General features: G+C 37.8%; 1 protein-coding gene across 1 annotated transcript; it reads left to right on the top strand.

Annotated features, from left to right (window-relative positions):
• The first annotated feature begins 18,165 nt into the window (after nt 1–18,165).
• Nucleotides 18,166–62,854, top strand: DPY19L1 (dpy-19 like C-mannosyltransferase 1). Its single transcript, XM_050971506.1, has 23 exons — nt 18,166–18,648; nt 19,553–19,621; nt 24,624–24,648; nt 24,934–25,021; nt 25,641–25,778; nt 30,757–30,877; nt 32,455–32,548; nt 34,852–34,909; nt 38,438–38,529; nt 39,960–40,059; nt 41,414–41,491; nt 43,058–43,144; nt 44,643–44,702; nt 47,086–47,166; nt 47,938–48,039; nt 48,743–48,814; nt 50,267–50,316; nt 50,937–50,961; nt 52,649–52,768; nt 57,605–57,779; nt 58,573–58,672; nt 60,089–60,214; nt 61,267–62,854. The coding sequence occupies exons 1-23, from the start codon at nt 18,357–18,359 to the stop codon at nt 61,421–61,423; spliced, it is 2,310 nt and encodes a 769-aa protein (XP_050827463.1). The 5' UTR covers nt 18,166–18,356; the 3' UTR covers nt 61,424–62,854.
• The last annotated feature ends 351 nt before the right edge of the window (nt 62,855–63,205 follow it).

The following is a 63,205-nucleotide window of genomic DNA, read 5'->3' as shown; positions in this document are numbered from 1 at the left end:
CTGACAGTGGTCTAATGTTCAAGATCTTTATTAAAGTTAGTCATTGATGTCAGGGTTGGTCAGGGAGGTTCTCAGCACCTTTGCAGGCAGTATAGAAGCTGGTCCTTGCTCTCCAGAGTAATAACCAGAGGAAACAAGAAAAATCTATGGAGTGTCTATCAGAAAGGTTGGACAGAGGTTTTTTGAAGAGCAGGATAATGATTTCTCCCAATGCAGAGAGTATTAGATATATCACCACTGTAGCATTTTTAGCTCTGTTAATATAAAATATAATTTGACAGTCAGACACATCAAAATCCAGTATTTTTAAGGCTTTTTAGGATGGAAAATAGGTCTCTTGCAGGAACTGCATTGACTAACTAATTTGATACATTAAAATCCAGCAACCATTCTCAAGCAACAATTTTTGCCTCTTGCTTGACTTTGATATGTTTTTATTTCCATTGTGAAGCCTACCAGAAATATATGCAGTAATTCTGAGTGGTTTTTGGGTGTTGTGTCCTAGAGAATCTCCTGGGTTTGAGTCATGTTTTCACAAATTCCATGAGCACCTCTTTCAAAGGTTTGTGTTCTATTGTGTCTGGGGAAGGACAGCTGCAGAAATGGTTGTGAACTGAATGCTTGTCCTTCAGATATGCAGGGGGCACTCAGCTAGCTTTTGCCTGTTTAAATTACCAGCAACTGTAGAATAGCTCAAAGAGTAAAATGAATTAAAAAAGGGAAAATGCTTGCAACTGAATCTGTAATTGATGATATTTGGAACAAATAATCCCCCAAAAGGTGTAGGTGATAACAGTTCCTTGAACAGCTGTGGCTCTTCTCTATTTAGACGCTTAATTTTGGTTAGCTGTTCTGAGAGAGTCAGAGAAGAAACAAATTATATATCAAAAAACCTGTGTCAGAAGTCACCAATTAAATTCCATTTAATTCCTTTCACATCATTTAAGATGCCTTAAGACAGAGACACAGGTAAAAAGCACAAAAATTATTCTAGACTTTGTCACTTCAAACTAGAATGATTTCTGTGCTTTTTACCTGTGTCTCTGTCTTAAGGCATCCTAAATGATGTGAAAGGAATCATTTGGAATTGGTGAAGCTCATGCCGTCGTTACTTCTAGTCTGCACTATCTTCCAGTCAGCTTCTGGGGACAATGCATACATAGTTTTAAGTATAAATACTAAATCATTTAGGTATTTGGTGTCATCAGAAACAGCCCTTTCTTTGAGTTCTCAGAGAGGTGGAGTAAATTGTGATGCTTAAACTGGCAGTCTGTGCTTCATAGCGATTGCTGAAGTTGGACTGCTTTCAATCAGGGTTTTTTCTATTGAAAATTCCACTTGATTTTCTGAAACAAGAGCTCTGTGGTCTTCACTGGTCTTCACTCTGGTGTAAAAGTAGAGTGTGGGAGAGCAGTTTCTGTTTCTCTTAAAGACATGGTTGATACATTACCACAAATCAATTATTATTTCTTCCTGTACTCTCTCATGGATTGATCCCAAGGCAGCCAAAGGAGGAATTACTTTTTATCTTGATGCAAATTGTTGGTTGTAAGATTTGCATTGATAATATCTGAGCATGTACCGAGGGCTTTGGAGTGGCAGGCTTCAATTACCTTCCCTCTAAATGTCATAGCTTTCTGACTTGAGACACCAGTCATACAACTCATCTCCAATGGTATTACAAATAAGTTAGTAGTACTCAGGGGATTTATCAGCCTGACTTTATTTAATCTCTCCATTTTCAGTTAACATGGTCACCTCAAACAGTGCATTTCCAAAGGATGATTAGATTGTTTCTGATGGTTAAATACTTTGGCCTTCCTTGCTCCTTCATTTTACAATGTACTAGGAATTTTGTACATTTTTGACTGAACATATAAAAGTCTAACACTTGTGCCCCCATCATTTCCTTTACAAGCCTTTAAATACCTCCGAGTTGCTCTTAAATGAATTAATATGTGTTGTAGAGCCTATCTAGCACTTAAGACAACTTGGCACGGTTTCCAGTAGTTCTGGACAGACAACTACTTGTGTTTTCAGTCACAGAAAATGTTTTCTTTCCTATACAGCTGATGAGGGCAAAGACTATCAAGGAATAATATAGGCTGAGATTTCAAAGCCATTACAAAGGTAGATGCACAGCTCTCACTAATTTTAGCAAGACTGGTGTTTCTGAGTCATGTACAGAAAGTCTTGCTGTACAGTTTGTTATTTTAAAAGGTTTATGTTTTTTTTCAGAGACCAGCCTAAACATTTTAACATTTGTTCCTGAATTATTTTAAAGCCTCTTTTGCTCCATGCCATAATATCATGCCTTTGTTCTTCTGTTCTTTCAACCTTGGCCAAACTGTTAGAGAACACATGGATACTTCCTTTCCATTTGCTAATTCAATAACAGGAGAACTCATGTGAGTTGAAGAGGTTAATTTACTTTTTTCTTTGTGGAGTTTTGGATGTGGGGTTTTTTTTTTGTTTGTTTGTTTGTTTTTTGGGGTTTTTTTGTGGGTCCTGTTCTTCAGAGCTTAGTTTTATTTTGCTTTGCTTATAGAAGAATAACCTATATATTTATCTCAAAGGCAGAGTTGCCATCATGACAATATACCCAAAATTGAATTTTGCTGTCCAAAACTTGACGGATGGGCTTGAGCTGTCTTGACATAAAAGAAATCAGAATGTAAAATGACACGGAGAAGCATCAGATCAGCACACTTTTACAGCTGCCAGGAATTCCCACCCGGCTCCTGAGCAGCTGCTGCCATTCTGCATGCAAAATTTCCCCAAGAGCAAAAGCAAATTCTTTTCCTCCTCGGGGCTTTGGTACAGGCAGCAAAGCAGGCACCAGGTTTGGGACTGGTTTGTCCCCACCTTGCCCACAAACACAGAAACATGCAGAGTATTTGATGCTGAGGAAGTGCATTGTCAGCTTGTGCCTAGAGCAGCTCAAGGCTGTGGATTCCCCAAGTGATCTAAGAGCCCAGAATCCAAGATCTGCAATGTACAAGTCTCTCTTATACACAAAAACGAATGGCTTAGAATATTTTTAACACTTGTATTATTCTGGAAATGTGAATCCGCAGTGCAGCTGCAATGAGATGGACATTTTCACCAGAATGGACACACTGGAAAATCCAGAAAGACGTAAATAGCAACTGTCCGGATGCAACAGCAGAAATAAATTGGAAGCCAATCATAAGATCCAAGTGGGTATTTAGAGTTAGTGTAAATAGAAATCCCAAATTAAGCAAATAACATGTAATTTTGAGATGAATTGCCCTATGTGCCAAGCACAAAACTTTGCACTGACGATGCAGAGCATGATAACACGAGAATAGGGCAGACATTTTAAAACCTAAAATCACATGAGAAATTGCAAACCACAAAAAAGAATACTAAAAGTCACACGTGCAATGTGACCATAAACAAAACTGCAGTATGGTTACAGACAACTCTAGCTTAGAAAGAAGGTTTCCATAAGATGGAACTTGAAGGAAAACCAGATCATACATCCAAATTTCAGTTATACCAGATTCTAACTGAAAAAAAATTTAAAAAGCACCAGTGCAAGCATGCCTAAACACAGGAAATATGAATGCTTATTCTAATTTTTGTGTTAGAATACACTGGTAATTCCCTGTTTGCTGCTTTGGTTCTGGAGTATGTCCACATAAAATAAGTTGCTCAACTGTGGCTTAAACCAGTTATCCAAACACACAAAGACAACAAATGGGACGGCAATAATGGATTTCTGCTTTATCTGGGATTCACGGCAAGTGCTGAACATGCATCCAGATGGAGAAATTATTTAGAGAAGACGAAAAAGATCCCAGAAAAGGAAACAGAGAACTGTGTATCATCTTCATTTAACTAATGAAAGCCATAAGAATTAATAAGTGCACCAATCGGTTGGAATAAAATTGAGAAAAGAAAGAGAGGTCTGCAAAATTTCCCCCACCATTGAATATGACATATATAATTTCACAATGAGCAATGACTTCATTTTTGTTTCTCTCCACACTTCACTGATGTTGAATTAACCAATGCCTTAAAATAGATTTCTCCATGTGAAGTCACTTTGAAAATTAGCTTTTGAATGGAACGTTACAAGCTAGTGAGGAAATCACAAGTTAAAAAAAAAAAAAAAAAAAAAGGCAAGCCTTTGCAAAAATGGTGATGGTCTGCACTTTTGGTAATAAAGTGATTCCTAAACATGAAAAAGTTCAGGCATAAACCTGATTCTGTAGGTACTGTGGATCTCTGTGATGGAAAGCACCACAGCAGGGAGCTTGTTTATTTAACACAAGTGTGGTTTCAGCTGTTTCAACTGGATTTCCTTATTTGTGTATACAAGACATTACAAACTAGTTGTACTTCTTGCTCCACCCAAACCCACGGTATTGGATATCCACACGTAGAGCTATCAGGTAGAAGAGTACTTTTAAATTTTAATATGGGATGGCTATTCCCCGTAATCTAATTTTAGGACTAAACATTTCAATTCAGCATTAAGGAAACCAACCTTTTTTTCCACTTCAAGGCATCCTCTGATTTTTCTTTGGTAATTTTACTATGAATTTTGGGTTGTTTCACCTTGTGTTGCTATTAAAAGTATGGACATGAGAAACAGAATGAGAACCCCACCTTCCACTAAAAAGAAAAAAGGTGGGAAGAAACTAAGGTGAAATAAATGTTTCAAAATTCAGGATACTAATATATAAACCACCTTATAATTCTTGTTTGGAAACTTTTTATTTTCTTTTTTTTTAATATTTGGGACTAGAAACAGAATAATTTTTGACTTTTCACTGTCACTCCTTACACACCCTTTAGGACTCTAAAAAGAAAGGCTTGTGGATGGTTTTTGGTTGGCTGACGAACTGGAAAAATAGGGGAAAATGAATTCAGAATCAAATGAAAATACAAGAATCAAATTTGGAGGAGTATGAAGGGCTAATTTAAATGAAGAACAAGAAGACCCACACTTTTTGGGTAAACACACAATGTTGTATTCACTGAAAATATTTGACCATGTCCTCAAGTTGTTCACGACTCCTTGTAAACTTACTAATTTACATCAGTTTCAACTGAAATACTGAAACACTTTATCAGCTATCAAATAACTTTTTTTTTTTCAACTTCTGATATAGTTTCCTCTTTTTATTTCCAGCTGAAAATCATTTGGTCTGAATTAGAAACTCATTTCCGCTTCCAGGAACCAGATCTTTCTTTTGACAAACGCACTTATCACTGAACTTCTTGGCCATGTGGGGTCCTAAGACACTCCTTCATGTGGCTATTTGTTATTCACTGCCACTCTATCATAGCTTTTATTGTTAGATTAAAAAAAAAAAAATAAAGAAAAAGGAGGGCAGTCACCTTCATGATTTCTTGTCAGGCATCATTGAATTTCAGTGAGTTTCCCACCCGTGCCCTGACACTTAGCCTGCTCTGAAGGCACATAGGCACAGGAACTTTTCTGTTTGTCTGTTCCTAATTGGAAGCTAAGGGTTTTTGGGATACACACCTGTGCGGCCCCGGCCGAGCAGCGCGCAGGGAGCGCGGCCGCGCGTCCCGCGGGCGCCCTGTGCCCTCTGCCGGCGGCACCTCCGCGGGAAGGCAGGCGGGAGAGTAAACGCCAGAGGGAAAAGCCAGAAGTAAGGAAAAGAGGAATTTGTGTACGCGGCATCTTCCACGCGGCCCACGTACCACCTCTGGTATTGCCTAGATTCCCGCTGCCCCCCCACCCCTGACCTCGGTACCTCAGTTCTCTGCCCAGGAACCTCTCCTGCCACTGCTGCACGATGCCACTGGAATGCCTCGGACGTTCTTCAGGTAGCGATATCCCCCTTTTTCCCTCCCATACACAACATGTAACACAGTCTGCCTCTGGTATGTTTTCCCAGGTTTTCCACCAGATCCTCAGGTTTGAAATCGACATGGTGAGTGAAAGCGTGCTGGCCTGCAGCACCTATCTATTTATGTTTCTTAAGTTGATTAGGTTTGTTTTTATCTCAGTAGTTTTGTTTGTTTGTTTTCTACTTACTGGTTGGATGACATCCAGGCAAGACATAAATGTCTTTCTGGATTATGAATGGCAAGATATAATTTTTTTTACTCTTCCATTTTAAGCAAATATTAACTGTTGTCTGCAATAAATGAGCCTGAACAAGAGGAAAGAATTAGCTTGTATCCACATGTACTACTTCTAATTTCTTCCAAGTAGACGAAACAATTATTTTGCTCCGTATCTTAACAAAGAAGTAATCTTTAAATACTTTTGGAACATGCACTCAACACCATACCAGGCAGAAAATACACAGCCTGATTTTCATTTACACAAAAGCCAATTTACAAAGCTCAGGAAGCCTTGCAAGGATTAAGGCAGATGTCTGCACCCACTTAGAGCTTTCTTTCCGCACCAGAGTTGTGTAAGTGAATAGCTGCTCAGGACTTGCTGCTGCTGAACCGGGCAATCGTGCCACACCTAACACCTTACTCAGGGCAAAACTATGCAGATTGCATGTTTGCATAAAGGAGCATATATTTTCTTTTGTGGCAATCGTTCTCATAGATTTGCAGCCCTTCACTTCAGGTTTCAAAAAGCATGCTGACAGTCTCTGCATTTTGTCCCCTTTTGCTTCCACTGATTGTGTTGATCTGAATGGTCATTAATACAGAAGTCACCAAATTACAAAGCCACACCCCACCATTTTAAAGTGTAGCACTGAATTAAGTTGAAACTGCCTACATAGTAAAAAATCATTTATATAATTAGACAAATTCATATATCCAAACATCTTTTTCTGTAGGAAACTGAGTAAAAATCATGGGCATAAGGACTTATTTTCTTCCCTAATCTTCATGATTTTGGATTTTGAATTCAAGTGGACACAATTAAATAGATGCAGTCACACACTGGAAAGGATGAATACAGTCTCTGCAAAAAGATCAGGTTTTCTCAGCTGAACTCCCTAGTGAAATGGGAATAATTCTCTTTTAATGGAAATGCTGCAGTCCAAAGCATGTGTCTGCCAAAGCCCTGGCATCTCTAAGGAGTAAAGATATGAATGGTCTTGAGTTTGAACTCCTTCTTCTTCCAAGTTATATTTGGAGAGCTTTTTTAGAAACAGGAGAGCTAAACACCAGAAAAAAAAAAATCCAATTCCATTAGTGCAAAAATTACAGGGACTTTAAGACACAGATAGGGCAACTCCAAAGAGTAGAACAGGGATAGAACAGAAACCTGACAGTGTTAATTAAGGACCTTAAAACAAGAGAAGTGTAAGAAAAACTAGAAGGTTCAGTTGCAATCTTTCTTTTTGCAAGGTGGGTGTGAACTTCTTTGCCTTCTTTGGCTTTCCTTTTCTTTGTGCACGAGGGGTGCAGTTGTTCTTCTCTGAACTTCAACAAGGGCAAGTGCCAAATTCTGTACCCAGGACAGGGCAACTCCAGTTGTGTGCACAGGGAATGAGAGGCCAGAGAGCAGTGCTGTGGAAAGGGATCTCTGAGTCCTGGCTGACAGCAAGCTGAACATGAGTCAGCAGTGCCCTGGCAGCCAGGAGAGCCAATCCTGGCCTGGGGGGCATCAGGGACAGCATCTCCAGCCAAGCAAGGGACTCACCTTGAGTTCTGTGTGCAGTTTCGGGCACCGTGATATAAAAAAGACATGAAGCTGTTGGAGAGCATCCAAAGGAGGGCAATGAGGATGGTGAAAGGCTTGAGGGGAAGCCATATGGGAATCAACTGAGGTCACTTGGTCTGTTCAGCCTGGAGAAGACTGAGGGGAGACCTCATGGCAGCCTGAACTTCCTTGTGAGGGAAAGAGGAGCAGCAAACATGGATCTCCTCACTCTCATAACCAGGGACAGGACTTGAGGAAACATCATGAAGCTGAGTCAGGTGAGATTTAGTTGGATATCAGGAAAAGGCTGTTCCTCCAGAGGGGGATTGGGCACTGGAACAGGCTCCCCAGGGAAGTGGTCACAGCACCAAGCCTTGTCTGATTTCAAGAAGTGTTTGGACGATGTTCTCAGGCACATGGGGTGATCCTCAGGTGATCATCCCTGTGCAGGGCCAGGAGTTGGACTCGATGATCCTGATAGGGCCCTTTTAACACAGCATTTTCTATCATTCTTTGATTCTAATCCAGGTAGTAGTGACAATGAGGATCAAGGACCAGAAACAGGCTCTTCACAAAGCACAGAATTGTCGCAACTGGACACGAAAGAAACAGACGCACACCCTTGCTCTGAGGTGAAGAGCAAAAAGAGAAAGTTTATTTTCTGACCCCAATATTTATAGTTTTCCAAAAGTGACAGTGGATTGGAGGGTGACAGTGCCACCTCTCCAATGACACTGGACAAACTAACAGTCTATCAAGTTTCTCCTCCTCCATAAAGGAACGCAAAACAACGTGTTATCTACAGAAAGTGTGTGAGAAAGTTCTCCACAAGGAGGTAAACATCAGAAGGCTTAGAAAATATTAGAAAATCAGGGCGACACAGAATCTTTGTTGGAGTTAGGCATCTGTTGCACTTGCACATTTAAGGTTATCTTCTAATATGACTTTTCTTTCTTCTTTGTTCTCTGACTTTTCATTTTCTTCCTCATTTATTACCTACTTCTCTTCATTCTCATTCCACACACATATCACCTATTCTCAATGCTACTAATCAACTATTGTCACAACTCTCTCCCTTCCTTGTTATCACCTCATTTTACACCACCCACTGTGCTTACAAAGTAGATCTGTGGCAGACCTAGCAGTGAAACTTGTGTGCCTCTTTAAGACCCGGGCTAGTTTTCAACTGCAAACTCAGTGTTACTTCTTCCTTCTTTTCTTCTTCTGCTCTCCCACCTCGAAAGAAAGGCCCAAGCAAATATTACAGGTTTGCCCCTGCTCTTGTGCTTCCAGAGTTCTTTCTCTTTTCTTGTTAGATTTTTTTTTTCCTTCTTTTCATGTATTGGCAAAATTTGAAGGTGTTGGTGATGTAGTTGTTGAAGACTAATAATCTCCAAGTTATATAGAGGCTTTGTGATAAACAGCATGGCATCTCAGGGTAAAAGTAGCATTTTCTTCACTGTATTAGGAGCTGGGTGGTCTCCAGCTCAAAGCTGGGTCAGGGGATACTTGGGATGAATGTTTTTCATAAATACTCACTGAGGGATTAGCCAGTATATAATAATAATAGGTAGGGCAGGAAGGCGTCTTCAGAGATCATCTCCTTGACTCAAGCCAAGATCAGTTTATAATTAAACTACCTCTGGAAGATGTTTATCTTTTTTGTTTTTGAGACCCCAACAATGGTGACTCCACAGGTCCTTTAAATATTCTGCTGCTTAACTATTCTTTCTTTAGAAACTGGCCCTAATAGCTCACCTGACCCAGACTGAAATTTTAGCCCTTCACTCCTTATCCAGTGTTTCTGTCACTTCTTGTAGCAACCTTTTGCCTATTTGAAAACTGATATTACATTCCCTCTGATTACTCTTCTCCAGGCTACTTTTTACATCTTTCTTGTGTAGACTTCAAGGGTGTTTTCTGCTGTGTGTATGTGCTTGGTGGAGGGGGAAATCTGTTTTGCAACTCCCATGGCTGATGTAAAATAAGGATGACAGCAAGGGATAAAGGAGATTAGGAAAAGTCTCTGTCTTTCAGTGGGTCTGCACTACTGAAGTGCAGTGATCACTATCTGACACATTCCTTTAGCTGAGATCTCCCCAGTACTAACTAAAGTTAATAGATGACTGCAACGTAAGACTGTCATAACCCATTTTGTATTCTTTCTTCTGCAGTTTTTCTAACAATGCCGGCAATAAGGCTTATAATGACAGCTGAAATGTGGAGGTTCCATGCTTCCTGTAAAATGGAGCTCCACGTAAGGTGTGCTAACATGAAACTACTTTAAACCTGGTACAGGCAGTTAGTGAGTTGTTAGTTGACACTGAGGCTCTTTCTGTTTGAAAGGCAGATAGAATTTTTCCAAGTACCACCTCAACAGATCAGAAAGTCTTCTCTAAAGAGAAGACACCTTTTAAATACCTTTATCATCTTTTTCTGACAGTTATTCTGCATTCTGCTCTTTGACAAACTTTTCACCTTCCATTAAGTGGCAATTTTAAAAGCATCCTTCCCATGAAGTATTTCTTCAGCAAAACCCAGGATTACTAGTGAGCCATAGTTTCCTTGCAGCACAAGACTGGGACTCGTTCTGAAACCACAGCTCTACTCACTGAAATTCTCAGTGACTTTTTGACATGGCACCTGCATGGGAGAAATGGCTAAAGACAGGTCTGTCTTGTGAAATATGCCTTCCATACCCAGCAGTGCAGAATTTTTAGTATTCTATAGATGCTTTTTATATATACATGCATGCAAACACATACACTTGTATGTGCACACTTGAAAGTGCATTGTTTAGTGAATTTTCCTCATTTTGCTGTGGGGCTACCAGTAGAAAATGAATGCCATCCTATATTCAGGCTTCAGTCCATCATCAACATATACCTTGATATATATCATCAATGGAATCTCTCTGGAAGACAAATCCTCTGAACTCCCACGGGTCATGCTACGGGGAGCCATGCTCTGAGATCCCTTACTGGGAAACAAGTTATAGCACGTTGAGGAACTGGAGTGGTTGCACCTGCCTTGGGAAACAGTAAGTCAGCTGCTGCTGTCTGAGCATAATCAGTTATTCTGTCAAACTAAAAAGAAATTGAGAATATGAAATAAACAGTGTATTTTAGGAGTTTTTCCCCTCCACTCACATAATCTCTTCAGTGCTGACAGCTGCATGCTTCTTGAGAAATGGGTGAAGCTAGAGATTTTTTCTTCTTTTGAATTGTTTTTGGTAACATCAAAAGTTCTAATGGCAGAGATGGAATGGGCAGAGCAGTCCATGCCTTGTGCAATGTAAATGGGGCTTATGGGGTGAGAGAGGGAGTGCCACCAAGGGTCTGTGATTACTTGTGAGCAATGGTCCCAGGCATTCCCACAGGACAGTCTGTGGTGCTCCAGGCAGCACTCACAGTGAAGTGAAACTACCTACGTTGTCACACAGCACTCATGGAGAGAGTGAAGGCAAACACAAATTGAAGAGGAGCTTGTAAAGAACACCTCTGTATGAAACAGGTAATTTGTATCTACAGAGCTGGAATGGTCACCTGGAGCAATACAAATCTGTGGCAGAGGTATTTACAATTTGTACTTGAAACACAGGCCTGATTCTTCTTACTTTGCATGCATCTCCAAGTGCTTCCTCATGTAGACTTATTCAACATTTACAAGTCAGGTGTGATTCAAGATCTGCATAGATCAGTTGTTTAATTTAAATTATCAGCAACTCTGACAAAGCAGCATTAGTCAGCAAGAAATGAAAATGGCCCGGCCAATCTGTTTTCTTTTCAATCAATGAAAGAGCCCCAGACTTGGCCTACTAGCCCAGATGAAAGAGTATATTGAAACATGAATGAACGTGCTATTTCACCTGCTGTTGTTTTTAACTATGGTGATGCAGTAGCAGAGAGGATGCATTGGACAGTAGAGGGCACTGTGACCTCAAAAATAAGCTTCAAACTGGGCTGTTACTGAGCCTTTTTGTGAACACAGCTGATCAGAGACAAATGCCCTATTCCAACACTAAAAAAATGCTCTGTTTGTGTCTTAGTAGTTCTAGAGACTAGAGAAATAATGTCAAAAAGCAAGCAGGGGTTGGACTTAGATATAGTGTAAGGGCATGATCACTACAAATTTCCACAGGAACATAATGAAAAAAAGGGATGAATTCCATCAAGATGCTTGACACTGTGGCACATCTTAATGTTTTGTGAACACAGGCTTTAAAGGCTGAGTTGGGTGCTATTCTTAACGAAATTTAAGAATGTATAATGAAGTATTTAGGATCATGCTCTGAGCAGATTGTCAAAAAGTTGAAAAGGTGAGGAAAGAGATGAGAAGATGCAACTACCATTTTTAGTCACCAACAGGGACTCCAAGTACCATTTTCAAAATTTTTCTGTGTAAAATTTGTGTCACATTTTTAGTCTTGTATGGGTGCAGAATAAAGGGCTTGTAGCCTCAGTAACTTTTTTCCTCCTCCTCTTTATAAGGTATCTAGCAAAACGACCACATTTACCAAGAAAGGATGCCCTGCAGTGCTCAAAGTGACTGTGTTAGTTATCTCAGTTTCTCATCAAGAATTCACCCTTTCTCAGTCATATACAGAAAGCAAACAGCATTCCCAAGCCACGACTTTGTAATTTAAGGGGTGTCTGATGTGTAGGATTATCTTGCCTTCAGTCTTGTCTGCCATGTCGCTCAGTTTGCCAGAGGTACTTTCTTAAGTACCTTACTTTCACTGTCTTAATGTGCCTCTTCTCGACCTTCAGTAACCAGGGCAGCAAAGCACATTCTGGAATCCCCACCGAAATTAAAATCAGGTCAAGCAAAGAGTGAAACAGAAACGAACTTGCTGACATCCGAACAGGCAAGCTTAGACCCTGCTGCTTTTTCTGATACAGCTGTTTATATTTCACAGTGGTCCACAAGCTTCTCTTGCCAAAACAGATTTGCCAGTAAATCTCCAGCGTTGCAGATATACTGACTTCAACATGGCAACATATTTCAAGAGCCCCACTGTCTCTCACATCTGGCTGCTCTGCCAGTTGTTCACTGTGAGCACTTCCAGATCATTGCTTTCCTCCTGTTGCTAACTCCACTGCTGACCTTCCTGTATTTCCACCATAAGTGGTGTCTATATTCTCAATCTCACACAGCGAGCATCTGCCATGAAATATAGTAGTAGCTCAGCCCATGTTCATATGGTCCTGTTCTGTTGTTACCACTTAGCTTCTGCTTGTAGCTGCAAGCTGTTTCCTCCATGTTCTCTGATGCATCTTTTGGCAGCTGCTACTTAGAGACACAGCAGATAAACACCGACTCCATAAAAAATTAAGTAAAACCACCATGGCTAGTAAATCAGGTTAGGGGAAGCCGGATCCATCACTTCTGCTTGTAAATATTGAGTTCTGTGGTCCTCGGATAACTTACTCTATAATTTGCTCCTTCAAATAGAAGCATAATGAGATGCAGTTGCTGTGGCTGTGAATCATGGCATCTATGCCAAATTAGCATGACTACTCACAGTGGCAAAATGCCACGCAATGAGAATGTGGCATGTACAGCAAGAGATCTTAATTTTGAAATCTCTAAGGAGATTATGTCATGCAGAGGAGTTAAAAGTCCTCAGAACTGTGAAGAATTACAGAAACATTCCAGGCCTCAGTTGGGAGGAGATGATCACATTCCATGACTTAGGAAGTGGCATTGCCAAATCTTCCCAGTCAGCTGCTCAGTAGGGCAAATGAACGCCTGTGCTGCTTTCATCACTCTGTCTCCAGAAAGGAAAGAAGGGTAACTGCAAATATGTTAGAATTACCTGAAAGGTTCTCAGAATTTATTTCCTGAGGTCATAGTATTTAGCAGCCCTTTTTTTTTTTTTTTTTTTTTTTTTTAACTTTTTTTTTTCTTCAGAGCTGCAGGGAAGCACTTAAGATAGCATGAATATACAGTACTGGAAACTGAGAGCAAAGAAATAAGGAAAACTCTGGTGGAGACTAATTAGGTTTTCTGAGTCACTAATGTTCTTCAGTGTTATTCTGGCAGCAGGAAGTTTGAGGCTTATAATCAACGTTATAAAAACAAAGGAAGTAATTTCCATGTCAAAGATAGAAGGGCTTTCAGGACCTCTCATTCCAAATACCTGATTTTTTGTTTCTTTTGTTGTTGTTGCCACGGTAAGCAAGCTAGGTAAATTGTTCTTATTTGTTTCTAGTAGACACAAGGCTTTGGTTGTATGAGCAGTTAGCCATAAAGACACAGATTATCTGCTTCTACATGGTGTTTTAGATATATAAAAGTTAAAGTTAATGCAACTGCAACTTGAAAAGTGAGAGAAGATACCTATGAGCAAGCATGAGCAAGCATGTGCAAGCTCCTACCAGGAGCATACTTTCCCCTCCTCAGAATATAGGTAATGTGTGTTTAAAGGGGTTAGCTCAAGGGGGAATATTTGTATCCTGCAGAAAGTGAACTGGTCCCACAAAGCTGTTAAAAAGGACAAGGTACACACTATAATAGTTTGCCACTGCATTCTCCTATTTTTGTTTTTCCTAGCAAATTCTTCCATGTACAAACTCCAATGGCAATCCCGCATCTTTACTTCTGCCTTAGGAGACTCCTTTGTCTTCTGCACTTATATTCAGCCTGGTCTTCACAAGAAGAGGTCCCAAATATTAACGCTTCCATAAAGATCTTCCTGTAAGTAAGAATTTTTCTTCTCTGTGACTGAAGCTCAAGTAGTATAAATAATGAGTTAAGTCAGATATGGCCATATGGCGTGGAGCTCAAAACACTCTAACATCCTGGTTGGTTACCTGAGGCTCTGAGCTCCACATTGCTGCAGCTCTCTTGCTGTCAGCACTCAAAATGGCTCATTTAATGCTAGGTTGAGTACATCTAACCATGCAGAAGTCACACAGTGGTCTTCTGAAGAGATGTGCTTTCTAGAACATGCCTTCATTGCAAGTTAACCTTGGATTAAATGAACCAAGGAAAGGGAGCCTGAAGTTCCCTAACTTGCTACAATGCAGTTCTGCTATTATTAAGTCTGCTGCTGAAGGTGTGAAAGTGTGGGAGATCAACAGAAACTTCACAGAAGCAAAGCCCTGTGGTAGGTGGGAATGGCAGCCTTGTCACAAAATCTACAGAATAGGCTCTGAGGCAGCTCCACTGGAACAAAGCAGAGCAGTAGAAGAAACATCATTACAGACTGAAAAAAGGAATCTCTACAGGCACCCTTATTCAGATCACCTTGAAGGTGACTGGAGAGAGAAAGGATTGGTATTGGTAACAAACTAGAAAGGGAAGGTCTCACTTGAGGCAAGAGAAAAAGAGAGAAATGGTGTAATGAAACAATACAGAAGATGAGAATGAGTCGGGAGGGGGCGGGGGGGAGGGGATGCCAGCTCTGGACTGTTTGGTAATGAGGTGTGCCTGTCCAGCGTCCCGAGGAAGCAATGCTGTTAGAGAATGTATAGGAACTGCCAAGGCCAATGTGCTTCACTAGCAGGGGCTTATTCCTGAGGACTCTGAATTATTTCTGCTGACAGTGTGTCACATCCACTGTCCAGCTGAGATTGCTGATATCTGTCAGAGAGATTTGGAAATATGAAGGGACAGTCTAGTGATCACAGAAAATGAGTGAGCAAAGAGATAGAGAAGACCTAGCAGAAACAGAAATACCATGTTCCAGAACGTGCCTTGTCCTGGGACAGCAGAAAACCGTGGAACAAACTCTTACAGATTTTGCTTTCCCTGGACAAAAGAAGTCAGGACAATCTGATTAAGATGATGTTTCTCCTATGTACTTGTACAGGTCTGTCAGCACCCTTGAGAGTTGAGAAAAATGTAATTTATTTTCAGAGATATATTTCTTTCCTTCCCTTCCTTTTTTGTTAAAACAGAAAGATTTATTGGAATCACTCCTTTCCCTGTAGTGTGCAGGATTAGTAATGAGCTACACTGTCTGAAACATGATGCTGGATATTAAAGATGGCACGTCTCAAAAAAATATGCAATTCCTGTGATGATATAAACCCAAGCTTTACTTCTTACTACTTGCATCTTTTAGATTGAAACAAATGTAATTTTATTTTTAGAGGTGTACTGCTCTACTGCAGCTCTTCTAAAGTAGTCTTGGAGGTTTTCTATAGCAATTCATGCTTGCTGAATATGGGCAGCTTAACATTTAAGAATGTGGAGTTCTGTTTTTGCACACTTATAGTAACTTTTATTACCTTTAGAATTGTTTAGTAGTATGTGCCTCTCTAGCTAGGTTCTGTGGGTGGCACCTGTTGAAATAAATTGCCTGAAGAGTTTTATTAAGAAAAAACAGCCTAAAGGTAATTGATCTGCTGCAGGTTGCAGCAGGCCCAGTTAATCTCAAGAGCTGAGCCATCCCACAGCAATTTTATGAACCTTAATAATATCAACCCTTCAAGCTTTTAAGTGTTCCATGACTCTATTGATTTTGGCAAAAATTGAAATATAGGTTACAGGAGTTAAAAATCAGCAGAACGTATCATATTGCTCTTTTTCTATGCTGGTTATGTACAAAACTCTATCTGGAGTCTGTAGCCTTCAATCACTCAGACAGCAACAACAGACTCCTTTGGTTACTGAATTTATAACAAGGCTACTCAATTAAAATCAAACACAAAGAAGAGCAGATTGTGGGACTTTTTCTCCTGAAAAGCAGGTGGGGAAAATAGTATGTAGTCCTCAAACACTTGAAAGGTGTTCCTTTTATGCCTTCATTTATATTTAGTATGTAATAAGCACAGATAAATGTTTCTTGCAATATGAAACTGCCACACATAATTCATGTTGGAAGAAGAGCCTGGGTACTCAGGAGACCGGCTGTCTTATATGAAAAATTGTATTTCTTCCTTGCTTGCTTTTTTGAGATCAGTGTAATACATGTCCTTTGCAGTTATCTCCCCAAAACAGCTACTGGTGGAAGGGTGATTCTCCCCCAGCAAGGAACAAAATATGGGCCAGGACTTGGACACACAGAATTTCTGTCAGTCCCACAGGCTGGTTTGTTTGGTAGCAGTTTTATCTTCACAACCTTATTGGGGTGTAAATGGCCTTACTACTACCACAAAGACAGCAAAAGCCATCCTGTTCTTACACTTACATTTGCCTCAGTAGCTGAATCTGAACCAAAATTACCTTCCTGTGCTAACGATGTGAGTTATTTAACAGATAGATATCTGTAATTTTTTATAATACTTATTTATGGTACTTGCCACATTAGACTCAAACCTTGTGTTTCACAGGATAGGATTCATAAAATTACTTAGGAAAATGAGATGGACAAAAAGAAGCTGTAAACATTTTTAGAAAAAACTTCGTTTGTCGGAGGAAAAAAAGTGTAAAGGCTAGGGAAAGTAAACAGAGTTGAATGGAAAACTCAAACACAGAAAACTTGTTTGAGCAAAAACAGAGGGATAAAGAAAAGCCTGAAGACAGCAATGAGGAGCACCTGGGAGGCAAGGAAGAGGTGCAGTCAGGAAAGATAAAAATAAGAAGAGGTCAGGGATGAAAGAGTGAAATGGATCTGTTTGGAGCGGCTGCATTTACTGAAGAGGTTATACTCTGCTATATTTAATCAACACTACCAAAAAGTGGTATTTAAATTATTAATATATCCCTGTTGGATGAGCTGCTGCTTGAACGCTGCTCTGTGCTGAGTAGGAGAGCACAAGGAGAGGAGGAGGAACAGCGGCTTTGCTGTAGATGGGTCTCGTTCCACAGTTGCGCTGTATATTCACAGCTCTTCAGAGGAGTAATTAGAGCAGGAGCTTCAGGGATTGCAACTGGGAGCTCCCGAAGATAACGGCACTGGAAAAGTCATGAAACACCTCATGTCCCAAGGGGCCGTGTAACAGAGTTTATGTGCAACGGGGCCTTTTAACCCCTGAACCCAAAGAAAGGGTTTGGCTGGATCTGCAGCGTGCTCACGAGCGAAAAGGCCGCTTCTGCAAAGGCAAACCCACAATAAAACTCAAGGAGTAAGAGAAGGAGGAGGGATGTTTTCTGGGGTGCGGAAGCCCCATAGGACGTAGCAACAACACAGACAAGTTACCTTCTAGGACTTAAAATTTGGGGAATTTGGGCTGGGGGAGGAGTGCCGCCCACTTCTGGAGCGGACTCAGTTTTAGCAGTCGATATTATAAAGGGGAACGGCCCGGGAACGGGAAAGGAAAGTGAGAGAAACACAAGAGATGCCAGAGGACGAGGCCGCGGCAGCGCGGGGGGCAGGCCCGCCCTCACGGGGACCGACGGAATAACCGCGGCCGATCCTCGGAAAGGAGAGGGAAGGAGTGAGCGGGAAGAGCCCCGCTCTCGCCTACTCCCCTCCTCTCCTCTTCTTCTTCTTCTTCTTCTTCTTCTCCTCCTCCTCCTCCTCCCCCTCCTAGCCGGGCACCGGGGCGGCGCGTCCGTGAGCGGCGGGGCGGAGCGGGGGCCGCGGGAGCCACTCCCCGCCCCGCCGGCAGCGCCGCCCCCGCCCCCACGTGTCCAGCCGGGCGGAGCGGGCGGCGGCGGCGGCGGCGGAGCGAGGACCGGCCGCCCCCTCGCCCCGTTACTACGAGCCCGCCGGCTGCGGCTCCGCCCCGTGGCCTCCGGGCCCTGCCAGGGGGAGGGGAAAGCTCCTCGCTGAGCACCGCCCCCCTCGGCTCGGCTGCCCTCCCCTCCGGCGCGGCGCCCCGGCCCCGGTGGGGACTATGCGGAGATGGTCGTCCCGAGCCGAGGCAGGAACAAAGACTCGCCGCCGCTCAAGCTCGGGCAGCAGCAGCAGCAGCAGTCGCCGGGCGCCAGCCCCAGCCGCGGCCGCCGGCCGCACTCGCCCGGCAGGCAGGTCTCCGGCGGGGCCCGCGCCATGCGGAAGGGAGGCGGCGGCCGGCGGGGAGCCAGGGGCGACCCCCGGGGACCCTACCGGGAGGGGCCCGCGGCGGACGGGGAGCGGGACGTGCTGGGCCGCGGCCCCCTGAGTCTCCTGCGCCTCTGCGGAGAGCGGCTCCGAGGTGAGGTTGCTGCCCCGAACCCTGCCCCCTCTCCGCTCCCTCTGCCCCCGCGGGGATGGGAGCCGGCCCTTCCGCCCGGGGGAAGTGCGGTGGGGCTGAGCGCCGCTTCCCGTCCCTCTTTCCGGCAAGTGGTGGTTCCCTTGCCCCGTGGCACGCGGTGGCTTTTGACGGGGAAGGGAGCGCCGGGACGTCTTTCCCCGGGAAGCAGCGATCGGGGTCCGGCAGGCGGGAAGGTGCCTCCCGCGGCCGGGAAGGAGGAAGGAGGCGGCGGGCGGTGTCTGGCACTGCCCGGGGCAGCGGCGGCGAGGTCGCGCTCCCGCTCTGCCCGGGCCCGTGCTCCCCCTGTCACTGCGTGGGGACGGTGGAGAGAGAGAAAAGCTGACGAAACCCACACAGGGATCGGCGAGAAACGGGGGCGAGGGAAGGGGAAGGGTTTTTTACCACTTCAGCATCCTTTGGCGGGGAAGTGGGAAAGCGTGCTGTTTGTGTAAGTAACTCTTGTTAAAACAGTCTGTCTGGTGATGTTGACTATCGCAGTTTGCGGTGCTGGCATGACCAGCTTATTTCTGCTGGAAAGCACGGAGGGTTCAATATTCTTTAGAAGTCTGACTTTCTGCTTGAGCGAATTTGCCAGTAACATAGCTGTGTAGAAATTCCCTTTTGACAAGTTATTCTGTAAAAGTTATTTCAGAAATTAGAAGCGTGATGATTTATCTAGTCACCTTGGTATTCTGTCTGTGATGTTTAAAGCTTTCATGGGTAGTTATGAACTTTCTGTATGAAGTTTCAGCATTTTTGACGTCTTGTCAAGATTTTTACATAAAACGTATGTTGCAGAGCTCAGATTTCCTTTTATAGATGCTGTGCTTAAGTGATGCTTAAGGTACTTGTGTTCTTTTGGCAGTATTTGTTGTCGACAGAAAGGCCTTCATCACAAAAGCTGATAGTAACATCTGGCTCACGTTCCTTCTTGGTAAGTAGAAGTAATACATCGTGGCAGGGGGGAAATACTGTTTTTTTTACCTTTCTTTCTCTGTAATTGTAAACTGTGTCAAAATATATTTGGAAATATAACTTTGAAAAGGAAAAAAAACATAGCTGATGTTGAAAAGGGACAGGAAATAACTTCCTACCTGGTAACTTTCGGAAAGCTGTTACTGTAGCAGTTGATGTGGTATCACAATATTTATAGGAAAAAAAATTCCAGATATTTACATATTTCTTCTATCTAGTCATTAATTTGTGGAAAAAAAAAGGCAGTAACTCTGATTAAGGAATGTAATAACAACAGCTTGTTCAGTGGAAGAACATACAGTTGTAGAGGGATGTAAATTTGGATGTTATTATCTTTTGGAATATTTTTGAGTAAATAATGGAATGATTAATGACTAAAGTCTTGAAAAAACCACGTGAAGTATTTGCAAGGAGATGCATTCCTAAAGTTAACAAATGCTAGGTAATAGCATATTTGTCAGCTGCACCGTTAGATACACCCTAAAAGGTGTTTTAATAAAGACTTTCAGGGTATTCCAAAGATGCTGGTACTGTTAATCACATCACCAGTAGTCCTGGCTGCCGGAGGGAGTTTCTTCAGTTTGATGAATTACATTGCGAAGCAGTAGCAGGGAAACAGCCCTTAGCTTACAAACTAATTAATGAATAAAGTGTTCCTGAATTGCTTTACTTGCATCTGTTTATTCAGCATTTCCTAGACTCGTGGTTACTTAAATGACATAGAAATGATGGTCAGAATTGAAAAATGCTTTCCTCTAATTGAAATTTGAGAGCAGATTAGGGAGAGAGCTTTAAAATTTCTGGAATTTGAATTTGTCCATGAAACCCAGCTAACATATTAAATATTTCAGGGAGGTTTTTTTCAATTGAGCAGTAACAAAGTATTTTCAGTAGCAAAGAATGTACAATACTAAATATGAAATAGTGAGTTTTGTTTAAGTTTAGTGGAATTTGCTTTGCTTAAGATCTAAGGCCCATATTTTAAAAACAGAGGCTCCCACAACTGGAGCTAATTTAATTAGAGAGTGTGAAATTTTTTTTCTTAGGAATTATCTCCCAATTTATGTACAGCAGTATAGTTGTCAGACTGTCAAGGATGTTCTTATACAACACTTCACACTATTATGTTGTTTGGGGTTTTTTCATAATGATCATTGACTTGAGGCCTTATTCCTGAAGACATCCATATTATATTGCACAGAATCTCAGAATGTAACAACTTGACTAAGCTGCAGAGGTAGTCAATGCTTGCAGGTTCCTCATTGCTTCCAGTTCCGCTGTATTCCTACTTGGTCACTTAGTGGATATTTGCAAAATATGAATCAGTTTATTGTACCGTTCACATCCTATTGGATTATAGTGTCTCAGCATTTGTTGTTCTCTTGGTAAATAAAGCCAAAGAATGGCTGTATTCTTCAGTATTTAATTTCCAGAATTAGAATCCTTTTTATATGCCATTCATATTGCTTTTCTTAGAATAATATGCAGACAAAAATAGGAAATCTATCAGATTTTACATAATAGCCCTAGTCTGCAAAAATCTTATCATATGCTTTGGTTTTAGGGCTTCTTAGGCTGGGTGAGAAAATGGCATCTGCAAGTTCAAGTACATGGTAGCTGTGTAAGTGTCTGTAGCATTAGGACTGTAGTGTTCCCTTCCTGTCCCCTCCTTCATTCCCTTTCCAGTAAGGACATTAATGAGATCAAAGGGTGGTAATTTGACAGAGCTGAGCTGCATGTTTTCCATCAGAAACTGGCTTAATGCAGTCTGTTGAAAAATGCTGATTTGGACTTAGAGTGGAAGTCTATGAATTAAGCCCATTGTCTCTTGAAATATGAGTAATTAACGTTAATTGCTGTGTGATTATGAGAGGCCTTCACTTTGTACTTATAATAGAATGATACTGTGAAAATGTATACGAAATTCTCCAAAATAACTGTGAATGTATTTACATTTGCTGCACTGACTTTCAATAAAGCATTTACTGAAGGGAAGAATCAGATTTAAAGACATTGTTTCCTCTATGAAATAAGTGGTATGTCTGGATGTGAAGTATAATTTCCATAATAATAGATAATGCATTTGCATCAATAAAATACTGTATATTTGTCTTATTTGGAACCATGTGAGTTTGAGTTATTGAACAATACTGGTAACTAAGATGCATTGGACTTTACCGTTTATTCTTACCTAACATGTGATCTAAATTTTTTTTTTTTTTAATAGCTGGTGTGTGTGCATATGCAAGTGCATTTCAGTATCTAATCTTACTGGCAATCTTGTGAATGTTGCTGAGAAATAAAGTAATGCCTTGTGCACATGTGTAACTATTAGTCAATAAGCAATAACTAAGAAAGGTATGGGCTGCTTTGTTTCTTTCCATACAATTGCTGCAGAACATGTTTTTTTGTATGAAATATGGTTTGCTGCATTGCTGATAGAGCTAATGTGCTTACCTGGAAATCAGTGTCATATCAATGCCTGCTCTTCTGAAAGACAAAGACATTTGCAGCTTTCCATGAGAACTAATGTAAATGTCCTTAGTATAAAAATACCCCTGCAGCTGCTGAACCTTTCCTAAAACATTAAGTTCTGCTAACACCAAGCAATTTTTGTGATTTTTTTTTTTTTTTTTTTAGAAAGTATACAAAAAGGTGAAGTTGTAAGTGAAAGATTGAGGTCTTCATTTTCTAACTGGAACCCAGTTGTCTGGGTCCCGTCTTGTCTTGAAAAACCTACTTCAAATGATAGAAGTGGAGCTGTAAAACTCTGAGGGAAGTTTCAGTGAAGTATAGTACCACCTTACCTGCTGTGCGAAGTGTTTAACGTGAGGTCAATATTGTTAAATTGTACCAGCAGCTCGTTTAGAACTTTTTTTAGGTAATTTTTTGTGTGTTTTTCTTTTTTTGTTTTGTGGTGGTAATTTTTTTGTCTTACCAGCTTCACCTTGTATCTCTTCACTTACAAAACTTAAATTTTAAAATTAGGACATAAAGCAACACACTACAGTTAGGAAACCTTGTTGTGACCGTGATAACAAGTACTGGCAGTAGCAGCAGCACTTCCAGGCTCTGTGTTGGAGGAATATGTGAAATATATATATTGGGTATTTATATTAGGGCATGAAGTGTACATTAAGTCCACTCCCATTCCACATAAATTTAGTGGATATGCAAAGGGTTTTTCTTTCTCTTATCCCTGCTGCTTTTCAGAAACAGACAACTCTAGTCTTGTAACATGCAGCCTGAACAAATGTACATTCCCTAACTCTTAGGCTATATTCTGCATCAGCATTCAGGCTTTGCTGTGTGTTTTTCCGGTGTTCAAGCACCTTGACTCATTCCACGTCTTCAGAAAGGCAGCAGTAGTGTCTGGGTGCCAGGAGAAGGGAAGGTGTATGCTAGCCAGCACCCTGGAGAGGGACGTGGTGCTCAGCACCTTTCTGGCCACAGCTGAGTCTTGGCAGGGAGGGTGGTTGTCCTCTCCATTTTCTCTCTGCTCCATGCAGCCTATGTGAATAAGAGGGCTCTTTATTAACGATAAAGATTTTTGTGGGTTAAAGACAGCTAGTCTGCCAGATCTTTCTCTGGCAGAAAGCCTAGAGGGGAACTGAGACACCTTTAGTCTAGGAGGAGGCTGTGGTCCCCCTAAATGCCTTCCCATTATCCCTCACTCAGGCAGGCTTTGCTTCTTGGTAGGCTGCATTTGTTGCCAGCACTGCCCAGGTGAATGGAGTGGTTCCTGCTTTCTCTGGGTCTTGTCATGCGCAAGAGGTCAGAGACCTAGACTGTTAACTCACTGCTTTATCAGCATTTGTCTCTTCCCTTTGTCCCTTAGACTACCCCCCCTTGTTCTGTATCTGCATGGCAGCAGTGCAGATAGTCTTCAAATGGACAAATGGAACCTAATTGTGCGCAGAGTCTATAATTTTTTACCAATTACAGTCTCAATTAGATTTGTGTTGGTTGTCATGGTCCATTTGGATTTCTCATATTTACAGCACAGTGTGCTCTGTAAATTAAAATTTATTTTATGAGTCCATTAGGAAAGAAAACAAACAAACACGACAAGGGCCAGTCCACTTTGTACAGGCTAGTCTAACATAGGAATTCACAAAATCATTTAAGGCATGAGGTTTTGAACTTACAAGTTCTCTAGTTCACAGCTCAACTTGAAACTTCTAATTTGCGTACCTCTCAGCAAAATAATTACCTAGATGATGGAGTGTTCATCCTTCCTTTTTTATTCTGATGCTGTATCACCTGTGAAGCATGAAAGCCTCAGGAATCCAGGTGCTGCTGGAACTGCTTCAGAAACTTTTTTGCTAAGCTTGTGTTTTCACCTTAAAGCTTGAAAGTTTAGTGTGTGCATTTCCACGAGTTAGTAGATTCTGAAGAAGCTGCCAGACAGTCAATACACCAGGAGGTGCAGGAGATGGCTGCAGGAGACAGCAGGTGGCAGGTGATAATGGCTGCAGAGTGACCTTAAGCCCTTTCAGGGCGCCAGGTTCTGCCTGTTGGTTGCCCTTGCTTTGACCTAGCAGTGCTGCTTGTAGTGTGCTCCAGGCCTTAGGATGAGCTCGGGAGAATCTGAGCAGGAATTAAGTGAGCATTCACAGTAGGTGTCATAAAAATTCTAAATATATTTATGCTTATTTAAAAAAATGCTTTTAATTCAGTTTTGTTGTTGATAACTGAAATGTGTGCATTGGATGCTGGTGGGTCAGCTTGAGTGATGCAAGATGTAGGTGGAAATGATGTGTAGTGCTAAATACCACAGAAAATTTTCAAAGACCTGGCTGTGGAGGTGTAATTCAGGTGTTCCTATTCTTCTGTTTGCTGGGGTCTTGAGTACCTTCTATGCATCTCTGAAGTAGTACTGCAGTTACTGCAGTGAACATGATTTCATGTTCAGTTATTTAAATATTTGAGTAACTTTGCACCTTATGTTTCCTTTACAGCTGTTTTCGCAGGAGTCCTACATTGGTAAGGTTAAATTTATTGCTTTGGAGTGATATGGTATTTTAAAATAATAAAAAAAAAACTTTTAGTTATTTTTAGAGAAGATGTTGGGATAATTTATATTTAGAACTTTCCTTTCAAGACTAAATTATCTTCGAACTTTGAGGATATTAGTATAATATATGAATAAATTACAATAGCAGTTTTTAAGTAAAATTTGGGTATTCATTGAATGTTCTTTGCTATCTGTGATTTAGTACATATTCTAAACCACTTAATTCCATTTTAATTGTTATTATTTTTTGGCAGGTGTCACATAACGACTCTTTTTGAAAATGACCGTCATTTTTCTCACTTGTCAACACTAGAAAGAGAAATGGCTTTTCGCACGGAAATGGTTAGATTATGTTTCAGTGTTTGGAAAACTTCTGTCTGTAATCTGATCACAGGCTTTCCAAAATGTCTCAATACATTCTGCATAAGTGTAATGCACAGTTACTGTGCATTACACTTTTACATGCATTTGTGTGACTTGCAGCTGATCCCTATGAATGTATCACTTCACAGTTCACTTAAAATATAATCTAAAAGTATGGTTCTGGAGGACCCAAAATACAAAACTGCAAGTACTTTATACCTTGCTTGCTGTTATAGTCTTCTTATGCAGCCTTTTTTGTCTAAATATTTTTTCAATTAATATATGTTGGCATACACACACACACACACACCCCTTTTATCTGCTTTTATTTTTAGAATTGTGAAGCACTATTTAATGCATAGTTACCAGCCCAAATGAGAGATTGCCAGGTATGGTATGAAACAAAGTGCAAGGAAACCCACATCACTTGTTTTGGTGGCAGTAATAGAAGAAATTTGAAAAATAGGATAGTCATCTTCAATAAGCCTGTCCTCTTTGTTCCGTTACAAAATTTGTTTAAAAATGAAGCTTGTATGTAGTGGTTCCTGAAGCAGAAGTGACATCTTTAATTGGAAATAATTAATCTGTTCTCTTGTAGGGTCTCTATTATTCCTACTTCAAGACCATTATTGAGGCACCATCATTTTGGAGTGGAGTATGTGCCATTATGAATGACAAACTAACTGAATATCCTTTAGTGATTAACACCTTACAAAGGTTCAATCTTTACCCAGAGGTGAGTTATGTTTTAAATATAATACCTTCTGCAAATCTTTGGTTGTTTTAGCTTTGACTACAAATTTGTAAAAGTTACTTTGGAGAATGTGTTTGCAAAGATACAGTGACTAATGAAGTGTTGCTTGAATATTGTATTTCAGTTCCAGATTTCAAATGAGAATGTTACTTCATACGTTATGATCAATTTCCAAATTTCAAGTTTTTCAATCAGCTATGAAAGCTTTCTAGATCTTATTATTTTGTGCCCAAAACTTGCAGACCAATTCTATACTTTTTGCCTTTTTTTGTTCTTTTCCCTGAAAGCAAGAAGGTTGCTGATGTTATGTACTTCAGGAAATTAGACTATGAAGTATCAGTAGTATGTGACAATAATGACTGAAGTGATGCAGGTTGCAAGAGATTATTTTGTTATCCATTTTTTGTAGGATGCACAAAACTGACAGAACCAAGCAAATCACAGTTCATGGTGGCTGTGAAATCCATGAGTGTTAATAGTTTACTTAGATGTTGCAGAGGAAATTCCTCTGTGGAGGACTGAATGCTGATTTGTACATACTTAATGTTAGACTTGTTACCTGGTTAGATCACATTCCTACTCTACTTTTTTGTCAGTAAAAAGAACATATGTTCAGAATGTGTTCAAAAGAACATGTGTACAGAAATGTTGAGGTTTCTGTCTCTTAAGGTTTTGCCAGTGTGTCTCAAACATTTTGCAAAGTGAAGATTCCTTTGATTAATGTACATTTCTGTAATTTCATGTGTCAGCAGCAGTTTATTTTTTTGAGCGCCAACTAATAATGGCTGTGATTGTTGGGCACTAGCTTTTATACTCGTTCTTCTGCTCTGTTGGAGCAGAGCTGCTGTCAGGAACTGTATGTGTAAGAGTTCTCGGTGTGCATGTATTTGTACAAGTTGCACGTAGTGGTTTCATTTCCTTCTTAAGTCCTTGCTTTGGAAGAATTAAATGCTATGTAGATGATCACGCTTTTGTTGCCCTCTCACTTATTTAGGGTTTGTTTGGAATTTTTTTCTAATTCCACATGGATTGCAGTTCTGTTCTAGAAATGCCCTGTTGTGAGCATCATTTGAATACTAAAGAGTTACTTCCTTTAGCTGAAAAAGATTTATTGACTTCAGCTATAGTCTGACTTTCAAAAATCAAGGATTGCTGGTCAAATGAACTTGTTTTTTAGGACTCATCAGTATCATCCTGAAAGATGACTAAATAAATTGGATGGTGAAATCAAATATAGTGGCTGATATTCTGTAAGAACACTGGGTTGATTACAGTGCAAAATGTGTAGGTTTGTCTGTTCATTCAGATTTCTAGGATTATACTGGCTCGTAGAAATTGGTGATAAGGTATGAATTCATTCATCTTTTCTGTGCCTGTGTGGGCATGCAAAGCAGACAAATAGTCTCCTCTACTCCTTTCAGTCATTTACTGCTTAATGTCTAGACTTCCTGCAAATAGTGCTTTGGGGTTTTTTTTAAAGTGTATTTCTTGAGTGCTCCTGTTTCCACATAGCTGTATTTATAAAACTGTCAATAGGTGCAACTTGACATTTGAAATACATTGTCCAAATTTATAGAATTTTCTTATGATTATAATGGGGCTGGGTGGTGAGAAGATGTTTGTGGATTTATTTGTTGGCAGTAAAAATTTTCCTTCAGATTCTCAGTATCCAGTCATGCTTCCTTTAAGTGTTTCATTTCCTGTCTGATATTTTGGGATCTTTCCAGCTCTTTCAGCCTATTAGTAGCACTAAGGCTGAATTCTAATAAAATGTTTGTTTGTTTAATGGATATTAAAATTAAATTCATCAAAACCAATCTGGAAATCCCATTGCTAAATAGTATGTTAAACTAATTAAGAAAAGTAAAACAATTCACTTACATGTACAACCAGTACTCGCCTTAAAAACTTAAAAAAAAAAAGGAAAAAAGTAAAATGAGTGTATAGCAATCAGTACCACATTTATGTAAATTATACATATAAGCAGTAAGAAAAACTGTGGAAAGCTACAAGGTTGTCCTTGTAGCTGTACAGTGTTAAAATTCAAATAAAGTTGATTTTCCAAGTATTTGCTCCATAGTTAGATTGTTCTGGTAATTGCAGTGTTTTCATTTCTGTTGAAAAATGGCAGAGGGATAATGTGTTAGTTTCTGTGGTGGAGAGATTAAGATTAGATTCTGTGTGGATGTGTTAAGTTTGCTCTCTGGATGTTCATTGTTATGGAACAGTTGATATTTCTGTGTGTGGTGGTGATAATGAAGATGTGAGTTTAAATGAGGAGTGTGTTACAAAGATCCATGTAGTGGACTTTAAAGTGCACACTCAAAGGCAATTAGTGAATTGGCTTGACTGTTCTACATGTTCTTTTGCAGCAAATGACTGGCCTTGTCCACAGAGGACTCCTGGGTCTGATAGCTAGGCTATTGTTTTCCAGGTTCTGCATTTACTGCCTTATCTGATACAGAACCATAGAAATTCCAGAAACATCACTGTGCTCCAACTGACCTAGCAATTTTGTGTTGCTTACTGATTTGTTCCCATTTCTATGCCCATGGTAACTGTTTCATGTAACCTAGCTTTTGGCAAAAAATAGGTTTTTTGCTTGAAGTACCTGGCCTGATACTTTTTTAGGGAGTATTTATTCACATCTAAAATCTGCAGCAGACACAGGCACTTGTGGCATAAACAGGTTAAATGGTTAGGTTGATAAATTAGTAATTTGTCTTTTTTTTTTTTTTTTTTTTTTTTTTTTTTTGGTGCAACACTGGTTTGGCAAGAATGCTTTATATGCTTGGCTAATGTCAGCTTCAGGGCTGGTGATGCACATATGCCATACAGATGTCCCTTACTAAGGGGGACATTCAGGTGATAAGAAGAAGGACACTGATTTGGTTCTCCAGGCCTGTTGATGTCTGTCTGGATATGGGGCAGTGTCTGGTTAGTGTATGCACATGTGCATTGCCAGAAGCACCACAGCACAGCTGTTCAGAAAGCTTCCAGGAACTCAGGATACTGTACTTTGTAAGGTGCAATGTTGAGGCATGGAGTCTTCTAGGAAGATGTAGTTATATTTTAAATATACAGGATTTACATTGTGAGGCTGTGAAGGTCACAGATGAAGTGAGCCATGAAGCTTGGAGCCTTGATATTAAAAATTAATGAATTTTAGAATCCCAGAACAGTTGAGATTGGAAGGGTTGTCTGAAGGTCTTCTAGTCTCAGCACTGCTCAAACCCGGGTGAAGTAGAGCAGGTTGCTCAGAGTCATCTCCAGTTTCAATTTGCATATACTCTACCTGTCTGGAGATTGTTCCAGTGTTTGACCACTCCCAAATTAAAAAAGTTTTTCCTATGTATAAGTGGAATTTCTTGTATTTGAATTTGTGCTCATTGTCTCATCTATTGCCAACCAAAAAGAGTCTGTCTCACTCATCTTTATTTTATGTCCTCCTTGCCTTGGGCAGCCCAGAAGTGAGCTCAGCACCACAAACAGAGTGTTAGCAATGCTGAGTAGAGGGGAACAGTCACCTTTCTTGTGCTGGTCACATACAGCTGATGATATATTTGTCTTTTTTGCATCAAGGGCTTGCTGCTGCCTCAAGTATAAATTGTCCACCAGGACTCACAGGCCCTTTTCTGCAAAACTGCTTTCTAGGTGGTCAGCTTCCATCTGAAATGGTGCACGGTGGTGTTCATTCCCAGTGCAGGACTTTGCATTTCCCTGTTGGGAAGATTCCTGTTGGCCCATTTCCCCTGCCTTTTGATGTCCCTCCAAATGGCAGCACAAGGATCAGTCACTCCTTCCAGTGTTTATCCTGCAGATTTGCTGAGGATGTTCCCTTGTACCATCATCTAGTCTTAAGATGTAGAACCGATTGTTACCAGATCAAAAAAATATCCACAGTTGTGGATATCTTATATATCCTTATCTATCAAGACAGTAATCTCAGAAGGTTATAAAGCTGGACAGGTGGGATTTCACCTTCGTAAATCTGTGCTGATTGCTTCAAATCACTTTTTTGTCCTTTGTATATTTGGAAGTGGTTTCCAGTAGGATTTACTCCATGACATTCTCACACCCGTTGTCTGTTTTTCCTTCTTGCCCTTCTTGAAGATAGAAGTGACATAAAGAGTTTTATTAATTGTATGGGGAATGAGAAGAGAGAATCATCTTTCTTATATATGTTCTCTGTGACACAGGGCAGAGGCAGCTAATACTGCAGTGGTGAAACATATTGTCAGCCTGGGAACCCCTGGGTTATAACTTTCAAAGCAGCTCAACTGGAATGGCCACATTATTCATTTATGAACTCTATAAAGTCAGTTATATCCTGACAGAATAGCTTGGTAATGTTATTAACTAATGACTTTGCTGTGAGATGAGTTCTCATTTTTGCTGTGTGTAAAGTACTGGTGTTTTCTGTGTCAGGTGTAGTGATTTAGTTGAGTTGTTCTTAAAAGAACATTATAGTATTTGCATGGAAAATGGAAATGCTCTCTTACATTGCATCTGGAGGCCCTTTGAATACATGCTTAAAATTAACCTATCAAAATTTAACAGACTAAAAATCCTAAAGATTTGGTTGACTAATATTCTTGAGCGGTGGAAAAAATTAATTGTCTTGAATGAGTTCAGTTTCGTCCACTGTCCTCTGTCAACAACATCTGTGATTTTAATATCTGATAAACATAAATACTCAAATGAGGAGCCTTCCAGACAATGCAATATGTAGGGGTTTTTTTCTGAATATTGCAGCTTGATGCATGACATTATTTCTGTTATAAAGCATCTGAGTATCAATAGGCATAATTTCATATTAATGAAGTCTGTTAGATGCCTCTAGGAAATTGTGGTCAAAAGTGCTGAGATAAATCCTGAGTTTGAAAATGATCCTGGATAAGAGCCAGCTGTCATGAGAGGTCACTCTGGGCAGAAACTTCTAATCCTGTTTTCCCCCTAGGTGGTCCTAGCCAGCTGGTACCGCACATATACCACCGTTATGGATTTCCTTGGTGTACCAACAAAGACATGTTGGACTGTAAACAGAGGAAAAGGGCTTAGTCCTGTTGAAAGCTGTGAAGGTAAATTCTGGTTTATCATGGTTTCTTCTTGGAAGCATGCACTTGTGGCTTTACATATTTCAGAAATAATAAATATTCCTGTGTTAACAAGGGTGAAAAATGTGGGTCTTGCTTATTAGATAATTCCTCTGGCCTAGATTGAATTCCTGTCCTGGAGTGCAAAACTTCACAACTATGGTTTGAGCCTTCATAATGTTGGATTGTTACAAAGAATAAGATGTCCTAATTGTAACTGGAAGCCTACTCTACATGCATTAATTTTTGCAACTTCTGAAGGGTCCCAAATACATTCCAACTTCCTGCATTTCAAAATTTCCTCCCTCAATTTTTTTGAGATTTTTTAGAGAAATCTTACCTAGTGATGCTGCTGAGAAGAATCCTCTTTCTCACAAGAGCTTCTATTCAGCATAAGAATTCAGCATAAGAATTTCAACCTTAAACCTTGATTTGACAGTGTGCTCCAAAGGACATTGCCATTTTTTTTCCCCACACATTTGAAATATTGTCTTGTCAAGTAGGTATTAAGCAATAAAAGTACCTTACCAAGAAGTGCTTTTGAGGTGTTCTGCAGTCAGTTCAAGCTGAATAATAGATGGTAGTTTGTGAAGTTGTTTCATTTTATCATTTAGAATGCCTTTGTGTGATGACAGGGTAGTATTTTTCCTTTGCACAAAGGCTGTAAGAACTTCAGAGCTTGAATGGGTCACTTTCTCTAATTTTGTAAGAAGCAATAAACGGTGTTCAACCTTTCATTCCTGTTTTTCATGAAAACAAAACCAACAGAAGCACCAGCTATTGAGACTACTCTGTTTCGTGAGCATATCATCATTTTGCTTTAGAAAACTGTCTTGCTGTGTTTTCAGCAGTGGGGAATAATCAGTTCTGCATATGAAACTGAAGTTTTGCTGCCATTCACTTTAATGAATAAGGCTTTTTATGCTGTATTGCTGAAATGATTAGAGCCAGGAGGGTTTAAAGAAATAGTGGGAAAGAGAATAACGGCAGAAGAGCGAGCGCAGAAGTGTCTGTTAATGAATAAATTGAAACACTTGCATTACTGGAAAATATCTTGGCTTATAAAGAAACAAAGAAAGCAAAGAGCATTGTGTGTGATATGTTGAGAGATGGATTTACTCCTGCAAGAGATGGGAAGTGTGAGTCTAGGATTAACAAACCTGTTCTAAAAAGCTCTGTGAAATAAAAATGTAGTCTAGAGAATATTCTTAGTAGTATTTCTACCTTCTAAACCTCACAGGTTTTTCTCTGCAGTTAGTGCATCCCTCTTAGCTTATTCTGTCACTGACTGCCCCAGTGTTGTATCTACCCCTACTCTTCCTGGTTTTTTTCAAAGCTGTGGTCTCCTGATTGAATCTTCACAATTGTCCTAATGACATCTACTTTTTTTTAATTGTCTCTTTCTGTATATACACTGAGATAAAATATAGATAGTTTATATATAATAGATAGTTTATATATAATATAGCTATATTAAGATAGTATACTGATTGTATGGTGCTTTATAACCAGTATGGACGTTCTTCTATATTTGATAACATATATTAACTGTTTTTTGTTAGGGTTGGGAGACCCTGCTTCCTTTTATGTTGCTGTGATTTTTCTGTTGAATGGATTCATGATGTCACTGTTCTTCATATATGGTACATACCTCAGGTAAGGCAGTTGAGACTGGGCTGTTTACTTGGTATTCGCTGTCAGTTTTTAGACAAAATTTGAAAAAGTGAATGTAAAAATATTTTTATGGGATATTGATGATTTGTTTGTACAGCAGTAGTGCTTTTTTTTACATACACATTGCCACTAAAAATTACTGAAATAGACAGGCTTTTTGCTTAAAACAATGATGATGCTGCCGGAAAAAAAATTGTCAAAAATTTTATTGAAATTGTATCTCATTGATACCACTGGGTTGTGGATTAAACTAGATGTTTGTATGTGTTTAAAACAGCTTTTGACATATTTTTGCTCTTAAAATTATCACTGTGACTCATTTTTACATTTTTACAACAAGTTGAATGATGGTGTACTTTTATCCAAGACTGGGGTTTTCCCAGTGCTTTGCTTCAAGTTGTATTTGCATGTATTTCCATTTTAACCTAACTGAGAAGGCAAAATATTTTTCAACCTAATGCATTCAAGTGGACCAATTGTATACACTTCCCTTTTTCTATAAATTTGTGTTTTCGGTGTCTGTCCTAACATTTCAGGAGCTGTAGTACACTTATTTCAGGAGCTGTAGTACGCTTTCATACAAAAATGGATTCCACATTCAGCAGAAAAGCAGAAGTGAAAATATGTTTTCTGTTTACATCTGTTTTCATGTGTTGGTTTTGCCAAAAAGTGAAAGGCAGCTATATTTTCCTCAGAGATGTGATTGGTTTCCCCTCCTCATTCATTTTCTGGCTTCATTGCCATGGGTTTTACTACTTTCTCTTTCTCAAGCATGTGCTGATAGTTAAAATAAGGAATAGCTCAGGGCAGACACTGTCAGTAAAAAGAGGAAGTTGCCTAGTGCATATTTTGAGGAAGTAGGCAAACTTTGAATATTTGTGTCATTAACTTGTAATATTTCTCTTAAGGGAGTTATACAGAAATTCACATTTTATATATGAATGTCATTGAAAAATCAGTGAGCTCTTTATTTCTCACTACTTTCTTTAGAAAGCATAGACCTTGAGTTTTGTTTCTAGTTTGGGGTGGTTTTTGGCAAATTTTTGGTTTTTTTCTAGGGCTATCATTTTTAATGTTAAGCATGTTCTTATTGTCATTTTGCATTTTAGCGTTAAAGCTTTTTTAAATTTATGGGATGTAAAGTTGAGTTTTTTGTGCAAGAATGCACAATTCCTGGAGATTGGTTTAGCACTTGTTATCATTAATCCTCAGATTTTGTACCCAGAAACTACTGATTCTGTGTGACTTGTGTATTAGTGATGGGTGAAGGATCTGAGAGGGTTTGAAGGGTTTTGTTTGTTTATTTTTGGTTTTTTGTTTTTTTTTTTTGTGTGTGGTTGATTTTGTTTTTGGTTGGGTTTTTTTTTTTTGTGTGTGTGTTTTTTTGTTTTGTTTTGTTTTTGGTGGGTTTTTTTTTGTTTGTTTGTTTCGGGGTTTTTTTTCAAGAATCTTAACAGCTGGCTGCTGCTTTTGTTTAGTAGCAAAAATGGTATCATCTGTCATTCAGAGTAGTAGTGAACTTGTGTGCGCAAAAATGTTCTTTGCTTTATATCACATAACTTGAGCAATTACAAATCTGTTCTCTGTTCAAACAAATAGGAAATTTTTCTGTTGCTCTTTGGAAATGGGAAAAATCTAATTAATATTTTTGGGTTTGCTTTTGCTACTTATTCAATAGGTGAATTTGATTGGTATGGAAATGTAAAAAATACATTAAAGTCAAGGGCTTAAAAAGCTTCCTCATGTTAACATTGCAGTATTTCACATAAAAATTAAATGTGTCTTGCATTAACCCATATGATGAATTCATTTTTAAGTATGTTTTTTGAATGTGCTTGATTTGATTACCCTAAATTAATCTTTAGATCCAGACCAAAATTTCCTGTTGGGTGATTGCACATGCAGACTCTGAAATTTACTGCTCATCGTATTAGGGAAGAAGTACTGCATTTATATTGCCTGCTTTTTAAAAGCACAGGATGTAATGATCTGCACCAAAATTTGTGAGCAGTGGAATAACTGTTTTCCAAGTTATTAACATTAAAATTGGTGTTCTGCGAAAAAGAGTTGATATATGAAGGACTGGTTTGCTCTGAAATAAACACTGTCTGAATAACTAGTATTTTAATATTGTATGTACTCTATTATTGCCTTCCCTTGATGTTTGAAAGCTTTCCTCCCTTCCCCCCTAATAAAATTAGCTGTACACAAGTGCAGCTTCACATTTTTTAAGCAACATTGACCATGATAAGATTCTTTTGTACCTATTTTTCTTCTTTTCACAGTGGGAGTCGTCTAGGAGGCCTTGTTACTGTGTTGTGCTTCTTTTTCAATCATGGAGAGGTAGGTTTCCCTCTCCCACCACTCCTTTTTTTTTTTTTTCAGTTATTATTGAAGTTTAAGCTAATTATCAGTTCATTAGTGATGTTGCTTGTTTATTTGAGATTGAATTTAAATAACTTAAATTCAATTAAAATAAATTAATAAGACAATTGAAAGCAAAATAGACTTTGACTGAAAAATACGTAGCACAGTCCAATGTCCTTTTAGTGCTTAAAATAAAAAATCAGAAAGGATATATATTGTAAATTGGTCCTGAGATTGAAACGTAGTAGCACAACGACTTCAAGTTTCAAAACATCAGAATATTCTGTTTTTGTGCCTATACCATGCATAACTGGGCTACATTTACCATATGAGTAAGCTTCAGAAGCTTCTTTAAATTGCTGTATATTTTACTGGAAATTCATCAATACGAAGAAAAGTGCAAAGAAACCTCTGTATTATTTATATACTATACCCAGGATACACAGAATTTAGAAATAGTGTATGTATGTAAAGGATTACAGTGCTAAACTTAAGTAAGCTGCATTGCAGGAAAGAAAAAATAAAGGAACTGTCACTTACAACATCTCCTGGTTTTCCCAGTTAATGTTGTTCATGTCATTGTTTCATATTTTGGAAGAAAAATCAGCTTTCATTCTTATTCCCTTGGGATGTTTTTTTTCCTTAGTGCTCATTTTCTGAATGGAAAATTGTAAATAACTTCTAAATGGAAACTAACTACCTTCTAAATTAGTTTAGGGTTGAATTTATGTTTTCTTACTTTACTGAGCTGAACTTGTTAGAGAACACTGAGTTGTAAAAACATGTACATAATAGAATTAAAGATGCTTCCATTTACAGTAAGCTTTGACTTTTTTTTATAAAACAAAAATCTGTGTGATAAAATGGCTATTTTATTTTCAAGTTTCATTTGAAATGTCTTTTCTTTAAATATCTCCCATGTGTGCATGGGGGATATTTAAAGAATTTAGGCATTTAAGAATTTAAGCATATTAAAGCATTGTCACCCATGAATGTTAAACTGGTTGAGAACCAGTAAACATTATAGTTCCTAAAATTAATTTTTGTGCTCTGTGAGTGTAAATATGACATTTTATGTGGATTTCTGTTCTAAATGGCATCCCTAAGTGAAATGATATTTCATCCTTTGCTAGTGAATACTAAAAAAACAGGCACTGTTTTCCAATTCTGTGAAGGGGGTAAGTGTAACTTCTGAAAGAAATGTGTTGAAAACTTCAAGGTAGTGGTAGGAAAAGACCATTTATTTCACTGTGGTACAGTGCAGTTCTTTCCATAGGTGACTGTAGGAGAGCTTCTCTCTCTGTGAATGACTTAACTTGGGGAAAAAGCAGAGATAATGTATTTTGGAGAGTGGTGTGAAAGCAAATCTGCATAGTTTTACACAGGTGTAGTCTGGACTTAGGTAGGACTTAAGGAAGGCAACCCGGATTCCAGCTCAACTGTATGGATTTCTGGAGAACAACAGGAAATACTTGCACAGGTGCAGCATTGGATCTCAGCTGGCACTTTTGTGTTTGGACTGTAGCTGAATGGAACAAATCAGACTTATTTGATATTGTCGTGTATCTAGTTACAGTAGTACCTGTAGTTAGAGGTGCACAGGGCCTCTCCTCACCGGGTGCTCTGTTGAATGCCATGTTGTGGATGTGCCTGTGTGTGGAAGAAAGGCCCAGCTCTTTGACAGGCTTGTGATTATGTGCAAATCATCTTGTGTGGGTTGACAGTGCGTACAGTCGAGCTAGACCAGCTGCTAAAAATTTCCCTTCCTATTTGGGAAGGGTAGGACTGAGCTACACAAGTAAGCCTGATCTGCAAGCCTTGGTATCTCAGCTCTAATGCTATGTAAAAGGGGTTTGTAAAAATGCTCTCTGGCTTTGAGCTAGTCACCCTAAGGCGACTAGCTATGTTTTTGTTTGTGCTGCGCTTGTGCTGCTGTGTTTTAATGATTTCAAACTTTACAAATCTGATACATTTCTACCTGCAGCAGAGTTGAGTTTACAGCCTTGATAAATCATCCACAGATGATTGAGTTTAGCATTACATTCCAGATATAGAAAAGTAGTGTAGCCCATGTTACTCAATCCACTTCTAAGGTAATGCTTCCTTTTTATGGTTGTATATGCTCATCATTTTTTTTTCCCTGTCTTATCTTCTCCAGTATCATAAGATTTGGTAAACCAAATGTTGCTGTAGTCTTGAAAAATATGCAAAATTACTACACTGCTTTAGAATAATCATGATATATTTAATGCTTAGTAAAAAAAATTAGCTCATCACATCTGTGCAGTCAGCTGAGGACAGCATATTAATACATATATTTGTGAAACGTTTATTTTGATGATAATTGGTGCAGCTTTTACAAAGAGTGCTTTTGGATGTCAGAGAATGTGATTAATGTGATGGGTTTCTGTTCTTTGCTTTTATTTTACACTATTAATTTAACATACTTGGGAAATAGTAATAAGCAAGGAATTATAGAATGTTGATTTTAGTGACTTGTTTGGTAAAACAGTATTTTAAAAGATGGTTTATAGATTCTAGGAAGCAAAGGAGAAGGAACATCCTGGCAACTGTATCCTACATTATTTTCATAGATTCACTGTAGTTTATGTTAAGATGAATTACATTTTTTCTTGTAGTTATGAAGATCTTACTTCTAATTTTTAATACAAATCTCTTGATAGCCGATTTGAACCTGTTTTTTGTACGTCAGAGTACTCCTGTAAAGTTGTATTTGTTCTTTTCTTTTAAAGTCAGTGCAAGCACTTTATAAAGAGCTGAATATAAACATTGGAGACAACAGTTGTAGCTGAGCCATTTGCCATGAGGCTCATTATTTGTCATGAACCACATTAATTAAGAAATTAATGAAACAACTATTCAGTTGACTTCAGTGTATTATGCTTTGCTTTATTAGGGTTAAAGAATGGAATATATAAGTTTTGTGGAGGTAGTATAGGGTCTGTATGAATTTAATTTCATGATTTTAGTATACTGGCCTGTTTTTTAGGGCAGCTTCAGATTTTATACTTAATGTGCGGTTACTGATAGAAATTTGAAATGTTAACTCTAGCATAATGAGGAATATATTACTTTATCCTTCAGATTATCTCCCAACACACTGTCTCTGAGTGTGGCAAGTCACTGCATGAATTTGAAAATTATTTACCTAGAAGAGTTGATTATTTCAGCAAAACCAGGGACAAGTAGCTGCTGCCCTGTTTATTTTTATTGGATATTCTCTAGCTGCCACATTTCATTTGGAAAAGCAGTGCTCTATTTTAATTAAACACTGTATATTAGGCCCCGAGTGTGGAAGCCACTTCCTTTTCCTTTCTCTTTTCTGCTTCCTGGCTGGTCTTTTTAACATTCTGACTAAAACCTCATGTAGCTTGGTTTTTGCTTTATTGGGGTATCTGTAGTCATTCATTTTGAAATACAAATGCATGGTTTTATGGAAATATATCAGTGAATGTTACCATCTAACCCAGTTCTTATTTTCAGTGCACTCGTGTCATGTGGACTCCACCTCTTCGTGAAAGTTTCTCGTACCCATTCCTTGTGATGCAGATGTTGCTCTTGACCTATATTCTCAGGTACCTCTCAGTTTATACCAGGTCTTTACAATGCTTTAAAAAATTGAATGTCACAGGACATTTATTTGAGTGCCTTTATTTAAATATTTATTTAAATGCCTCCATGTGCTATAACAATGGTATCATTAACAGAGAAACTTTCCTGTGGCTGTTACATTACAGACGCTGCACCAGTAGAACTGCAGTCATATTACTCACTTATTAAAAGGAAAAACTTTGCAACTTGAAGACATGATTAACATAAAAATCAGAATTACTATGTTGGCAAATAAGTGTCTAAAGTAAAACTCAGAATTTTTGGTTGATGTCCCTTCCTTCCCATGAGAAACAAGCTGATTCTTCATCAATTGGTTTTCTCCCTCTTGGAGAGTGGTATGTTGGCTGCACGTAGAGTAAGCCTATGCTTTGCAACACAGGATGCTATAGGCACCTAGAAGCTAGTATGTTCTTGCAGTTTTCTATGACTAATTAACTAGTCTCATTAACTAGCTGAATGATTTAGAGCAGTCTAATTACATTAATGCAGGGATGCTCTTGAGTTCATTAGCCCTGCTTTTCCGTGATTATTTCTGGCTTGCAACATGATTATTACTGTCTTGCTTCTGTTTTAGAAAATAAGCATGACCATTTATACTTAAGGGCTTCTCCAGCAACTCCATTGCATCAGATTTACAATGTATTTATTATTTAGTTGAACTTAGTACTTATACCCTCCAATTTTCCTTTTATTAGGCCATACTGATTTGTAGTTATTGATGTTTAAAGCGAAAGTATTTCATGCTTGTCACTAACTTGTGTTTTTTATATGAGGAAAAGATGTGTGCTCTCTAGTGAACATTGAAACACGACATGTTTAAGAATTGAACTTGAATCAACGCAGGATTAAATATTTTAAATAGCATTTATTTCCAGACATGGAGAGTAGACTGGGGTTTCAGTTCCAGATGAGTTTCATGTACTTGTCATTGTTTCCTTCCCTGAAGCATCACTCTGGATTGCTAGCAGAAAGTAAATATGGAAGAAATGTGAGAGAGAGGACTTAAATAACTTTCAAACGCAGACCATTCTGAAACAGTTGTGATTTCAGCTGAAATGGAAATGGTTGTCACCTGGCTGTAGAGTTGTCACAAGAAGGTGAAGCACTTGCAAATGACATGCTTTGGCCTGCTCTACTGCATACTGCCAGGAGAAGACTTGTTTGGTAATCAGTGACTCATCAAACAGTTAAGGAATCAGAGCTGTTGTCATGGAAACTTAAAAAAACCCAAAAAATTACATTTACTTAGCAGTGTTATTTGTAGTTGATCAATATTGCTAGCTATCTTCCGAGGTAACTGTGTTTTATTGCATTTTCTGTTGTACTTTTCTATTGTATGCAAACACCTGTGTAATTGTACTTACTGATGCCTATTCTGTCTCTTTTTCCCAAGGATTCCGAGTATTAATACAGGAAGCTTGATTGCACTGTGTGTTTCTAATATCTTTTTCATGCTTCCCTGGCAGTTTGCTCAGTTTGTTCTTCTAACTCAGGTAAGCCCATATTCACCTCTAAATAGCCTCTTTGTCTAACCTGGACAAATTGACTGCTTTGTATAGACAGCCATTGAATTCACAACTCTTACAGCACTTTCCTTTTAGCCAGATTTCATTCTCGCTGTCAGGAAAGATTCTCACCCTTTACCACATCAATCTTTCTAGTCTTGAGTTTAAAAGTTGACTGTTTACACCACTTACCATTCTGTCTCCAGGACTAAAAATATTTACTTTTCCCACATAAACAGCCTCCAGCCTAAGATCAGTACATTAGAACAAGGAAAAAAAAAAATTTGTCTTTTGAAGCACAAAAGTTAAAAAAAGGCATTGATCAGGCTGTTAAATTTTTTTAAATGTACCAGTGTTTGCATGGCATGTAATATCTGGCATGATTTTGCATGATTTCCTATATAATTTTGATGAGTTCCTGTGTGGTGCTGTAGTCTGAGATTTTGGGTAGTTGAGGTAACTGTAGGTAGCACTGAAATCTAGGGAATGCTGATTGGAACCACAGGATACTGTCACACAGCAACTTTCTTTGTGTTTGAGTTGGTTGAAATGTAGCCTGTTTACTGAAATCCATCTGTGTCTCCAGACCTTTCCACTTGTCTGCCTTACTTGAATCAGATTGAGTTGATAGCTGTAAACAATCCATATAAGCTGTGGTATGCAAGGTTCCTAACTGCATAAGAGGAAATGAATAAACTCTGTAAAATATTGAGAAAAACTCATCACTGTAACCTGTTCAAGAAGCTGAACCTGAAATTTGAAAATTCAGGTTCACTTCATAATTTCATTAATTTCCCATATGACTTTTAAGATGCTGTCTGATCCATAAGTCAACAAGCCTTATTTTCCTCAGCAGCAAATTGTGGGTGTTTCCATACTTAGCTGAAAACTTAAAATTAATGAGTAATTCTTTTCTGGTTTTGACTGATATGTTTTGGGATTTTTGGTTTTGGTTCATTTGGGGTTTTTTGTTTGTTGGGGTTTTTTTTCCCTTTTTGTTTGGTTTGGGGTTTTATGTGTTTGGTTTGGGGATTTTTTGTGTTTGGTTTTTTTTTTTTAATTTTGTTTTTAATTTGAAGGTGAAAGGTCATGTGTTAGTGCTGTATTTTGGTGACTTGGATTTTTATAAAGTTGAATACTTATTTTGTAAATATTCTACTGTATTTGATAATTCTTATTTAGAGCACCACAACAGGATTTTTGAAAGAAATAATTATGAAACACCTAAGTACTTAGCAAAAAGTAGCAATACAAGTTAATATTGTTTGAATAATCTTTTCTTTTGCATGAAGGAGTACACCAGTGCAAATTGTTTTAACTTCCCTTTCATTTTTGATTTTAGATAGCTTCATTATTTGCGGTGTGTATTATGGGTTATATTGACTCCAGCAAATTACAGAAGATACTGTCTGCTCATATGGTAATGCTTTTTTAAATAAACCTTTAGTCCCCTCAAACAGGTCAAAGCATGAAAAGTGACCATTTGTCTGAAGTGTTTTCCTTACTTGCACAAAGGTTGAAAACATGCAATGACAAGGGAGGGAAGGGTCTGGATTGCAACTAAAATTGGGTTTTGAAAACTATTGTGGTCTAGACCACAATAGATGCAAAGATCTTGTGGTTTAACTGTTTGGGGAGATAGAAAGAAGGACAAGAAAATAAACTGTTAAGTTGAAAACCAATTTTTTTTTTCAAAACTGTGTGAAAAAGTCAAGAAAGAAGGGAAAGATAAGTAAAAAATGTGTAAGTTTCTGCATAATACCTGATTTTAATCTTTTAAGTTGAGATAATGATCAAGTTTTGCTTTTTGAAGTGAGATTACAGTTTTTAATATAAAGGAAGATGTAGACAGGTTTTTTTAAGAAATGTGATGGTGTTTAATTTTTTTTTTTTTTTTTTGCTAAAATTGTGCTATGCTAACTCAGTGGGTGAAAAGAGAATATTTTCCCAGAAAAGAAACTAAATTATATTTCCTATGTTTTAAAACATTTTTTTGAAATACTGTAAATGATAAACTAAAGGCAATATTAAGTTCTATGTGATTCATTTCTCATGTAAATCCGGGACAAAATAAGCAGATTTGTTTGGTAGTTTTTGACAGAAGCAGGATGACATATTTAAGCTTTCTGGCTCATGTCAATAGCTATATCATAATTTAATTGCTAAAGTGCCATAAATAGCCTATTTTCAGATAGATAAACAGTCAAATTACGTTACAGAGACAGCTTACTGAGTCTGGGTAAACTGCCAGTCTGTTTCATGGTTTCAATTTTTGCCTCCCTCCTACCCTCCTCCTTCTGTGGAAAATGAAAGTCTTAACTATGTGAACAGGGGAGTAGAAAAGTCTGGAAATTACTGTGTTATTTTTCCTTATTCCTGTGTATAAAAGAAGACAGCTTGCTTATTGATTTTTGCCCTCCAAGCTGGAAAATGTAATTCAGATTGCTTTCTGTTAAAAAAGAGAGCACGGTAGGTCAGGATGGTGGATGAAAGTTGTATTTCAGCCTGGAATTAGGTGCATATGATCAAACAGAGTTCTGCTTCCTTGACTTTGATGATGATGGTATTTTAAATAAGTGTTTGTCAGTTAGGAAGAAAGAAGACATCAAACATTCTATTAATTTTTATGTTTGTCCAGAATACTGAAAGGTAACAAACAGGATAGAGAGAACTCATACAGTAATTTAGGAAAAAATGAATATGTTAGAAATACCTTCAGAAATTTATCTATTGGATTGTATAAATTTATCCTATGACTAGGATTTGTCCTTACATACTTTTAATGAATAAATTAAAACAATTATCTACACTTGGCTACCTCCTGCAATTAGGTCCTTGCAATCAGTGTTTTCAGAACAAATCTTCAAGTGTATCAGGACTGCACTTTGCTGTAAAGTAGGTGTTTTTAAATTTAAAGCTGTTAACACATTAGGTCATCCTTACCTTTTCTATTTTAAATTGAATCATTTATATTTTCTTCTTTCAGGTATCTCTTCTGGTGTGTTTTATTCTGATGTTTGGTAATTCAATGTTACTGACATCATATTATGCTGCATCTTTAGTAGTTATCTCGGTAAGTTGCTTAAGAAGAATCATATGCTGTGCTGAGACTGCAGTGCTGTACTGTTATATCTGTATTGATCTAAAACATGCAACTGCTGCACTACCAGACAGAGAACCTTTCACATGAGAAACAGAATTAGACCATAAAGATATCTGGTGATACTAATTCAAGAAATCGTAGATTTACACCAAAACCTCTTTGTAAGAGAAATTCAGTTAAGACTCAGCTCTTCTACTTTTATAGTTCACTTCTTTTTATTTTAAAATATATATTTATATTTTATATTAAAATATAAAATTTACCATGTATATAATTTTGGCCAGAATTACTGTAAAACAAGAAGCATGAACAAGAAGGAGGCTTCATTTAAATGCTTCTTATTGGTAGTAAATCCTCTAGTGCAGAACAAATGACTAAACCATGTATAACAGTAGTTTAAAACAGTTCGAAACAGCTACATTATACTGCTCTGTTAGTGAAATTATTCACTGAAGATTCATTATCTCACTATTCATTATTTTAATTTTTCTTTAAATAGGAAAAAACCCCACAACCTCTTTCAGTTTTGTATAGTTCCTCATAAAGGGTTTATGTAAGCAAAAGGAGAGAAAGTGTTGTGAGCAGATCCTCTTTAGCTTACTGCAAATCACCTTAATTTCTGATTCTTTTTGTCTGTTTATATTTTATCAATCAGCAAGTGTGTGGCAATTTCTCACTTATTCTAGTTGTAGATTGCCTTGGCTGCATATTTGCTATTGTATAGTTTGCTTGTTATGAATCTATTCTAGTTTCTTGTAGCAGCTTTTGTAATTTTATATTAAGTACAGGTTGAGTTAAATTCTCAACCTGTACTTAATATAAAATTACAAAAGCAGCAAATGTTGAGTTCCTTGCCCATTTTCTGCCTTAATAAAAGTATTTGTTGTTTGTGTGTTATTTGGATACTTATATTGGCCTCAGTCTCACATATGGACTGGATTTCTGGAAGCTTTGAATTGCATTGTTCATCAAATTAGCTAATATGGGTCTTCTTTGTGTCATAAAATGAACATATTGTGAAACAAAGGAGTGACTCCTGCCGCCTTCCATACTCTGTTGCCTTACTTGAAAATTGTTTGTATTAATGCTGCCAGTAATTTATTTCTTGCTTCAGTGTCTTTGTCATTGACAGAAGCAGACAGAGCTCAGTTTCCCATTGGTTTTGATTTAAAGAAGCTTAGAACTGAATAATACAGAGTCTCCGTGCTTGTTCAGGAGAAAAGTAGTTTTCCACAAGTGTACTCAACCTGCAGTAACAGATTTTATGTTGGCAAGTTTCGCCAGTGCAGGGTGAAATCATACTATATATATTCACCTCTCAGGTTGTATTAATTATGGAATATTTTTTAATAACTAAATATATGATGTGATAGGCTTACCAAAAGGAAAAACCTCTCATTCACGGACTAGAACAGCTTGTTGTTATTATGTTACCTGAAAATGTGCATTAATTTTTTTTTTTTATTAGGGAATTCTTGAATGGAGTCCAAAAGTCTTGAAAAGGCGCAAAAGAGAAGTCTATGTATGGGTAAGGAATTTTGAATATTTTGAATTTCAGAGGAAAAACTGACTATATTTTGTTTGTTTTTGTCAAATACAGAAACAATTTCTGGTTTCGTTTCTGATAATTGAAAATAATGGAATGTAGCTGAACTGCTGTCTTTAATAAATTGTCAGCGTTCCCAGCAATAGTGTTAAATTCCTGAAGAAATAGAGAGCATAAACACACGTTTATGTCAGAAAGCTGAAATAGCCTTTAAATGGCAACACATTTAATTTCACATTGACAACTTAACATGTTTACAAACCCTAGGATCTTAATGCAAATCTTTTTAAAGTAAAGGTCAATTTAGACAAGGCAAGTAAAAGGCTAACAGTGCTTGCAGAAATGGAGATTAAGGTACTGCATTTGATATTCACTAAAATGTGGTTATCTATATAATTGTTAAAGGATATTTTTATGACAACAGCAAACATCCTAAAATTGCGTAGGGAAACAAGTCAGAGTAAAACACTGTTGAGTGTGTGGGTGAGGTTGGAGGGAAGTAGAAGTCATGTCCAAACAGGGAGAACACTCCAAAATTATTATGAATAAAATGTAACACTGTAGAAAACATGAGAATTGACTTGCTTAACATAGGGTATTAACATGTAAAAACACTTGAAATGGGAGCCTACCAAGACTGTGCCTGACTTAAGAGAGGCTTTCTTATTCAGTGAAGGGTAAGCTGTTAGCAAAACTGGATGAAATTCATACAGTTATTATAAAGGAGTTAGAATAGGAAGGAATTAAAATATTTGTAGGAAACTGCAGTGCATATATACATGCCTGGCTGTAGTACCAGGGAAAATCAGAGTGTAGGCAAATTGCATGTCAGTTTTCTGAAATGGAGATCCAAGGCACTTGTGGAATGGCAAACTAATAAGTCTGGGTTTTGTAAAAGAAAAAAAACTTGTGTGGTGAGGAAGGTGTTAAGCTGTATGTACGTTCAGAGAGACATCCAATGCAGCCTTTGTTGAAGGAAGTCGTGCCTTGCAAAAGTGTTTGACTCCTCTGAAGGATGTAGATAAGGGTGTGTGGGTGAATGTAATGTACATAAATTTCAGGAACTTTTTGGAGAAGTTGTCTAACTGGAACTATAAGAGAAACTAAACTCCATGAGGCAAGGTATGAATGTTAGAAGGTCAAAAACAAAGGGTGGGATCAAATGGTAAGTTTTCAAAAGACCACCACCCTAAAAACGTATATAAAATAATTGATCCTAAATAAGGTGCTACCATTCAGCAGAGGAATCTCAGTATTCTTACACAAAGTTCTCTGAACGTACCTATTCATTACTGAGCAGGCACCAAAAAGAAGACTGCTTGATGGAAATCACAGAGAACGACTTGTAGAGAAAGCAGAATTTCTTTTTCTTAATTTTGTAAATTCATATGTAACATTGTAAATATTGCATGCAATCTCAATGTGTTTTACCTAAAAAAAATATTTAAAAGTATAATGCCTTCCCCCAAAATCTGTTGACATTGAGTATGAAGATAATTGATAATTATTAAAGTAGATTTACCAAATAGGTGAGATTTAAAAATATTTTAGAATTCTACATCTTGTAAAATAAAGGTAAATACGACAAAGCCAGTGAGGAAAAGTAGAATATAATTATAGGTTTTTTAGTGCCCCTTATGGTAGCAGCAGTAAACTTAAAAGGAATAAGAAAGTTGCTGTGGAAGAAAATACCCAGAGGCATTCAGTAAAGGATTAGGATACCTTCTAGGTATTTAGGTTTCTTAGCAGCCATTAAATGAGACAATTGAATGCAGCCCATCATCACATAAAACCCTGGTTACATTAGGGCAAAGATCAGTTTTTTGTTGCATTCTCTCTGAAAGCATCTGCTGTGAGTCCCAAATACAGGATACTGGGACAGGTTGTCCTATTCAGTTGATCCACTTTTATAAAGAATTAGCTAGATTAAGCTACACTGCCAAGAATTTAACCTTCTTGGTACAGGAATAAACTTGACACATAACTAAAAGTAATAATTGGACATACTTTGTTTATATTTCCATCAATTTCTAACCTCAGATCATTTAGAGACCGTGCTATAAATCAGCAAATTCCTCCAAAGATTTGAATTACCTGATAAAATGGAACAGCTCTTGTCCAAAAACAATGTGCAAAACAGATGGAACAGACAGTGAGGCTGCCCCTGTTTCAAGATAATTTTTCTACCCCCTCTGCTGCACTGCTGTATGCAGTAGTACGGCTGTAGTGTAAAGCAGTGGCACAAAATTACTTCAGCTATAACATAGGAGAGTATAAGTAGTAGCTAAATTTAAGAAGCCTTTTAAAAAAGAAAATGTTTGTAAAAGCTAAAGATGTCCATTTGATTCTTAATATATTTTTCAAGGTCATTGAAGGATGTGCCTGGTTATTTGGGACAGTCACCTTGAAATACCTGACTTCTCTTGTGTTTGGGATAGCTGATGATGTAAGTTCTATTTTCAGAATATCTGGTTGGTATCTTTCAAAAATTTTGTCATCCCTAATACTTGATTTTGACATCTTACTGATATACTTAACTGAATTTCCAGAATTTGTTTTACAGAAGTGGAAGAGAGATTGTATATTTGCTTTTTCTTTCATTATGTATTATCACGTTGAGATGTTATTACCAAAATTTGCAAAACCACAAATATCTTTACTTTTGTCTTAGTGAATTGTCTATGTGTTTGTTTTTAAATGTGGATTTATGGGACTTTGTTTGTCTTGGGTATCTTTTACCTACACCTTTATTTACTCAGTTTGTCAATTCACTCTTCTCTGAAACTAATTTTCAGGATAGCTTTGAAATGCATGTTGTAACAGGTACAGCCTTTTGCTGTATGTCAGCCCCATTATTGTTAAAAACCTGTCTGTGTATCAAGGGATAAAAGATAACAAAGATCATGTCTTAAAATATGGCTATGCAGAACTATAGTCTTGTTGAATACAATCACAATGATAACACCCTTTTTTTGCTCTTTTCTGCTTTTTATTTAATACCATACAATCTGTGTTAGACTCAAAGGTGTTATTTAGTACACTGGAAGTAGATTTTTGGTGCTCTTGCAACAATACTGTAAGTGATACAAACTTCTGTTCTAATTAAAAATATTTCTCAATACAGTATAATTTCTCATATTAATACTACTTTGTTGTGGAAAACAGGACAATTGTTGCTTACTGCAGTTTGGTATTTGTTTCCTGTGTATCCTACCAGGCTCATATAGGAAATATATTGAAATCTAAATTTATCGGCTACAAGGATTTTGATACATTAATGTATACCTGCGCTGCTGAGTTTGACTTCATGGAAAAAGAGGTAATTTGGTCAAAATATTTGATTTTGGAAGAGGGAACTTCTTGCTTTATTTTTATTTGTAACTTAAAACATTTGAGAACCACACCTCCTACTGCCATCATAGTTCAAATACATAATTGAAAAGAGAAATTATTGAACTAAAGTTAAATTTAATTTGGTTTATTGCATTTAAGTGAACTTAAACCGAAGCAGTGTTTTGATTTTAGATCTAAGAAATGTGCTTGATGAAATGACAGAAGTGCTTCCTCAGGAATAAATGAAAGGTTACAGTTATGCCAACAAGATTTTATGGGGCTCAAAGTACCTGGTTTTGAGTGTATGGAAAATGTACTGAGAGCTGCAAGGGCCTTAGGTGGTAGATTTAGACAAGAGAACAGCATTGAAGCTTCATAATGTGGCATTAATAGACTTCTTTTAATTTATCACTGCCTAGATACACATTTAGAATGTTTATAGATTAGTCAACCTATAGTACTCAAATTCAGATGAGATACAATCTATTTCTCCTCTTTGAATGGCTTGCCAAAGAGCTGGAAATAATTTACTGATGACCCTAGTATTATTATATCTTCAGTTATTTCTGGGGGGTGTTTACATTAACATTTTACTCCAGAAAGATCTCATGATATTAATTTCTTAAAAATGGTGATTGAAATAATTACAGATGAAGGAAAGCAATTAATGAACTTGTTTTCCATTGTAGACTCCAGTAAGATACACAAAGACTCTGCTATTACCAGTTGTTCTGGTGGTTTTTGGGGTAATCATCAAAAGGGTAAGTGATTGATTTTGTGAGTCACCTTTACCTTGAACTTAGATTTCAGGGTTTTTTTTAAGGGTTTGCTATTTATTTATTTATTTATTTATTTAATTGAGATGGAAAGAAATTGATGTGCTAGGTTTACCTTTGCTGACTGCCGGGTGTGTGCCAAGCCATGATGCCATTCCCTACGCTCAGTGTGATGGGGAAGGAAGAGCAGAAAAATAATCTCATGGGTCAGGATAAGTAGGGGGGGCCTCACTCTCTGATTCACTGTCATGAGCAAAACAGACTTGAATTGAGGAAGATCAAATTAAATTTTTTGTGAATTAAAAATAAAATGCAAGAAGCAAACCAAAAGCTAAAACCATCTTCTCATCCCCAGGCTCAGTAGGTCCCTTCCATAGGCTGCAGTTGTTTTAGGAATGGGGTTGGCATAGGTCCTTTCCATGGGGTACAGTTCTTCAGAAACAGACTGCTCCAGCATGTGTCCCCCACAGGTTGCAGCTCCTGCCAGAAAACCTGCTCCTTTGTGGGCTCTTGTCCACAAGCTGCAGTTCCTGCCAGGAGCTGTTTCCTTTGTGGGCTCTCTGTAGGTTGCAGCATCCTTCCAGGCATGCGCACCTCCTCTGGCAGGGGGTCCTGCTCAGGTCTCAGGTGAATTTCTGTCTGCTCCACTGTAACCCTTCATTACCCTCCAGGAGAAAAAAAAACTTAAATCACAGTGGTGTTCTCCAAAAGCTGCAATCTCAAGGTTCTCATGGAGCACCTCTTCTCTCTCCTTCCCTGATCTCAGTGACTTGAGTCTCTATTCTTCCTGCTCTCTCTTAGACACGCTGCAGTTACCTTTTTGCAAACATGTTATCAGTAGGGGCCCCACCAGTGTTGCTGATGAGTTCAGCTTTGCCCTGTGGTAGATCTGGTTTGAAGCTGTCTAGAACTGGCTCTCTCTGACATGGGGGCAGTCCCTGGTCTCTTCCCACAGAAGCCACCCCTGCAATGCTCCTGCTACTGAAACCTTGACATGTAAACCGAATACAGTCAGAAAAACACAGGTTTTCAAGACAGGTTTTTAAATTTCATGTATTTAAAATTCTGTATTCTCATTACAAAGATTTTTGCAAAAGTCCAGTCCTGAGTCAGTTAGAAGAAATTTCTGTTATTTAGCTGATGAATTAGTATTCATATAAACTGGAGTTTATAACTGTTTTTGTAAATTTGATTATGTATAATTTGTGTAAAAACAACTTACAGTTTGCACAGGAACAGATGGGATAACTGCTAACTGCCTGGCTAATTAAACATCCTCTAAAAGAAGTTCTGGCTAAAACATTGCATGTCTTTTATCTTAGCATTATCTCAAAAAGAGATTATCCAGGTGTAGGTTAATTTAGCAAATGTTGAATATGCTTCAAAATGCTTTTTGAAAGTATGTTCATACTATTTGTTGTCTCTGGTTTTCTTCAGGCAATTAAATATATTCTGTGCTCCTTATCTCACACAGGCCAATATGAAAAGTAAGTAATGTCTTCTTTTTTAATGTAAAACTGAATTTTCTGCTGGAAGTTCATTTGATTTGCTATATGCTACAAAATTGTACATTATATAAGTCCTTTTTGAAAGGTTAGTTATGTGCAGTTCAGTAGCTGAATGGATGTATTGCAAATGGTATTTTTATATTGTAACTAAAAGGAAAGTTACCTAACATGTTTTAGACATCTTAACCCATTTATGCATAGTTTTTATATTTAATGATTTACTTTTCTGCTCTTTTCCTGAAGCAGTATTTATGTGCTTTTTTTGCTTCTTTACTATAAATAGTGAATGCAAATTCTTTTTTCCCCATTAATTTCTTCCAGGTTATAAAGATACCAGTTTCATCTCATGGAAGTAATTAAAAAAAACCTGCTAAAATTAATACTCAAGATTTCCAAATAGATACAGGGATTGAGAAAGATAGTTATGATTTGCAATTTATTTCAAAACTTGCATAGAAGGGGGAAAAAAATTCTGACACTTGATTCATGCTTAGCGGATTAGTTGCAATGCCTAACGCCATTAGAGATTATTTTAATATAAAACCATTTCTTCTGTTGTACAAAAATGATGATGGGCTTTGGGTTGTTATTTTTTTCAGAGAAGAACGTTTTAACCATGGCGAGGTAAGATTCTTTTTCTGCACAATTTTATTCCTGTGTTAATGCAAATAGTATTGAAATGCAGGTTGCAATGGGCTGATGCTGATACATGTGGCTTATTTGCATCTAAGTATTTGCATCATTATTTCCCTCATCTTAAGTTGGGTCTGGTATGTCACCAGAATAAGTCTGAAATACTGGCTAATGGAGTGGTTGTGCAAGAGAGGAATCTTGAGCTTTTACTGTAGCTGTTCCAAAAGACACTGAAGCTAGACTAGACCTTCTGTTTTCCACTTGGAGACTGAGAAGGAGATTGGTTCCAGTAAAAGCTAGACTAGACCTTCTGTTTTCCACTTGGAGACTGAGAAGGAGATTGGTTCCTTTACTGGGGTTTCACAGGATGTGTAATGTTCAAATTCTATTTTGAGATAGGCCATAATGAATGTTGTAGTACACATGGTTCTTTTTAGTAAAACTGCAAAGCAACATAGTGTGTCCCCCTCTGGAGTCCTCAGCGCAGGAAGGACATGGACCTGTTAGAGCAGGTCCAGAGGAGGTCCACAAAAACAGAGGGATAGAACACCTCTCCTATGAAGACAAGCTGAGAGAGTTGGGGATGTTCAGCCTGGAGAAGAGAAGGCTACAGGGAGACTTTAATGGGACCTTTCATTGCTTAAAGGAGGCCTATAAGAAAGGCAAGGACAACTTTTTAGCAGGGCCTGTTCCATTAGGAAAAGGGATAATGACTTAGAACTGGAATCGGGTAAATTTAGGCAAGCTAGAGGGAAGAAATCTTTCTACAAGGAGAGTGGTGAAACACTGGGATGAGGTGGCCCAGAGAGTTGGTAGATGTCTGTTGTGGTTTAACCTCAAGTTGCTTAGGAGGAGGTTTATTAGGATAAATACCCAAATATACCCAAATACCCTTTTGGATATTAGGAAAAATACCCAAAAGAGTTATTAAGCAGTAGGATAGGCTGCCCAGGGAAGGAGTTGAGTCACCATCCCTGAAGGCATTTAAAGACATATAGATGTGGCACTGAGGTCATGGTTTAGCAGCGGACTTGGCAGTGTTAGATTAATGAGTGGACTTGACCTTAGAGGCTTTTTCAAGCCTAAATGATTCTATGATAATTAATCAGATAAAAGCACTGATTGCAAAAATGCCTCTGATTTAGCACAGCACTTTGACAAGTATCATAGATTAATGTTAGGAGTAATGAGTGACATATCTGATGCTTTTTAGAATACTAAAGCAAGCTGCCTCTGATTGTATCATTATCAAGGATGATCTTATTTTCTTCTCTTACCCCGTACTTGCATATTTTGGGCACTAAAAAGCAGGGTCTCTTAACTTCTATAAAGATTTTATACAAGAAGTTTTACATATTCTGTTGTTGTCTCAGTTAAGCCTGTTAATGGCTAAGGATTTTTTTTAATAGCTAGCTGTTTCTCCAGCTCCTTTTTCTTCTATTGATAATGATTCTCCTTCCTGTTTTTCCATTTGTCAGCATAGTATGTGCACTTTAGGTGAAAGATAACAGAAAGTCATTATCACCATCTGAAATATGAATATCTTTACTTTGACTTGGATTCTTTCAGACAAGCTCGTCTTTTAAGCTATGCTGAAAATGAAGTTGTGTGTTTAAGGCAGAAATTAAAAGCATGCAAATTTGATTTTGTGTCTTGTGGTTTCTTTTTTTCTTTTCAGCTGGTATTCCATGCATTGCAGCTGTTGGCATACAGTGTCCTAGCGATTTTAATCATGAGACTAAAGCTGTTTTTAACACCACATCTGTGCATTATGGCTTCCTTGGTGTGTTCAAAACAGGTAAGGTCTTTCTTATCCTGTAGCTATCTCAGTACTTAAGAGTATTGTACAGATATTTGTCCTAAAGCAGATTTCTTTGTGTGTAATTGCTGAATCTGTGGGTACCAGATAAAAATAAACCAGATTATATTGCCTGTCAAAAACTGTTCCATTTTCCCCTCTTCCCAAGTAAAGCAAAAGTCTTGCTTTATGCAGCTTGTCCAACTGCATTATTATACAAGTTAACATGCTGTGTATCAAACTTGAGCACAGGGAGACATCTCTTAGATTTTACTGTGCTTGCACACCTCTATGCCACTGCAAGTTTTTATTGACTATTAATTTTATCCAGTATTTGTCTTTGTTTACATTGTGTTTTCACAGCTCTTCAGAGCTTACTGCCTTGCATATTTCTTGTCTATTAATTCTTTCTAGAAGTCTTGTTTGAAGTATTACATGTTGAAAACATTTCAGTCATAAAAATCAAAACTCATATGCCTAACTCAGACTTAATCGTACTACTTTGAATAATCTGTAACATCAAATGTTACTAGATTTCCTCCAGATATAAATATCTTAGAATAGGCTTTCCATGTTTCATTATCTGTGTTCCTGAGAAGTGAATGTGATTAAATCTCTATTGAAATAGCTATTTTAGAAGCTTTGAACGTACAGCAAAAGTAGGGTAAGTAGTCCTTTGTCTGGGAAGCAGGCAGGAAAGGTAGATTGAAAATGTCTGAACAGCTGGGCCCAGAAATCAGTGGTGCCAAGTCTGGTTGAAGGCCAGTAGCCTGAGGGTCCAGTGCTGGGTCCAGGGCTGCTCAATGTCTTTGTTAATGGACTGAATGGTGGGGCAGAGTGTACCCTCAGCAAGTTTTCTGATGGTGCAAAGCTGGGAGGAATGGCAGGGTCTTTCACGTGGTGCCCAGTGACAAGACCAGAGGCAATGGGCACATGCTGAAATGCAGGCAGTTCCCTCTGAACATGGGGAAACTTTTTCACTGGGAGGGTGAAAAGCGTTGGCACAGATTGCCCAGGGATGCGGTGAAGTGTCCATCCTTGGAGGTATTCGGAACCTGGACATGGATCAGGGGCACTTGGCTCTGGGTGACCATGCTCAAACCAGCCTTCAGAGGTTCCTGTCACCCTGCACTGCACTGTGGTTTTGTAAAAAGTGTCTAAAGGAGAATTAGGGTGCTATGGTGAAGACAGTTCCTGTCTGTGGAACAGCTGATACCCATGTCAAACAACTGGAAGATGAGTGAATGAGACAGCTTTCTCCTCTTCGCATAAATCTATCTCATGTTAGGCCAGCTGAACAAATAATTGTTTCCCAGAAAACTGAACTGCTTCCAAAATGATCTTTAGAGAAGGGTAGTTCTTTATAACACTGGACAGATTACACAGTATCAGTCTGCTTAAATGTGCTCATCCCTTTCTTGATGCCCGATGTACTTGGCGTAGGTGAAAGTGCTGCGTGTTTGCCAAAATCAAATTAATCTCTACAGTTAAAATATAAAACGCTAAGAAATTATCAAAACCTCTTTCTTTAGCCACCTTGCAATTGAGTATTGGGACTTAGGAATTTCCTCTACCTGCTTGCTATTCTGGAAGATTCACAGATGTCCAGTTTTGCAGCTCTTAGTTGTTCTTGAATTCTCTTAGGTGGATTGTTGTTCTGCATCCTCTTAGGTGGTCTGGTTGTTCAAGCAACAGCAGTTGCACTGGCTGTTTTTCTAAGTGAACTTTCATAAGGTATTTCTGAGTAATTTGAAATGAAGCTGCTTTTCAAAAGTCAGAAGAACAAAATGAAAAAATGTTCTTTAAGCATTCCAGTTTCTAGATAAAACCAGAACCTGTTCTGGGAGCTGCCTCTGTTGGATCAGGTGACTCTGGTCCAGTGACTTTTCCTTCCTTCATTGCGGCATCGTGGAGGCGCATAGGTGGCTTGAAAGAAACAGGTCATGAATGCTAGGGAAGGGCTTTAGATTGCTGCAGGTCAGAAATTTATTTTGTGCAGAAAGGGATAAATGACCAGCTGTGCTACATAATACAGCCTGGGACTATCCTGGCCCTGGCTTGGGCCTGAGGAGAAGTGTTCAAGTGAATCCAGTTTAGGGTGAACAGCATAAGGGAAAATAAAATTGATTTCCTTGTCCTGTTATTAGTGAAGGTGCTTTTGCCTGTTCAGCTGTTCCCCAGGTTGGTTCTGATTGATACCTGTAGAAGACAAGCTGGATTTTTTTCCCGGTCTGACAGATGTGTGCTTGCTTTAGTAGAGAGAGGCTGATAATCTTCCAAGCAATACATGGCTTCAGCATGTAGACAAACACTGGCCCATAAGGCTGTTGAGCCACCACTGAGCAGATCACTTCTAAGACTTAAGCAAACAATAAGAAAACTTGTTTTTTTGTTCTTTTTAGTTGGATTGCTTGTTTTTGTAGGGCCAGGAAAATATCAATTGTTTTTTAATGAGCTCTTTCTATCCTACTGACAGCTGAGGAGAAGTAGCCTTTTGAGGCTGAAAAATCTGATTGTATATGCAATACTGATCCAGAATTTCTTGGAAGGAGGAAGATGGGACTTGTGACAAAATGTTTGATTAACACTCAGTACAGTTTATTATTGGATAAAAGCTTTAGATGTTTGAATGAACATAAGTTAATAAGTGACAATTTGGTTTTACAGATGCAAGAAAAATTTAAGTAAATTTAAGATAGGCATTTATCTTATTGTAATTGAGGTCAACACTATCCTTTCATCTAGCAGACCATGAAAGCTTATCTGCAGTGATATGCTAATATATCTAATTTGTTTTGAGGCTAAAAATTACTGTTTGCCCATGGAAAATAAATTTTTTTTTAACATAAACATGTTATGTTGTTTCAGCCCATTGCATGAATCTCTGCACTTTCCATTTTTCCATTACCAGCAGCATGTGGCAGCTGATGGGCAATAAAAATGATAATGTTCTTTTTCTAATAAAGAGTATTTTCATTGTCTGGAATGCTTTCTGATGAAAAGAAGTAACCTAATGTTGATTTTCATTGGAAAGTAGTTCATAACACATTTTCAAGAAAGGATTTTTAATGAAATAAAAATATAAAGTAGCTGCATCTTTGCAAAGGGAGTAACTCCCCTCTTCTGTACAGCTGCAATTTAAGTATGAGAAACCTGCTATTAGAACCTTTATTCCTCTTAGGTTGAACAAGGTGGAGTAATTAAATTAGGGATGGAGTCAGTTTTGTCATTTAACTTACTGTTTGTGCTTCAAGTTAGGCCCAGATCTTCTGCTGTTACTGTTCAGACTTCTGACCATTTACATCCACACATTGCTTCTTTCTGCTAGGGGAAATGATGCTATCCTGAGTGGAAATTTTGAAAACAAAATAGCTGGAGAAATACTTGAAGTATTCATTTGGGGAAAATAACCAAAAAAACTAAAAAACAACCCAAAACCTTTAATTGATTAAAAAAAACCCCAAAAACTATAAGAAACAGCATCCAATGAAAGAAATGCTTTTTTTGCATTGCATATATATTCAGTCATTTTAGGTGCCTTGTGTAAACAAAATAGTGCTAAATTCAGAGACTTTGAACATCAATGAGGCTTTATAAAAGCATGACAGTAATGTAATTTTCTTTGATTTCAAAAGTTTTGTGGAACTGTTAAAGATCCACCATGTCAGTGAAGTGACATTTTTGCAGCTGTTGCTGAAAAGGAGGTTTGCTCATGTAGAGCAGCCTACAAATGAATTAATTTCATTTCATCCTTCCAGATCCACACAGTGGTCACTCCTGTTTGGGATATTTCCTTTCCCTGGATAGTATTGCTGTTCTTCTCAGAGTGTTTAGTGAGTCTCTAGGGATGAGAGTAGAGTATACTGTATTTTTGGAGAGGTGGCTGGAGAATTTTAATAATCTGAGGTAGTTTGTGGTTAGTTTATAAGAAAGATAACACACACTACTTAATTGGTGTAGTCAGCCTTGTGGGAGCTTCTACTGAGAGACTTTCATTGTTTCATGCTTTAATTAAAAAAACCCAAGTAACAGTACTATGAATTAAATGTATTTATTTAGTGTGGCTTTGATATTTTTGATATGCGGAGCCTTCTAATTGGAGAAAAAAATGTAGTTTATACTTTCTTATTTAATGGTTCAAATATGGATGTGGTGAAGTGTTACTGCTCAAATTAAGCTTCAACACAGCAAATTCAGTACTACTTTTTTAACTACCCCTCTTCAAGTATTTATGAATATTTGCTTAGAGCCTTCAGCAAATTGTCTTTGGGAAACAATGCAAGCCCCAGTTCAAGAAAGGAAAGAGTGGGGTATAAAGCAGTGTTAGGCTTACTATCCTCAAAGTCTGTCTTTCTAATAAGTTTCAAAAGTTTGCAGTACAATCTCTAATCTGTATACTACAGATAAAAACTCTAGATGGAAACAGGAGATAAAATACTGTAAAAGTTCAGTTAGCTTTATTGAATCATCTTTAGTTTATAAGAATTGCAGATTTTGATATTTGAGACTTGACGTACCACTTTAAAAGTTTACATTAATGTGAATTTTTAAAATTCTTTTTTATTTATTTAGAATTGCAAATATAATGTGCAATATTTGCTAAACACGAGTAATTCTTAGGAATTGCATTCTGAAATACAGTATGTATTGTATATAATATTATGTTCTGAACTATATTATAATACTATGAATCTGAAGTTTAGTGAAGAAGAAATAGCAGAGATGTTTCATAGTGCGATATATGTTAGATTCCTCATAGAGAAATAAAAATGAATTTTTATTTCATACAACATTACAGAATTGTTGTCTAGGAAATAATTGATTCTTGCATTTCAGTTGTTTGGATGGCTCTTCTATAAAGTCCAGCCCAAAACATTGGTCTTTGCTATTTTAGCATTGATGACAATAGAGGGATCTGCAAACCTTCGAACTCAGTGGAACATCATGGGAGAATTTAGCAATTTGCCACAGGAGGAGCTTCTAGAGTGGATACAAGTCAATACCAGACAAGGTGAACTGTTTAATAAATAAAATGTAGGATTTCCCCATTTATTGTGAGATCGAACCATGGAACCTGTCACAAATGACTTCAGAGGTGTTGCTACTATCTGTAGCTCTGGCATGTCTACTTGTCCACATAAAAGCTATGTCCAATAGCTTTTATGTGGACAAAAAAAACCCACCAAAAGCTGTCTTTGTTAGACTCCTGGCTACTAGTCTGGAGGTTCTAACCACTGGTGGAGTATTTTCAACAAAAGCATCTTTGCCAAGTCAAATTAAAGTAGGTTTTTACTTAAATCATGCTGGTCTTGCATGTGGGTACATGATCAGTATTTTGCTAGAAGAGAATTAAAAATGTCTGTGTGTGTTGTGGTTGCACCCTTCCTTTTCCTAAAATCTGTCAGAAAACTGATTGGAAACAAGGTGTAGTTGCCTTTCCAGAGGGAATGTATGTTAAAGCCATAGTGAACTGAGATTCTATTGCCCATTTAACACTGATGAAAGAGTTGTTATAACAAGTATGTTATTCTACCCATTCAAGAAAAATAAGATGTGTCAATTAAATATCCATTCTTACTTAGATGCTTAGTTATCTAATTGCTTATATTGAGTTCAAGGTTTCAAAAAACCCAGATTAAAACACTGATTTTGTGCATTTCCTGTTGATATCACTTACAGCCTTTTAAAAAGGAATACCCTACCCTTTTCATGGTTTTTCTACAGGATTACTGTTCAGATATTTGAATTGCTTCTCTAGTTGTTTGAGTCCTCATTTCAAAAATGCCTTTGATTGTGTATTTCAGATGCAGTTTTTGCAGGAGCAATGCCTACAATGGCAAGTGTTAAATTGTCTACACTTCGTCCTATTGTAAATCATCCTCACTATGAAGATGCAGGATTAAGGTAAATTTTGTGGTTGAGGTTTTATTTGTGTCTGCTATTGATTCTCGTAATGTCTGTAATGCACAGTAGGAATGGCACTGTAAAATTTGTTAAAATCTCATGGAACTGGTTTTGATAGTTCAGTCAGAATGAAAACACATTATTTCTTGAAGATTTGTGCTCAACAGAAAGGATACACCCTAGGGACAGATATGGCTTCAAACCTCAAAATCAAAATTAAGTTAAGGAATTGGATTTCATCAGTACAATTATATCCTTTCTTCATTCTAGTTACTCCTGACATTGTAGACAGATATAATTTTTTTTCCAAGATAGCCAGTGTATTAATTTCTATTAGCTTTCTGTGATGGGCTGATTATCTTTTGTGATAATTGGTTAATTATTGAAGCTGAAATTTTGGGGTGGTGTTACTAAGATTTGTACTCTTGTTATTTTTAAAATCTGGATATTTGCCTAAATTGAAATTGATTTATCTGAAAAGATCATGAATTTCTTTTAGTAAATTTAATAGTGTAGCATCATTTTTTTGTTAATTTGGTGAAACTGCTTAAAAGAAATCCAAAACAACAGGAAAGGCAGCAAGATAGAAGGGGATGGAAGAGAAAGGGTAGGGATTTATTTTACATGCCTTATGTCCTTAGTTCTCTGCCTGGCATTAACTGGCTTTAACTTTTGGTCAGCCCCGAACTGGTCAGACAGTGGATGGTCACTGTAGGTCCCTTTCAACTGAAATATTCAGTCCTAGTTACAAAATTATGGGACAGGGCGTGTTTGGGAAAAATAAGGTACAGGCAATACCTGTATTAAGTGTCAGAAGATGGATGGGCTTTAAGAGCATCATGCTTTGCACATTCAGAGGAGGATATTACTGGATGTGATATAGACTGGCCTGGTTTGGAGGGACCTTAAAGATCATCTGGCTCCGGAACAGGATCATGGTGTCCAAGGGCTGATTTTGCTTGATGACTGTAGGTTGAGTCCAGGTCTCGTGCTCTGCATTTCAAAATGTCCCAGCAAGGGCAGTGTGACTGTAGTGACCCACAGTGATGGGGATCTTTTGTGGAGAGACTTGGCACGAGATTGATTCCTCCTGATCACCCCAGTCCAAGCAAGGTCGTTTCTAGCCTTGAGTATTACATGGTGAATGCACTGCTTTGACATCTTTCCACTTGCAGTTCACAGTACCCATGGATCTTGTTACACAGTTGTCTCCTGCTACAGAAAAACTGAAGGGCTGTATAACTTGTTCTTGGAATCATTATATTTCTGAAGACATGATTATACTTAAGCAAATGGCACTACATTGCTTTGGCATAGTTACCTTGTGAAATAAAAAAGCCTTCCTCTCCAGTCTAAGGTTAAAGCTTACATTTTCATGCTCTGTTGCAGCTAACCCTTAGATTTTTCTTTTTGAAGGGCCAGAACTAAAGTAGTGTATTCCATGTACAGTCGAAAACCTGTAAGTCAAGTAAAAAGAGATTTGATAAAACTAGGAGTGAATTACTACATCCTTGAAGAGTCATTGTGTGTAAGCAGAAAAAAGTAAGTAATCTCCCTCTTTCTCATAAGAATTATAAGCTCCTGAAATATGTAGTCTAAAACTCATATCAAGTTTTGATTAGTGGTTTATTTATTAAAAGTGTCCAAAATACATTTTTGTCCAGCATCTGTAGATAGTAATTGGTATAATTCCTTTACCCTCATTAGCAGCCCTGTGTTCTTAGTGTGAACCTGGAAAGCTGTGGGATGGGTTTTTAAGCTTCACTGTAAAACACTGAAGGAAAGAAGTCACTACAAAGGAAAGAAGCAGTTATTCTCTGATGGCAAGAACAGATGTGTTTGTATAATGAAAGCCTAATATGAATAAAAGGTGCAGAGTCAAAGATAGTTGGAGCACCAAAATGTTATGACCACTAATAGTCACTAAAAATTTTGTTACACTAAGATGTTCTTCAGAAAGAGCTATGCTTTTACTTCCCCTCTCATCCTCCCCTTGGTTTCTCTTTCTGGCCTCCAGAGCACAATTAGTTTGGATTTTTGATTTTATTTTCTTTTCATTTAGAATAAAATTAAATGTATGTGTTCAATTTCTTTTCTATTATCTTTGATAAAATTAGAATATTCACAGTTATTATAATTTGAAAGGCAGTTGTACAGGGAACTGATGTTGGCTATGATCTTTTATAAAAAGCAAGGAACTACTACTTTTTTAAGGTGTTTTATTCCCTGAATTTTCTTTAGAAATGTTAGTAATATGTATATCACCCTCCATTTTATAGAAAGATTTAAGGGTTCCTGGTAATGTATAATGTGTTGCATAATTAGCGTTGTTTGTGTGCTTCCTCCTCCAAATTAATTCTTTATTAATTACATAACCACAAAAGCAAGATGCATTTTACACATTCTCAATACTATTTTAACTTACTGCTATATTTATTGATTTTGTAATCTGATAATTTTTGTTGTAAAAAGACAAACTTAAAAAAATACAGATGGCACAATCAGGTATTCATGGGGCACTTCATTCATGAAGGAAGCTTCATGAGTTTTTTATGGCATTTCTTCATTTCTGTTTTCATATTTCTATTTTTTAGGCCTGGCTGCAGTATGCCTGAAATTTGGGATGTTGAAGATCCTGCTAATAGAGGAAAAATTCCTTTATGTACCCTTATGAGCAAGGATTCCAGGCCATATTTCATCACAGTATTTGAAAATAGCAATTACAAAGTCTTGAAGATTCCAAAGGAATAACATTTCAATGCAATGAAGCATCAGTCTTTCAAATCTTTAAACTAGTAACTGTAAGAATTCTAAATCAGAAATACCTTTTTTACTAGACTTAAAATGGAAAAATGTGTATTTTATTTTTTACCATTTTAAGTGAATTCTGATTATAGAAATATCTTAAACCTAACAGTTTGGATTTCTATTTCAGGGTCAGTCCCTTGAGATTTGCTATGCAAATGATTATATGTTTGCACATTTTATTTAACACTGATCCAAAAAGAGCTAAAAGTAGCTATGGAAAAGTTCGTAGGTGGACTTAAAACTTCATTTTTTTGGTGCATGTTAGTGGAATCCTATTGATATTAAAAAAGAAGACTAATAAGGGTAATATTTGCAGTAAGCAATAGTTTAGCTTCTCAGTGTCCAAGGGTTTTTAGCATTCTTATGCATTCAGAATAAGCTGGCATAATATACATTAAATTTTTAAGGAAAAATGCTTTATTCAGGAAAAATCTGTCATAGCCTTAGAAAGATACTAAAATAAATCCTTCACTGCCTTAACTAGACCTTCAGCGCCTAACTTGATAAGAAATTACTTTCAAAATTTAATGCCCTTTTTCCTTTCCCCATATATTAGATCCTGCCTGGACTTTTTCATCAGCATTAAAGAAAAATGAAATTTATCCCAGTTGTGCTATGGGTGTAGTCAGTTGTGTGGGTATAATTGCTCCAGCATTATTAGACTGGTTCTGCTGTTTTTCTGTCATCTTGATGTCACACCAGTATTGTAATTAGCTAACAGAGAGCTCACTCTCCAAGATACCCAGTGCGTGGACACCCTTTAGTTGTTTAACTGACTTGGTAGAATTTTTGTATGTTTATTGCCATTGGGAGCTATCACAGTAATTGTGATTCTACTGCATCATAAGAGTGCTAAGGTCTGATGTTTCGCTGTGTGTCGTTCATGGTTTGGATTTGTTTCAACTCGGTTTTTTTGTTCACATCAGTCTATTGGTATGACTGGTCTTTCCAGCCCTAATAGCATCTGGTGATCCTGGATGTTAATAGGGACACCATCCATCACGCCTGTAACAGTGTCAATTAAATGGGAACCTGTGATAAAGTAGTAGTGTAACAGCTGATCAGTATTCTAAGACATCTTATTTTTTTATAATCTGTTTTATTGAGAGGGTGAGGGAGAATGGCTGAAAATGCATTAGCTTTTTAACTTTTACAGAATAGATTTTGGAAAAATTTCTATAAGGAAACTCAAAAAAAAGGGCTTTTGGGAAGTCACTTTTTAAAATGTTAATTGAATTCAAGGAAGCAGGAAAAAGTCTTTATATAAACATTGTGACTAGTGTTTCGGCACAAAAAGGTACTGTATTTTTATGAAGTTTATGCCAACTGTTGACATGTACTTATGTGGTTAAATAAAAAAGAGAAAGATGGAAATTGTGCTCATGTTTCTGGTAGGTGTTACACTTCTCTTACGTCTGTTAAACTGAAGTTTAACACAGTTACCACAGCAGATACGATTGGAGCCGAACTTTCAACTAAAAAATGCACAGAAGGGCTGCAGATGATTAAACCAAAATCACACACCTCTTTCTGGCTTCTTTTTCATTCAGAATATCAGTGCAGGAATATGTGGAAAGACTGGTGGAATGAAGAAACATTTGAAAGTTAAGGTTCAAAGATGTGCTTTAGTAAAAATGTTCATAATTTGTTGAGGAGGTGACCGTTAATCAGTACATGGCCAGACACTGAAAATTTTCATCTCCAGGGATATTATGCTGTTCCTCT

This window comes from Serinus canaria, chromosome 2 (assembly GCF_022539315.1).
Source record: "Serinus canaria isolate serCan28SL12 chromosome 2, serCan2020, whole genome shotgun sequence".
NCBI classification, from domain to species: Eukaryota; Metazoa; Chordata; class Aves; order Passeriformes; family Fringillidae; genus Serinus; species Serinus canaria.
The sequence above is the reverse complement of the archived record's forward strand: the minus strand, read 5'-3'. Positions and strand labels throughout refer to the sequence as shown.

Coding starts and splice junctions, on each gene's coding strand:
- DPY19L1 (XM_050971506.1), top strand. CDS start 18,357: ATGGTCGTCCCGAGCCGAGGCAGGAACAAAGACTCGCCGCCGCTCAAG. Junction 43,145..44,642: donor CATCTTTAGTAGTTATCTCG/GTAAGTTGCTTA, acceptor TTTTTTTATTAG/GGAATTCTTGAATGGAGTCC. Junction 52,769..57,604: donor CCTTGGTGTGTTCAAAACAG/GTAAGGTCTTTC, acceptor CTTGCATTTCAG/TTGTTTGGATGGCTCTTCTA.